Source organism: Megascapheus bottae, chromosome 22, assembly GCF_031878675.1.
Source record: "Megascapheus bottae isolate mThoBot1 chromosome 22, mThoBot2.hap1, whole genome shotgun sequence".
Classification (NCBI taxonomy): domain Eukaryota; kingdom Metazoa; phylum Chordata; class Mammalia; order Rodentia; family Geomyidae; genus Megascapheus; species Megascapheus bottae.
In genome coordinates, this window is record NC_143530.1 from 30,833,401 (window position 1) to 30,905,489 (window position 72,089).

The 72,089-nt window shown below is 40.0% G+C and overlaps 1 protein-coding gene across 1 annotated transcript; it reads right to left on the bottom strand.

The window, feature by feature from the left end:
- Positions 1-5,271: 5,271 nt before the first annotated feature.
- Eef1e1 (eukaryotic translation elongation factor 1 epsilon 1) lies at positions 5,272-22,287 on the bottom strand. The gene is made up of 4 exons (XM_090355429.1): positions 22,119-22,287; positions 17,646-17,846; positions 16,073-16,168; positions 5,272-5,889 (listed from the first exon to the last, which is right to left on the bottom strand). The coding sequence occupies exons 1-4, from the start codon at positions 22,203-22,205 to the stop codon at positions 5,749-5,751; spliced, it is 525 nt and encodes a 174-aa protein (XP_090211555.1). The 5' UTR covers positions 22,206-22,287; the 3' UTR covers positions 5,272-5,748.
- Positions 22,288-72,089: the final 49,802 nt, after the last annotated feature.

Genomic DNA, 72,089 nt, shown 5'->3' on the forward strand with positions numbered 1-72,089 from the left:
TTTCTTTTAACGTTGATTTTCTCAAGTATTTTGTTACAGTAATGAAAAGTTGACTACAAGCTTTCTAAGCATCCATTAAAGTTTTTGGAATGTGGGTAAGGGATACTATAAATAGAGGGTTTTTGTTTGTTTGAGCTTCTTTGGTTCAAGTGGTAGAATGGTAGCCTGGAGCAACAGTGCCACTTTTAGCTTTTTCTGATTGGTTTATTGGAGGTAAGTCTCATGGATGTTGGGGCCCAGGCTGACCTCAGATCTCAGCTTCCTGAGTAGGATTACAGGTATGTTCCACTGGTGCCTGGATGTTTCTTTGAACTCAAGCGTTCATATTTGCTAGGCATGTGGCCTACCACTCAAATCATGCTCCTCATCCCCTGCCCTGCCCCACACACCTTTAGAATTCTTTTATCCAAGTGACAAGGTTCAACTCAAGTGCTGAAAATAGAAACTTGGAACCTTGTGGGGCCAATATGAGAGGTACAAAAATCTCTCCAGGCCTTTCCAATAAGGTGTTGCAGAAGGTCAGGAAAATGGAGGCAGTCAAGGAAGGGCTATGTAAATTATGTGAACAGTCTATAAATTCTGAAGCTCCTTTGGTGAAATTCAGAAAGTAATCAAATGGCTAGACATTTCTTGTCTTGGTCAAAACAAGCCTGTAGCCTTATTGTTTCGAGCTGTGTCTTGTCAAATTAGTTGTGTGGCTACTGTAGCTCAAGCTTAACTTGGACAGACAAGCCTGCCAGGCACAAATTTCTGAAGCAGATGATGTGAGGGAAGACAAAAATGATCCACAGCAAGACTGTGAGGACAGATGACACTCAGCAGGAACAGCAGACCAAATCTGCAGGATCCATAATACAACTGGCAAGCCCTGAGGACCCAGCCTTGTTGAAATGGAAGAAACAGCAAGGATGGGCCGTCAGATGAACTCATTGGGCTGGAAAAGATGCCATCCCCCTCTCCACTAATGAAACAATTGAAAACATGAAAATATTCCTGTGCTCATGGAAGCACAGATCCCTGAGAAAGAGGAGCAAAAATGTCCACCACCTCACATTCTCCTAACTTTCCATATACCATTTTCTTGGCCTCTCTCTTACAAGTGAAAGATGAGTTTTGCTAGATTAGGTAGCAGTTGGAATTAGTTTTATTCACTAGCAGTATTGGGAATAAAGGCAGAGCCTGCAGGAATGCGGGTTCCGCAACAAGTAATCATTATTGCAAAATCAAATTCCCCATCTCATCTCTGATATGCCTGTTTGTAACCCTAGAGCTGGGCTTCACAGTGTTATAAATCCAGCATACAAGACATGGAACAGAGGGATATTGAGCCCCTTGTGTATCTCAAAGCTCTGCCCAGCATGAGAGATATATGACGGCAACTTTCTCCCCATCGCTTTTGCAATAAAACTCACCCAGAGCTCCAGGAAGAGTTAGGAATGTAATTCAGCTTCAATAAATCAAGACTAAAATTAAGATGGTCAGATATGTAGCAGCCTGCTCAGGTATATAGAGAATTTGAAATTTAGTGCCCTGGTAACGGGTAGCAGCATCTTATCTAATTATGGAGAGAAAGAAGAAATATTATACTCTGGGGTAAAAAGCTAAATGCTCTAATCCATTAAACTACCACATCCCTGCCAGAGCTAGATTAATATTAAAGCTCATGTAACCTCTGATTTTTTTTTTTAGCAATGAAGTCAAATGTTAGTGAGAAATACAAATGAAAAAGCTATAGTTCACAATGATTCTAATTTGACTTCTTGTCAAACACGTGTGCTTTATCTTTTGCTATGATATCCATGTAAACAATTACAACAAAGTTCCATTCTAAGAGTGTATCTGCTTAGCTCTTTTGGACACACTTTTTAGCAAAGTGAATTAGCTCTGCTTGTTTTCTTTTTCTTTTTTTGGTCATGGGGCTTGAACTCAAGGGCCTCGGTGCTGTCTCTGACCTCTTTTGCTCTAAGTTAGCACTTTATCACTTTGAGCCACAGCTCCACTTATGTTTTTTTGAGTGGCTAATTGGAGATAAGAGTCTCTTAGGGAGTTTTCAGGCCAGGCTGGCTTGAAACTTCAATCCTCAGATCTTAGCCTCCTGAGTAGTTAGGATTACAAGCGTGAATCACCCGTGCCCAACTCAAATGACCTTTGATATTGTTCACAGTTCTATTCTATTCATTTTAAAGCTAGTATGTATTCTAATTAATAAATGTTAGATTCTTAGCTGATGATCCCTCCTAATTTGAATATTTATTTCCCTGAGACATCGTCTTACTATATATAGCCCAGCCTGTCCTCACAGTTATGCTTTATCTCCTCCGAGCTAGGAGGAGATGTAGGCTTGCAGCACTACATAGTATCTCATTAGAATTTTTGGTCTGATCATCAAATCTTCATGTGGAATAGGGATATGTAACTAATTAGAATGAAAGATACTGTGGCAGGTTGTGTTCTAACCCTTAAGTCATACAATTCCTATACATTCTAACTAGGGTCTCAGTGAAGTGGTTTTTTTTTTTTTTTTAACATGTAGTCTCTCTTGTCCATAGTTCCTGAATCAATCTGATAAATGTTGTAACACATTCTGAAGAGAGCCCAGAGTACAGCAGACACAGTAATGACAACCAATTATGTTTATTTACTTTTGTAAAATGCTGATGCCTGGCAGCCTTTCAAAAAATTACTTTATACACTCTAATTCATAGAATTCCTTCAGGCCTTGCAGCTATATCTGGCATATAGTAGGTGTTAAGTAAACATTTGGAGTCATTGAATGATCACTGCAACAGGTATCTGGGAATTTCAGGAAGCAGTTGAGTAGTTGTTTTTTTGTTTTTTTTTTTGTCAGTCCTCAGGCTTTCTCAAGGTTAGTGCTTTACCACTTGAGCACAGTGCCACGTCTGGCCTTTTTTGTGTATGTGATACCAAGGAATTGAATCCAGGACTTTATGCACGCTAGGTAGGCACTCTACTACTAGGCCATACTCCTGGCCCTTGGTTGAATAGCTTTGTAGAAGGAATAGCACACACAGATGCTGTGGTATTTTTTTGGTGAGTCTCAATATTTTAAATTAAGAAAAGCAGTCTGAAAAACGGAATCTTTTTTTTCCTTGGCAAAATGGACTTAACCTTGTACTTGCTAACCAGACATTCTAGCACTTGCACCATGCCCAAACAGGATCAGATTTTGTGTGTGTGTGTGTGTGTGTGTGTGTGTGTGTGTGTGTGTGTGTGTGTGTGTGATTAAGTGGAGATAAGGAAAAGACTTTCCTGCCCGGGGTTGGCTTCAAACACTGATCCTTAGATCTCAACCTCCGAGTAGCTAGGATTATAGATGTGAGCAATTGGTGCCTGGCCAGAACGGATTAATAGTCCTACCAATAGTGAATTAGGGTTATCCCACACCCCATCCTTGCTGTTTTTGTATCCTTAATTATTTTAGAGTAGATAGAATCTCATTGTTACTTTGGTTTGCATTTTCTTTCTGGCCAGAGATATTGAACCTTTCTTCATGCATTTATTGGCCTGAGCACTGTACTTGGACACTTTTTGCTCAAGGCTAGCACTCTGTCACTTGAGCCACAGCACCACTTCTGGCTTTTTCTATGTATGTGGTACCAAGGAATCAAACACAGCTTCGTGCATGCTAGGCAGGCACTCTACCACTATGCTAGACTCTTGGCCCCTCACTTGCTTTTTATTGTGCTTTCTTGCTGGATTTGAACCATGATCCTTAGATGTCAGCCTCCTCAGTAGATAGGTTTACAGGTGTGAGCCACTGGTGCCTGGCCTTTAAATGCTTTTAAGGCTTCTAGTATATCTTGGCTATTCGTCTCAAAGTGTTTTTAAAGTTTCTTGGTTATTCATCTCAAAGGTTGCTGGCAAAAACTTGCTCCCATTTTGTAGCCCTGGGATGACATGCTTTGCTGTAGAGAAGCAACCCCATTTGTCAATCCTTGATTCAGTTTGCTGGGCTACTGGAGTTACTGAGCTATGCTAGCGAGTTCAAGTGTTTTCCTTAGTCTGTCCTGTAGTAGTTTCAAAGTTGCAGGTCTAATAATGTCTCTGGAGGGTCAAATTTTCATTAACTTAATAATTCATATGAGTGAATGGATGTTCTGTTACCATCTGTCTTGTCTGAAATGGGTTTGAGTTGAGCATGTTGACATCTCAGGGACAGCATGTAGGGAAAGATTTGTTTGACTTTAATAAAATTTTAGATCATGGCTTTATAATCTCTCTCTGTCTCTCTCTCTCCCCCTCCCTCCCTCCCTCCCTCTCTCTCTGCCAATCCTCAGGCTTGAACTCAAGGCCTGAGCACTGTCCCTGAGCTTCTTTATGCTTAAGAGGTTAGAACTCTATCAACTTGAGCCACGGCATCATTTCTGGCCTTTTTTGTTCATATGGTACTAAGGAGTAGAACCCAGGGCTTCCACTAAGCCACATTTCCAGCCCCCGAATTTACAATCTTGAACACATTCTGTTTTTACTGATCACTTACTGTGAGCTAGGCACCTTGTAGATAGCTTTTCAAGTTCTCATTGTAAATAAAATCAGTAACATTTTCATTCCTATTTAATGACGAATTTCCTTTGTAGTGATTTCTACAGTATCTTAAGAATTGATGGTGATTTCAGTGTGTTCAACTTCACTTTGTGTGTGTGTGTGTGGGGAAGATCATGGGGCTTGAGTTTGGCCTGGGTCCTGTCCCAGTACTCTTCATCTAAAGGCTACCACCCTACCTTTGAGCCAAGCCCCATTTCCTGTTTTCTGGAGGTTAGATGGAGATAAGAGTCTGAGGTCTTTTTGTGGCTGGGCTGGCTTTGAACCTTGATCATCAGATCTCATCCACCTGAGTATTTAGGATTATAGGCGTGAGTTCACCACACCTGGCTTCATTTTTTTTTCCTTCTTCAAACTGTTTTATGCAGCTATCATTCCTGTAGCACAACAAATGTAAACCAGGAATAGCAGTTTGTTTTCCATGAAGGGTTTTGAATTTTTTTTCCCAGGCTAGCCTTATACTACAATCCTTCCACCTCCCAAGTACCTAGGATTACAGGCATCCACTAAGAGAAAAGGACTGGGCATGGCCTAAGTGGCACAGCCTCTGCCTGGAGTTCATGAAGTCTGTTGTTCCAATAGGCTTCACAACAGAAAAGGATGACTATACTATATTATTCCTGAGTAGGTCAGCAGCTGGGTTCACCCCCAATGAATGAGGACTATAGGAAAGAAGGAAGCAAACAAAAGACATTTTTCAATCACATTTACTAGTTCACATAAATACTTGAAGACAAATAGATTTGTTTTCCCTTTCAGTATTCTTGCATAATTTATTGAAGGAGCTAATAAACAAATGACCATAGATATGCACAAAAGGCAAATAAAATTTAAAATATGAAAGAGAGGTTAATAAATAGCCAAACATTTCAACCACTGAAAGGACTACCTATTTTTTAAGATTAAGTCACTGATTTGCAGCTATCATTAAAATAAATCATCTCTAAAACAAGGTAATTTATAACTTGATCTCAATTTTTTTTGATAGCTCAATTTCTGCATAAAAATTGTACAACTTCAACAAGAGAAATAAAGTACTTATACACCAGTTTATATTTTAAAAATTAAATCTACTTTAACAAACAAGGACTACTTATCAATTGATGTTAGTACTGAGGTCCAAAATACATTTTCCAGTAAACATTTTCAATGTTTCCATATGCTTCTTCACATCAGAGGTGGCTTCTAGTGGGAATTAGTATACAGTCTATTCTTGATGAAGACAACACTAGACAGCTGTTGCCTGATGCCTGGGTAATTCTGAATGTGACAAAACCAGCGGGACACATTAAGATATTTCTCCTTTTCTTGAACTGTCAGGTCAACCTAAGTAGAGATTAAAAACACACATATATAATATAAACATTATGTAAGCACAGCCATAAATTCCAGAAGATATTTGACAGAAATTGAAAACAACTAAACCACCAAACATCAATAGCTCTCAAAAGCCAACACATTAAGATAGGATTAAAAGTTTCAACCACTATCCATTTTTTAATGGAGCAGTCGTGGAGACTGAACTCGTGTCCTGGGCACTGTTCCTGAGCTTTTCTGCTCAAGGACAGTGCTTTTGGGTGATGAATTGGAGATAAGACTCTCTTGGACTTTCTTGCCTGGGATCATCAGGCTACGATTACAGGCGTGAATCACCAGCACCTGGACTACCTGTCTAAGGGCTTTTTGTGTTCTGTCCAAAACTAGATGTGCTTTCTAGGAAATACCTATATTTTCCACAAAGGACTTAGAAGTCCAAAACCTTTTTTACTTCACTAGAAAGGTGGTAGGGGATGAGAAGTGAATAGCTTCTAAAAAAAACTCACCTGTGGTTCGTTCTTTGATAATATACTTAATCAGGGAACATTGTATTAAAGAAATAAAAAAATACACCATACATCCAAATCTAAATGCTGGAATATGTAGATTACTATTACCTTTTAACTCAACTTTGAGGGAAACTCTCACTCAAAAGTCAACGTACCTCTTTAATTTTAAACTTTTATTATATAAACACAAGAAAGAGTAGATGATCAACTCTATTTTTTGTAGAAGTAGCATCACATTTACTAAAGGTGTACTATAGATTACAATTTGTGGCATTCTTTGTAGCTTTAAAGTAAAGTATGTGACTCAAACACTTAAGTCACAAAGTTATTAGGTGAAGAAAAAAAGGGCAGAAAATGGCAGCCAAGATTGCATGTATGAGTAGTGCAGTTCTTCATCCTGTTTTTAATTCATTATTTAAAAGACACTGCAAGTCTTCTCAATACACAGGAAAAAGAAAGAAAGAAAGAAAGAAAGAAAGAAAGAAAGAAAGAAAGAAAGAAAGAAAGAAAGAAAGAGGAGAGAAAGAGAAAAAGAAAGATTGAAAGAGAGAAAGAAAATGACACAAGCAGTTATCCCATGGGTAGTCCAAACCCATTTTTAGTGATCTTTGTGGCTTGTCAAAATATAACATATACTTGTATCTTCACACAAATAATCTGTTATATGACTAACCAACGTGAAGGATAAATCACTCTTGTATAAACTAACACTAATAATAAAAGTTGATAGTATTTTGCTAATGGTGAATTAAACTTTTATTTGTTTTATATAGAATATTTCAGGTTTAGTAATATCCAGTATCAACAACAAATAATTTTAAAAAACATATCAAAATTCATGGACTTTTCTAACCATTCATCTTGTCTGAAGAAGCATAGAATACGGTCCAGTTCCTAGCTAGATGCTACTACTAATTTTTTAAATCAATAATATAGTAATGAGTTAAGGATTTTGAGAAAGAAATGTATTTAAGTATAGTATGCAACCAAGAAGATTCTTAGTTACTATTTCTAATTAGTAGGTTTAAAAGGATAATCTCCCTGGCACTTACATAGTTGGCACTTGTGGATAAACTGTAAGTGTTCATTCCAAAATATTTTGAGCTGTATTTTGTAAAGAATCTCATGTTTGGTTTCTTTTATTGAGAGTATGGGTGCTACCGTTTGAACTCAGGACTTTCCAATGGCTGGGCCAGAGATCTAACAACTATTTGTTCCATTAAAAATTTTCTTGGAGCCGGATACAGTGGCTCATGCCTGCAATCCTAGCTACTCAGGAGGCTATAGGAGGCTGAGATCTGAGGATCATGGTACAAAGCCAGCCTGGCACTAAAGAACCTGAGACTCTTACCTCCAATTAATCACTAGAAAAAAATGGGAAGTAAGGCTGTGGCTCAAGGGTAGGGCGGAAGCCTTGAGATGAAGAGCTCAGGGACAGCACCAGTGCCAAGTTCAAGCCCAATGACCACCCCCCCCCCCTTTTTTGGAAGTGGTGCTGTAGCTCAAAGTGATAGAGCACTAGCCTGAACTGAAGAGCTCAGGGACAGTGCACAGGTCCAGGCTTCAAGCCCCATTACCAAACCCACCCCCCCGCCCCCCCCAAAATTCATCAAGGACTTTAAAAATTGTTTGCTTTTTTCTTTTGGATACTAGAGAAAGACCTGATACCTTGCAAACATTAAGCAAGTGCTTCATCACTGAGTGGCACTCCCTGAAAAGGAGTGCTTCAAGGGAGACCTCCTGTCACATCCAAGGTAATGGGTTCAATTTCTAGCACTGAAAAACAGAACAATATTCAAACCTGACATTGTTTAAATCCAGAGCTCCTTTTCTTTAATTCCTAGCCATTTTGTAGGATGTTATTTTTTTTTGGAATGAACTAAAAATACAAAGCATAAAGCATTTTTAAACACCTACTAATAGGGGCCGGGAGTTTGGCCTAGTGGTAGAGTGCTTGCCTAGCATGCACAAAGAGCAGGGTTCCATTCCTTGGTACCACATGCACAGAAAAAGAAAAGCTGGAAGTGGTGCTGAGGCTCAAGTGGTAGAGCTTTAACCTTGAGAAAGTCCAAGGACAGTGCTCAGGCCCTGAGCTAAAGCCCAAGACTGGCAAAAACAAAAACCACAGCTACTAATAACTGAGTACCAGGTGAATCAGATGGATGGCACAGGCAGTGTACCTCTAATGTCCACCTTTCACACAGCATTTGGCAACACAGTTCTAGTGCATGCTGCCACCAGGTCTATTATTTTTTTAAAAAAGAGTCAAAACAAACAGTATAGAACAAAAGAAAAACTTTCCAACTTAGGAATCTCTAATATGTAGGACATATGTACAGGCAAAGTCTAAAATCACTTTATTCTAAGAACTTTTAAACCCCCTAACACTGTAAAATTTATTTTCCAAGTATTAGCTAGGTGCCAAATTGTACAGTCATTTTTTTGTTTACTTCAGGGAATGTGAATGCATGATTTTTTCTTTTCTTTCTCTTATTTTGATGGTCCTGGGGCTTGAACTCTGGGCTTATGTGCAGTCTCTGAGCTTCTTTTGCTCAACGCAAACACTCTACCATTTGAGCCATAGCACCACAGTGGCTTTCTTTCTTTTATTTATTTATTTATTTTTGTCATTTATTGGGAATAAAAGTTTCATGGAGTTTGCCTGGGCTGGCTTTAAACCATGATCCTCAGATCTGAACCTTCTGAGTAGCTAAGATTACAGGTGTGAGCCCTCAGCAGCTGGCTTAATGCACGCATTTTTCATTTGAAAATTTTGCTACAAATATATATTTTCTGACAGGTCAGGTAACCACTAAACCACCTTGAACAACTCAGTTTTGTAGTCTGTCCTTATGAGTATGAAAAATGATAACTGACTTATGTTACCTCTGCTACTTTCTTTAAAAGCAAAATAAAAACCTGTCCTGGGTCTTGAACTCAGGGTATGGGTTGTCTCTGAGCTTTTTTACTCAAGGATAGTGTCAACTACTTGAGCCACAGTTGTTGGTTTTTCTTTTTCCTTTTAAGATTTTTTTTTTTTTTTTTTTAGTTTTTTAGTGGGTCATGGGGCTTTGACTCAGCCCAGGTGCTGCACTGAACTCTCCAGCTCCAGGCTACCTCCCTACCCTAGAGCCACAGCCCTATTTCCCGTTTATTCTGGAGGTTAATTGGAGATAAGAGTCTCAAGTCCTTTTGTGACCAGGCTGGCTTTGAACCTTGATCCCCAGATCTCAGCCTTCTGAGTAGCTAGGATTATGGGCAAGAGCCATGGTGCCAGGCCTAAAATTCAATTTTGTGGTTAGTTGGAGGTAGACTCACGAGCTTTCCTGCCCTGGCTAGCTCTAAACCTTGGTCCTCAGATCGCAACCTCCAAAGTAGCTAGATTTACAGGTGTGTGAGCCACTAGTGCCTGGCACTTCTGCTACTTCTTGGTAGACATTCTGCATTTGAATTACTGTAAACAAAACAATTACCAGATTTCCCTCTCACTAAATTTCCCACTTTTTAGAACATTTTTCATGGAATCCTCTGGGCTATTTCATTTATACCCTGCATGGGTTTTCCAACATTCTTTCTGGCTGGCTAATGTGTTCTTTTCCCTTCTTACAACAGGAAACAATGTAATTGTTCTACTTCCCATTTCCTCATTTTTATTGGTCTACATGCCAATGTGTCTCTAGTGGTGCCTGGCTCTTTCCCTAATCACTTTTTCTGTTTACACTGGCATTCTATAATTACTTTGAACCTCAAAGTATGACACATAATACTTGAATCACTGGTTTTCCACCAGGATGTGGGACAGACTTCAAGGGACTCCTCTCAGTCAGTTCAGTAAGTGTGCCATAGTGCTTTGCTGTCCTTCCAGCTGGCACCAGCTGCCTTTGGGATTTTTTTGGGGGGGGGAGGGGCTGTGGGGCTTGAACTCTGGGCCTGGGTGCTGTCCCCAAGCTCTTAAACTCAAGGCTACTACCCTACCCTTGTGCCACAGCACCACTTCCGGTTTCCTAGTGATTAATTGAAGATCAGAGTTTCACGGTCTTTAGTACCTGGCTGGCTTTGAACTTGATCCTCAGATCTCAGCCTCCTGAGTAGCTAGGATTACAGGCATGAGCCACCGTGTTTGGCTTTTGGGACATTTTTTTGTGAACACTGGACACTTTCTTAAAGAATCACACATTTCACTGGTTCTGTAAATTTTTAGAACAAATGTATTCAGGCTGATAACAATTTTATAGTTCAATAGTACATAGTACTATAAAAACTGTAATAATTTGAGTCAGCCTCTATTTACTGATGAACTTACTCAAGAGAGCTGTGAATTATTGGTGATATATAATCAACAGCCACACTAATGAGCAGGGCAGCAAAGAAAGCACAACGTATAATATAACCCTTCTATTAATTATAATAAAAATATATAAAAAAAAGAAAGCACAACGTAAATCTTCAAATGGATTAAAGCAATCTGGATCTTAAATATTTGAGCTAAATCTACAAGTACGCCCACCCTGCAATGAGTTACAGAGGGAGTATTTGCTGAGCTGAAGGTTCCCTGAGCTTGTTTTGTTCACTGACCTGATTACATGTTAAATAGTAAACAACAGCAGTAAAAAAATAAGTGAAGGAATGAATGAGGGCAAAATAAATACACTGCCAAAGCACAAAGCAGAAGAACCTGAGGAATATAAGCAGGTGGCCAATCTGGATTTTGCTTCTGTTTACCTGAATACCTAGTAATCCACTTTTTCATACCTTTGTGTATTTGTATTCAACTGAACTGACATGTTATTAAATACTGTAGCACAATCCTATCAGTGTGGTCTGTGAAAACGGTTCTTAAGAGTCTTTCTATTTCTCATTTCTCTGCCTGGCTGGGACTAGGGTGGGAAGGGTGCTTTGACTCAAGGTGAGAGGAATGGTTAACAGAGTAATTTACCTATTATTCCATTTGGCTTGTCTTGAATATTTTTAAGGTAACCCCAACTTTAACATGAAAGTCTGAAGGAAACATTTCTAACCTGCCTAAGACCAAATGCCCTCCAGAGCACTAAGATTTGTAATTAGGCAAATTTAGAGCTTAGACTAGATTTTGCACTATGGAATTAGATTTGTGTTCATCCTGCTGATAAACAAATGTCACCAGCTCCTTGACTTTCCTTTCCCTAGGATGTGATGTTCATAAGACAGTTAGAGGGGCAGACAATATACACGGGGTTGGTATGAGCTGCATTCATGTCATTAATATTTTCTTTAATTAGATGGGAGAAATGCTATCCTGAACAATAGCTTCATACTGCAGAAAGCCAGACCTTGCTTGAGTCCTGATAGAAATTCACTAGTCTGCTGTTAGGTGTAACATATTTCTCCTAACATTAAGCCTTAGAATATTAGATAAAGCTGAAACATGGGCCACAGTTAAATTTGTGTTTTTTGTTTGTCAGTCCTGGGGCTTGAATTCAAGGCCTGAGTTCCTGGCTTTCTGTCCCTGGGCTTTCTTTTTTCAAGGTTAGAGCTCTATCACTTGAGCCACAGCACTACTTCTGGCTCTTTTCTATGTATGTGGTACTGAGGAATCAAACCCGGTCTTCATGCAGTCTAAGCAAGCATTCTTACAGTTATGCCAAACTCCTGGCCCTAAATATGTTTTTAAAAAGTCAATTAATGGGCTGGGAGCATGGCATACTGGTAGCATGCTCACCTAGCATAGACAAAGCCGTGGGTTTGATTCCTCAGTACCACGTACAGAAAAATCCAGAAGTGCGCTGTGGCTCAAGTGGCAGAGCGCTAGCCTTGAGCAAAATGTGTCTAAGGCCAGGGCCCAGGCCCTGAGTTCAAGCCTCAAGCCTGGCAAAAAAAAAAAAAATGTTATTCAAGCCAGGCACTGGTGGCTCATACCTGTTATCTTAGCTAATTAGCAGGCTGAGATCTGAGGATTGCAGTTCAAGTATAGCCAGGGCAGAACAGTCCATGAGACTTAATCTCCAAATAGCCACCAGAAAACCAGAAGTAGGATTGTAGTTCAAAGTAGAAGAGTACTAGCCTTGAGCAAAAGAGCTCAGGGACAGTGTCCACCCCCAGAGTGGGGTTCAGCCCAGTGAAAAGCCAATCAAGTTTGTTGCTGTTTCAGACATAAGCTATTCTTGTTCTCTAATGGGAAGGTAGCCTTAATCAGGCAGCATAGCCTTGCTCAAGTCAAGTCATTGATCCCTCAAAGGCGTAGGTTTGCCATTGGGAGAGAGATGCTTAGATATCTTAGAAGCAAGTTCTCTTTACCTTGGAGGCTTTTTACAGTTTTGAAATGAGGCTAAGTTGTGTTATCATTCTAAATTTAAAAAGCTACTAAAATATTGAACCTAGAACGGAATAAAAAAGAGGTGGTGCATGATCAATGTTCTACTTTTTTAACACTGAAGTTATTTTGATTTAGTCATATTGAAGATTTTAACAAAATTACATTTTCTCTATATATACCAAGATAGGAACTGAAATTAGGCACTGAAATTAGTGTGGTCTCAATAAACATGTAACTGTACCAGCTCCTGTGCTGTAAACTAGGAAAGACACAAGAAACACGACATCATGATCTGCCCTTTTTTTTCATTTAAAACAGTTATTTCTTGGAAGCATGGGAGTTTTAATCCCATGCCACTCCTGTTATCTTAGTATAATGATTAATAGGCTTTCTTTCATAGCTGAAAGTTGTACTGGATGAGAAATCATAGTTATTACTTATAGGCAATATAGTCAAACTTAAGCTTTCTAAAACAATGAAAACCCCTTGAATAGCCATGGCCATTTTCCGTGATTCTTCATCCTACTTTACCTATAATTTGATATTTAAGTAATCAAATTTTATTTGGACTAGAAATAATGAGTTAGAAAAACTGAAATCTAGAACTTGTGTTCATATAAGACATGGTTCTGAGATTAATACTTCCTTAAAAATACTTATTTTAAAATTTCTTGTATTTCTCAAGCATGTAGTATATAGTCTCTCAATAAATAATCAACTAGGCAATTACAATCTTAGAGAAATTAACCACTTAGGATCTTTGAGGAATATTCTTAGTAAAGTAATTCCAAATTTAGGGATGATAGCTCGAATTGTGGGACACACAGATAAGAATACAATAGTCCATTGGTACCTATGAGTTCCAGGAAACTTCCCAAAGCCCTGGTGGATGCCAAGGTCTGCAGACACTCCCTTGTATAAAATAATATAGTATCTATATACTACCTGTACATTTTTCTGTATACTTGTCTTTATACTGTAACACTTAAAAGAATATAAATGCCATATAAGTAGTTGAAATATTGTATTGAGATATTGTATTGTTTAGAGAATAATAAGGAAAGTCTTCATCATATGCTCAGTACAGAAACAATGTTTTGACTTTTTTTCAATCTGTGATTGGTTGAATCTATACATGTGGAACCTGAAATTGTAGAGGGCAGAATGTAACCACATCAAACATCATTACAGTAGCTTTAGTGTCTTAATGTGGGGAGAAATCCTTATAATCTCAGTTCTGTGCCTTTGCATAACACACTCAACATGCCTAATGATTTCCTTCTCTATAAAAAGAGCAACAACACTAATCCTATCACCTTCCTAGTTATAAATATAAAGAAAAAAATGTGTATAAAACCACTCTTTATAAACTGGGCATGGTGGCTCAAGCCTGTAATCCTAGCTACTCAGGAGGCTGAGATCTGAGGATCAAAGTTCAAAGCCAGTCCGGGCACTAAGGTTCACTGAAGTTCCTGAAACCCTTATCTCCAATTAACCACTAGAAAACAGAAAGTGGCACTGTGCCTCAAGGGGTAGGGTGGTAGCCTTAGGGCTGAAGAGCTCAGGGACAGCTGTCAGGCCCAGAGTTCACCTCATGATGGACAAAGAAAAAAACAAAACTCTTCGTAATATACACACACGTGCATGGCACCAGTGGCTTACATTTATAATTTAGCTACTCAGGAGACTAAGATCTGAAGCTTGAAGTTTGAAGCCAGCCCAGGCAGAAAATCCACCAAGAGACTCTTATCTTCAAGCAACTACCAGAAAACCAGAAGTGGACCTATGGTTCAAAGTGGTAGAGCAATAGACTTGAGCAAGAGCTCAGGGATAGCACCCAGGCCCAGAGTTCGTTTGGAAAAAACAAATAAACAAAAGAGGGCCCCAGATAGATTCCTCAGTATCACATAAACATAAAAAGCCAGAAGTGGTGCTGTGGTAAGTGATAGAGTGCTATCCTTGAGGGAAAAAAAAAAAGGCAGCTCAGGGACAATGCCCAGGCCCTGAGTTCAAGCCCTACAACTGGCAAAAACAAAAACAAAACCCCACAAAGAACACAAATACACATGTTAAGATTTGTTCAATATTGTAGAGGACTGGCTATATAATGTGCCAGGAATTATGTCAGAGGGCAATATTTCAAATACAAATTGCCACAATCTATGACTCAAGCAGTATATATAAAATTGGGAGATTTAAATTCTTTTTTCTTTTCTTTTGTGCCTCTAACTAGAGCTGTCTCAGCTACCTATCTGTAAAAGCAGCAGATAATAGTACTTAACTCTCAGATAACAAGTCAACACTTACATAGCATAAATAGCAGTGCCAAGAACACAGGGAGCAGCATATAATTGTAAATAAATTTTAGATGAGACAGATTTTAAAATAAAGAGACTGACCAGGTAGATTAAGGGTAAAGTTGTAGGTATGAGAAAGAAAAATAGAATTTGGGACAAGATCCTATAGAGGGTTAGGAGATGAAGAGAGAGCTGAGGTAAGAGGCCAAACTAATGGATCAGGCTGTGCAAGCAGGTGGCAGCAAGAAGAGAAGATTGGAACAGAGAACTTTCATTTTCTAGTGGATGAGGAAGAAGGCTCTGTGGTTGAGAACTGCAAACAAAGAAGGAGGGATTTAGCCTGGGAAAATTGAAAGAAGGCATAAAGTATTCTTGGGAGGAAGGAAAGACAGACTAGTATGTGAACTTGGCTACAATTAGGTAGCAAATTTTTTTTTTTTTTTTTTTTTTTGCTAGTTCTGGGGCTTGAACTTAGTGCCTTGAATTCTCACATGGCTTGCTTGCTCATGGCTGGTGCTCTACCACTAGACTCAAACTTGCCTGTCTGAAATTTTTTTCTAGCAGCAACTTTAGTTTTGAGATTTCTCCAGCAGACTTTGGTGTGCCTACAGAAATGAAGCCATTCACTTGGACTGGTCAAGAGCTGGGAAATTATAGGGAAAGGTGACTACTGCACATACATAAAGAAGCGAAAGGTATCAGTCAGGATGGAGATGAAGTTGGTACCGTTCACCTTAGATCAGAAGGAAGTATATAGTATACCTCAGATAGGATTAGGACAAAAAGAGTGCAAAGAAGATAGGGTGCTGGAATAAAGACCTAGAGGTGGATTGGGATTTGTAAAGAAGTCAAGGAAGGTTAGAGAAGTCATGGCTGTGGAAGGAAATCAGGAAACCAGTAGTTCAAGGAAAAGGAAGCAACTCTGCTCAATGGATCCATAGAAAGAATTTCTGTATAAAGTACCTTGTCTCAAAGAACTTTCATTCTTAATTGGTAAATTGAAAATACATACCTGCTTTGATCAGGTTCAACACAAATAAAAAAAATACTGAACATTACTAAACACAAAAGCTAAAAATAATTCCAATACTCACTATAAAGCGATGAAGTCCATAATACAATAGGATATCTGCTAAGGTAAAGTTATTTCCTGTAATGTAGACTTTATCTTCAAGATATGAATTAAGATCCTACAAAAACAATAAAATATTAGGAAAAAAGTAGTGATAAAACTACCATATCATGCATGACTTGAAACATTTAGGATACAAGAAAGCAAAAGATGGACATTTAATTTAGCAAATAAATTTTTGATAGTAATATACCAAAAAAGTCATAAATAGTATGTCAATCACTTCATTAAAAAAGATTAAACATTATTGTCATTTCAAGGAAAAAGAAAACATTAGAAAATAATATTCCAAGTACTATTTGATTATTTCAGAGTTCAGTTTTTTTTTTTTTTTTTTTTTTTTTTTTGTGGGTCATGAGGCTTGAACTCCAGGCCTGGCAGCTGTCCCTGAGCAATTCGGCTTAAGGCTATGGCCCTACTCACTGAACCAGAGCCACACTTTGCATTTTCTAGTGATTTATTGGAGGTAAGAGTCTCAGTCAGGTTCTTTAGTGCCCGGGCTGGCTTTGAACCGTGATCCTCAGATCTCAGCCTCCTGAGTAGCTAGGATTTCAGGTGTGAGTTACCGTGCCCAGCCAGAGTTTAGTTTTTTTACTTAAATCATGCTCATGTTAGGTTTAAAAAATGTAATAGAAATATATAATTATTACATATGATAATATGTATTATATAATAAACAATTTCTATCTCTTCACAGAATTCTAGTTCTTTTTTTTTTTTCTGGTACCACATTTATTTCAAGCAGTCATTCCCAAGGCAAAGAAAGGTGTACTTTCTCCAATCACCAGACACTTATTTTCATAATGCAACCTGAAAAGATAGTGATTCCCTCTTGCTTCAGAGAAAGTGTTATATTGTTTAGGGAGAAACCACTGCTGAATGAGACAAATAAAAATTAAACCATTAAATTAAAAAAAAATCATAAAACCAGGAGCTGATAGTTCATGCCTACAATCCTAACTATTCAGGAGGCTGAGATCCTAGGAGTGAGATTCAAAGACAGTCAAGGCAGGAAAGTTCATGAGACTCTTTTTTCCTAATTAATCACCACAAAGCTAGAAGTGGAGCTGTGGCTCAAGGGGTAGTATGGGTGCTATCCCTGAGCACAAAAGTCCAGTTCAAGCCCCAACATCATGTACATGTGCTCATGATCTCTCTCTCTCTCTCTCTCTGGCATAATCATACAAAACCATGAACAACAATAAGTCTTAGTAAGGAAGGGCATAGGACACTAACTGCTAACAGAACAAGGAGCTACATGTGGCTGAGAGGAGAGGCATCTGAGCTAAGATATGCAGAAGGGTAGAAAAAGGCAGAATGAGACAGGAACACAAACCAACCATGGTAGTAACAGAACCTTAAGAGAAGACTGCTTATTAGTTTGTCCATTCCAATCTATAATCATGACCATGACATGAGAAAGGGTATCAATATTTGTGAAGTAATGTACCTTCTATCTGGTGAATATAATGTAACACTTCTATTAATTACAATAAAAAATATATGGACCCCCCCCAAAAAGACAACCATGATACCTTCAAGAGAGTGTGGATATCTTCTTTACTGGAATGTCCATCTACACGAGTGACTCTGTATTCTAACCACTGCTGAACTACTGCTTTTTCTTCTGCAGTACTCCCCAGCAAATACTCTTTGTTGGCTTGCTTGACTAGATGAGTTGCTATAGTAGTCAATCCTGCTAGACTTGGACCATTGTTTGTTTGAAGAACTGGAATCTTAAAAAGAAAAAATTCATATGAATTACAAAAGGAAAAAAGAGGCCATTACGACATTGTGTTCAATCACATTCCTAAACTGTACTTTCAAATACTATAGGTTTTTTATACTAAAAATTAAATTATATATAAATGAAAGTTAAACAATAGCTGTATATTTTATAATTTGGTAACAGATGCTTGATTATATAATGGCCATAACACTTAAAAAAAAATCAGTGTAATGTTATTGCCATTGATTGTTGCGTTTATAGTTGTGCTTGTGCCATAGGAGAAAATGGAAATCCTAGTAATACTGTATTAATTCCATGGGCATCATGGTGCACTCCTGCAGTCCCAGCATTCACAAGGCTGAAGGGAGAGGATCATTTGTTGAGGGTGGCCTAGAGCTTAGAACAGTAAGTTTCTTCTCCTTCTCCACATGCTTCTTTTTTTTTCCCCCAGTAGTGCTGGGGATGGAACACAAGGTCTTGTGCATGCCTAGCAAGTACTCTACCCCTGAGCCACATTCCCCATCTGATAAAAGTTTATTTCTTACTTAAATTTTGCTGAGGTTTGGGGGAAGACCATCAGGAGAGGTGCCCAGAAATTCCGGCTGGTTTCTTCCATCGTGGGGCAACTCTTCGTGAAGGGCCTGCACAACACCAGAGCAGGACTTAGGCTACCCGAGTTATCTGCACCAGCTATCCAGTGTTCCCCATGAGGAAGTGATGTATATCACTTCACACAACTCACTGGCCATGCCTACACAGATGCTTACTGTAAGGAGTCATACTATTATTTCATAGTAATCTTAGGGTTCTACCGTCTTCAGTTATCAGTTTTGTTTTTGTTTTTTTTTTTTAAATGAATACTGAGACTTCAACCCCAAGGCTTGGAACTTGTCAGAAAAAGATCTACCACCTGAGCTATAGCTTCTACCTTTTCGCTTTTTTTTTTTTTTTAAGATTTTATTAACATTGATTTTTATATCATATTTTAAATGTCATGTTTAACAAGTATTCAAGAAGGGAATCTCTATATCCATTGGCACATAGATTTTAGGACATAATTAAAATTAAGCTGAGGGTTTGCATGTCATAGATACATATGAATCTATGTAATAGAACATTATGTCTATAAGGTATATAAGCCCATCCTAGATTTTTATGTCTATGTAGTTATGTTTATATCTCCAGTACCATGTCCATTAACTTGGGTACCCAAACCTTTTTGTTTTTGACATGAGTCTCAACTAAGAACTGGCTTCAAATTCAGCTAGTTCCAGTAATCCTGAATAGTTGAGAATAACTGAGATTATAGGTGGGCACTACCAAGCCTGGCTCAGCCATCAATTTTAATAACTAATCTGTAATAGGTCAACATGTTGATATGCCATACTTTTTTTTTTTTTTGAGTAGTTTACCTGGAGATAAGAGTCTCACAGACTTTCCTGTCTGGGTTGGTTTGGAATTATGATGTTCAGATCTCAGTCTCCTGAATAGCCAGGATCACAGATATGAGCCACCATTGCCCAGCTGATGTGCCATAATTTAAGAAATCATTCTCCTAATGCTGGATGAGTGGACTGTTCCCTCTACCCATTCAAGCAGAAACTCATTAGCCAAACACTAAAATGTTTTCACTAAAACAAAAACCAACAACAACACACCAGTCTCTTGCTAAGAGCACATGGCTCACATCTACAATCCCAGTTACCTAGGAGGCTTAGATCTAAGGATCATGGTTGGAAGCAAGCCCTGGCAGACAAATCCTCTAGATTTATCATCTCCAATGAACAATGGCAACAAGCCTGGAAGTGGGAGGCATGGCTCAAGTGGTAGAGCACCAAACTTGAGGGAAAAAGTTAAGGGAGAACATGAGGCCCCAAGTTCAAGCCCTAATACTGGCACAGAACAAAAAAAAAACCAACAACTCTCTCCCCACAACCCAACAATAAAAAAAAAAACAAAAAACAAAAACTGTGCCAGGAGTTTGGCCTAGTGGTAGAGTGCTTGCCTAGCATGCACAAAGGCCCTGGTTCAATTTCTCGGTACCACATACATAGTAATGGCTATTTCTCATCTTAGATAACAGGTAAGATTCAAGTCTTGCAGCGGTGTCCTAAAAACAACAGTAATAAGCCAAAGGAGGGAATGGTGTCAGATGACAAAGTAACACCAGAACACTGGACAAAGCACAGCAAGCCCTTTTAGTTTCAATGCATGTCCTACTTCCCCCAAGCATCTGAGGGCATATCTTAGACAGGTCATTTTCCAGGCTTTAAGTTATCTTAATGGGTAAAACCCATAAGTAACATTTTTTTTGGGGGGGTGGGGTGGGTGGGTTTTGGTCCTCAGGGTTTGAATTCAAGACTGTGTGCTGAGTTTTAACTCTTTTGCTCTACTAGGGCTCTAGCAGTTGAGCCACAGCTCCACTTCTGGATTTTTTGGTAGTTAATTGGAAGCAATCGTTTCTTGAACTTTCCTGCCTGGGCAGGGGTGGCTTTGAATGGTGATCCTTTGATCTCAGCCTTCCGAATAGCTCGGATTATAAGCATGAGCCACTGGCCACCACTCAGAACAGGATTTTAGCCTGGGCTAAAGAAAAAAAAAAATGCCCAAACCTAATGTCATGTAAAACAAAACCAAAAAACCTAATTGGGAAACAATGATGGCTAGACTAAGTTGAGATGACTGATCCCAGACTCAAGGACAAAGTAACAGTTAAGCAAATTTTACTGAGAGGTTGTAATAAAGCTCCTACAACAGGAGGGGCACGGGGGAAACTCAAGCTGAATTGGGCTTAAAGACTAGGCGATTATACATTGATTCTACGGTAGGAAGGTGGGCATAGTTAAAGATTGTTAGCTTTGATTGGTTAATTTTTCCACAACTGGATTTGGGTTTGTTATGCCCAAGTCTCAGGATGACCACCAAGAGACGCAAAAGCAAGGCTTTATTCAGGTGGGCTGTCGGGCTGTCAGCTTGGGCTTGGTCCTACATTTCCATACAGCGGGAGCCTAGGAGAAGCCCTGAACAGTTTTTCTACAGGGCTTTTAAAGGCAAAGAATACAGATTTACATCAACACAGCAATCAGCTATTGGAGTGAGATAAGGTAGGGGTTAAGGACAGTACAGGGCAGTGGAAGCTAACAGAAGTTTCCCATGCCAGTAGAGTCCTAATTAGCTGTCTGAGGGTAGTTTCATGGCTTCAGAAAACAAATGCCATCCTTTGAATTTACACGAGTTCTGCTTTAGAAAACAAATGCCATCCCTTGAATTTATGTGAGTTCTGGTTAATTTTAACACAGACAGGTCAGTTCCTGGGACTTAATGGCACCACAGTTCTGTTTTTTTAAATTTATGTGCACTTTTGGGTCACTCAGTTTACATAAACAACAAGACGGTTGCTGCTTCAGAATGGGGGCGCTTTTTTAGCTCTTCAGGTTAAGAGGTGAAACTACTTCATTCTGGAACGTTTAAATTGGCTATCCATCGGGCCTACATTCTGCCTTTTCTGGGAGATGGCTTATGTCTGAAGACCTATGATGGTTGTGTGTGTACACAGCTTCTTGCTCAAATACTTTTCTACCTGGCAGTTTGTTACCAAGACGGAAGGCAAGTGATTTTATTTCTATGGAGCCCTTCCATTCTCAAAAAAAGTTGAACTCCAAGGTAGTCCGTCTTACAACCCTTTGCTTTCTTCCTTTGATTTTTATAAGATAAAAAATGTTCTCCCAAGCCTCTGGGCCCTTAGACCTTACCCGGTTCACTCTCCACTCTCTTGCACCTCCACTCTCCTGCACAAAGCGCCCCGAACTGGGCGCCCCAAAAAGCCCTTTCCTCAACACTCCGGGTTTAGCTTAAGGCCCACCCGCCACCTCGGACCACTCTTTACTACCGTAATTCAATTACAAGCCACGGGGGTCCACCGCAAGGTGGGCTTCCCGGGGTGGGGGATGCGTGTCCTCCGTGTCCACGCCGGGGTCCCCCGGGGCCCAGCACCGCGCCCAGCACCCAGGCGCCGGGCCGAGCGTTCTCAGGACACCCCAGGCGGGCGCGGGGGCCGCGAAGGGGGGGGATCGGCCGGAAGAGGAGTCCGGGGGACCCCGACCCGAGGGGCTGCTTCCCTGCCCCAGCTGGCTGTGGTGGCGGCGGACGGCGCCACAGCCCCGCGGCGCCGACACGTGGGCGCCGGGACGCCGGGTCCTCAGCCCCGCCGGCAAGAGCGGAGTTTCACAGGCTTCGCTCCAGACCATTGGATCCCCTCCGTGTTGCCTCCGCTTCTCACCTGCCGTTCGCCCTGAGCGCTGTATTTATTCTCCTTACTCAGCCCTAGGGACTTCTCCAGCAGCTTCAATTCCGCGGCCGCCGCCATCTTCCGGTCCCAGATGCTGACAGGGGCGGGACCGAGACAGTCAGGACTTCCTGCATTGGTGGAGAAAGAAGTCCAATCTCCGCAACTGTCGGCTGTGATTGGCTGAACGGAGAGAAGAGTGACGGGCGAAACTGCGCGCCAGGGGAGGGGTCATAGGAAGGGGCGGGGCCTAGGGGCGGGAGGAGGTGACGTCAGAGTTCCACTGCAGCTCCTGGGGACCAGTTTTCTGGTTAAGCAGCTGCACAAGAGTTTGCTCTGGTTCTATGAGCTTTTTTGATTTTGTTTTGTATTGTATTTGATTTTTTTTAAAGTTTTAGTACCAGGACTGAAGCTTGTGTTTATTTATTTATTTATTTATTGCTTGCCAGTCCTGGGCTTGAGCTCAGGGCCTGAGCACTGTCCTTGGACTTTCTCAAGGCTGGAGCTCTACCACTTGAGCCTCAGCACCACTTCCAGCTTTTTCTACATATGTGATACCAAGGAATGGAACCCGGGTCTTCGTGCATGCTAGGCAAGCACTCTACCACTAGGCCAAACTCCCGGCCCCACAGTTCCATTTTTTTAAAAAATATATTTTTTGTGGTTAATTGTAGGATAAGAGTCAAAGTCTTTCCTGCCCGACCTGGCTTTGAACCCTCGGCCTCAGCTCTCAGCCTCCTGAGTAGCTAGCATTACAGGCGCAAGCCACCAGTGGCCCTGCTTCTGTGAACTTTACAACAGCAGATTTACGTTGGTGATCAGTAAACTTGTTCGCTTATTTGGCAGGCTGAGACTTTATAATGAGAACAGAAATTTTACCTTAGTATGGCTCAGGCATCAGGGTTCTGCGAATTCCAACAGACTGAACCATAAAGAGTTCTCAAGCCAGTAGAATTTCTAACCTGTAGCACAATTCTTGGAGCCTTTAAATTGTGATATAATGGTAATTTGCAAACTTATTTCTTACATGTTACATCTGCACCATCTTTTTTTTTTCACAAGATTACACCAAAGGTTTTAAGGTTTAGGTTTTGATATAGTTTAGGGGCCCTGGTTAGTTTTCTATAGCACATGAAACATTCATTATAATTATATCTTGGAGCACAAAGAGAAAAAAAAATCTAAAAAACACAAATATGGTTTGGAGGTATGGCTCAAATGGCAGAGCACCTGCCCAGCAAGCACAAGGCCCTGATGTTAAACTTCAGTATGGCAAACAACAACAAAAATAAATTTATGGGCTTAGAAAAATCTCAAAATTATAAAAGTAAGTAAATCTTCAGTCAAAGGTAAAATTCTGGGTGAAACTGTATGTTCTATAAGTTATGGTTGTTGGGTGCTGGTGGTTCATACCTTTAATCCCAGCTACCCAGGAAGCTGAGATCTGAGAGTCATGGTTTGAAGCCAGTCTAGCCGAGGCAGGAAAGTCTGTGAGCCTCTTCCCTGTATTAACCACCAAAATGTCAAAAGTGTAGTTGTGATTCAAATAATAGAGTGCTAGCTTTGAGCAAAAAAGCTCAGACAGTACCCAGGCCCTGAGTTCAAGTGTCAGGACTGGCAATACATTAATCAATTAATAAAAAAGAAATAAAAAAGAAAAAAAGGTGGGGAAAGAAATTTGGGGTGAGTAAGAACAAAGCATTTGTGGAAAAATATATATGTTTAATTACAAGAGGGGAATGTATAAAATATTTATATTAATAAAATAGAAATAAAATTAAAATCTAGGTAAAGAATTTACAAAGTAAGCCAAAAGAGCTGAAGCGAAGAAGTAATAAGGATAAAAGAAATAAACAAACAAAAGCAATGAAGTAGTACAATAATACATTCTAATCATAAAAGATGACATAATAACTGGAGGATGAGTAAAGAAAGACCTTTCAGGCATTAAGATGTTATTGTAAGCCAGGCAGAGTGGTTCATACCTGTAATGCCAGCTACTTGAGGAAGCAGAGATAAGGAGGATCTTTAGTTTGAAGCCAGCTGGGGGTGGGGGCTTGAGGCACAGTGATTGACGATGGGGCATCTCTTGGTGAAATCGGAGGGCCTATCTCAATCACCTACATGCTGGTGTACCTGTGTTCCTCTGTATTCAAGAGGATAATGGTCTGGGGCTGGCCCTGGGCAAAGACCCACGATCTCCTATCTGAAAAATAGAGCACAAAAGCGATGGTAATGACTCAAATGATAGACACCTTGTAGAGTACACAGAAATTCAAGCCCTAGTATCCAGCACAAAAATAACAGAAGAAAAATGAAGGACCTTTTAACTGGAGGCAAAGTTTTTGAATGACTTTAAAAAGTCCTACTTAAAGTAAAAAGGTAGGTGAAAGCTTGGTATTCTTTGCAACTTAGGACATCGTGAATGGACTCTGAAAAGAAAAATATAAAATCACCAGACCAATTACATAGAAAAGTATACAGATAGTTGGTTATATAGCATGGTGGTAGAGTGCTTGCTTAGCATGCATGATGCCCTCTGGATTTGATTTCTCAGTACCACACAAACAGAAAAAATTTTAAGTAGTGCTCTGGCTCTCAAGTGATAGCGTGCTAACCTTGAGCAAAAGAAACTCAGGGTCAGTGCCCTTGCCCTAAGTTCAAGCCCCAGGACTGGCAAAGAATAAAAAAAAAGAATACATGTATTGAAATACTCACAGTGTAGTAAAATACCTCAAATATATTTCAACCTGTTAGTTTATAGCAACCCCGGATCAGATATTTTTTAAAAGTATTGGAGATATTGTTCACTTTTTTGTCAGTCCTGGGCTTGGGCTCAGGGCCTGAGCACTGTCCTTGGATTTCTCAAGCCTAGAACTCTACCACTTGAGCCACAGCACCACTTCTGGCTTTTTTCTATGTATGTGGTACGGAGAAATTGAACTAAGGTCCTCATGTATGCTAGGCAAACACTCTACCAATAGGCCAAACTCCCAGCTCTTGTTCATCATTTTAAAAAATGATAAAAAAAAAAGCAAAGAAGTTGAATTTTTTTCTTGATTATCTTTTTTTTGTGGACCTAGCTGTCAATTTTTTGTGTCAATAGTTGTTCAATTATAGAGACAAATATAATGTGCTTCTGAGCAAGGCATGAAGTTCTCTTGCCAACAAATCTGAATTTGATCAAGCCTGAAATGATCTAACAATAGTTTTACAACAAATAATGGCATTAAAAAGAACATGATTTGGGTATTAGTGGCTCAGGCCTGTAATTCTACTCAGAAGGCTGAGGTTAGTCCAGACAGAAAAATCTCCAATAAACTATTGTACTCAGAAAAGGCTGAAAGTGGTACTATAGCTCTAAATGGTAGAGCATTAGCTTTAATTGAAAAAACGCTCAGAGCTAACATCCAGGTCCTGTGTTCAAGCCCCAGAACCAGCAAGAAAAAAAAGAACATGTTAAATAAAAGATCATGCTATATGATTCCATGGAGATGTCATCAGAAAATTATAGATTATGGAAAATATCATAAGACAAATGGTCTGGTTGATTCAATTAATAAACTTCAAGGGAAAAAGTGAAAGCAAGAGGCAAACCCTTTAAATTGAGAGTCATAAAGGATGTGACAAATTGCAATGTTCAGTGCCTATTATTTTAGGGCCAGATTCTAACAAATTTAAATTCTTTTTTCTCTTAAATTATGTTAATAGCCAAACTAGGTGCCTGTGGCTCACACCATAATCCTAGCTGCTCAGGAACTTATAATCTGAGGATCACAGATTGAAGCCAGCTGGGACAGAAAAGTCTGTGAGACTCTTATCTCCAATTAACCAGCAAGAAGCAAAGAAAGAGCTGTGGCTCAAGTGGCAGAGTGCTAGTCTTAAATGAAAATGCTAAGCAAGAGAGCTCAGACCCCGAGTTCAAGCCCCAGTACTGACACTAAATTAAAAAAGCAAAATAAAATTCCTAGCTGATTCTAATGTGCAGCCAGAGTTGAGACGAGACCCTTAGTAATAGATGGAATACCTAGAATTCCCACTCAACTTTCTGGTTCCCAGACATACAGAGTTCTAATTTTCTATCACTTCTTCTGTTATAATTCAACAGTACACATTTTGCTCCACTTATGACTACACGGCACTGTAAGTATTCTGTCTTACAGAATTCTTACATTTTACTTAAAGGAATCAATACATGTACTTTCAGATTATCTGTATATTTGGTTTGGAGATATCTTTATCAAGACAGTTTTTATTCGTAATAAAAATAATTTCAGGAATTGAATTTGTCACATAGAACATTTCTCTAATCTGCTGTGATAACAGTCAAGTTTTAAATCCTCAATACCTTAGGATACAAATTAAATGTCAGATGAAATTAACTTAGCAAGTGGAACATGAACTGGATGGCTTTTCTTTTGGGAGTAGATCTGACAGCTTTCTGGATGTCATTCTAGCATCTGTTAAAATGAGCTACATATGCCAGAAACTGTTACTGTATCAGATTGCTCTTAGCAGTGCTGTCATCTGAAAACATTTCAGTTTCAAGGGACTTGGTTTTTCTATTCCAAAACGTTGTGGTTTGAAATTCGGGATTAAATCGTATTAGATGTGTGGTACCTAGGGTGAGGATACAGGGACTCTGCATGCTATTATTTTAAGGGAATAGGTTTGTTGGTACAAGAATGGATCTCTTACAAAAGCCAGTTGGGCCATCTCTCAGGATCCTTCTCACCATGTAGTGTTTGTGTACCTTTGGAACTCTACAGGGAATCACTACTAGCAAGAAGGCCTCACCATATACTCTTTGACTCCTGCCCCCAACACCTAAAATGAGCTGAATAAACCTTTATTTTTCTCTTTCCCCCATTTCTCCCTCATCTCGTCTCCCCCCCCCCCCGCCTTGGTCAGCCATGGGGCTTGAACTTGGGGGCTGGGCACTGTCCCTGAACTCTTTTACTCAAGGCTAGTGCTCTATCACTTTGAGCCACTGCTCCCATTCTGGGTTTCTGGTGGTTAATTGGAGATAAGAGTCTCAGGGTCTTTCCTGCCTGGGCTGGCTTTGAACTGCACTCTTCATACCTCAGCCTCCTGAGTAGCTAGGATTACAGGTGTAAGCTAAACCTTTATTTATAATCACCTAGAGTGTGGCATTCAGTTGTAACAACAAAAATGGACCAAGATGATGAAGAAATGCCATAAACCTCACAGTCTCTCCCATAGGTTAGATGCTGTTATTCATGGGTAGAATACAAAACAGGCTATATTCTGTGTGAACAGTTGACCAGCTATGGATGATAATACTCTTGGTAGTACTAGTCTTTTCATTAAAAATTCTTTTTTTTTTTTTTGGTAGTCCTGGGCTTGAGCTCAGGGCCTGAGCACTGTCCTTGGACTTTCTCAAGGCTAGAGCTCTACCACTTGAGCCTCAGCACCACTTCCGGCTTTTTTCTATGTATGTGGTACCAAGGAATCGAACCTGGGTCTTCGTGTATGCTAGGCAAGCACTTTAACCACTAGGCCAAACTCCCGGCCCCATTAAAGTTTCTTTTTTCTTTCTTTCTTTCTTTCTTTCTTTCTTTCTTTCTTTCTTTCTTTCTTTCTTCCTTCCTTCCTTCCTTCCTTCCTTCCTTCCTTCCCTCCTTCCTTTCTTCCTTCCTTTCTTCCCTCCCTCCCTCCCTCCTTCCCTCCCTCCCTCCCTCCCTCTCTCCCTACTTCCTTCCTTCCTTTCTTTTTTTTTGTGGGTCATTGGGCTTGAACTTGGCCTGGACGCTGTCCCTGAACTCTTCAACTCAAGGCTACCACCCCACCCTTGAGCCAAGCCCCACTTCCTGTTTTCTAGAGGTTAATTGGAAATAAGAGTCTCAGGTCCTTTTGTGCCCGGGTTAGCTTTGAACTTGATCCTTAGATCTCAGCCTCCTGAGTAGCTAGGATTACAAGCGTGAACCACCACATCCAGCTTTCATTAAAGTTTCTTGAAGAGTCAGTCAAACCATGTTCCTTGTTTCTGCAAGGATTCTGACTGACACCAGGAGAAATGACAAGAACAGGTTTGGTGAACATTTATTATTCAGTCTCCACCACATTATGGCCAATGTTAACTTAAATTTTATCAGAAGATATGTACATGTCTATGTGTGTGTGTGTGTGTGTGTGTGTGTGTGTTGTTTGTATGTTCCACATCATGTTTTTATGTATATTCAAAAATGTATATTTAAAATATACATATATAGAGCATATAGGTACAAAATATATTATATATCCTGCATGCTGACAAGATGAAATTTTGCAAAGAAATATAGCAGAGAAGGTCCTTTTTCATACATTTGACATTGAAGTGGCATGAAGTGACACTAATATGGCTTTTTGCTTTAAGACAATTTTGATATTAGGAAGACATTTGGGCATGTATTGAGATGGGGATCACTCATCTGTCATTGGGCTTCAGCTAGGAGGACACAAACATGCAGGCCCTACACTGAAGATTTATGTCCTACATTAGTCTAACAGAGGCAAAGAGAAAAGGCTTCTGATTTTGGAGATTCCAGTCCAGAATCAGGCAGATTCATTGCATTGGGACTCCTAGAAGGTCAATAGTGGGGAGAATGTGGTAGATCAAACAGCTTCTATCCATCAGAGCCAGAAAGCAGAGAAAGAGAGAAGATGGACCAGGATTTCAAGGGCATTGCCCCCCAATGACCTAAGAAACTTCTGTTAGGCTCTACCCCTTAAAACTTCCACCATCTCCCAGTATTTCCACCAGTGGGGCAAAGCCTATAACATGTGGATGTTTGATCCATACTATTTGTATTCAAGCCATAGCAGAGCCTCAAGTGATTCTTAGTGAGAAATCGCTGCTGTAAAACCAGTCTGAAAACTAGACACAAGTTTCCCCTCTAACTCATCCTAAGATGCAAGGGATGTCTGTGTCTTAGAAGCAGCTAGTGCTGGGAATGAATCCATCGTAATTAAAGGGGAAGATGCTAAAAAAAGAAATCAGGAAGACAGGCCTGTGAGCCCATAGCACCACGTGGAATGCCATAGGCGACTCGCCTGCCTATAACTTTAGCTGGTTTCTGCATTGAAATTAGGCAATTGAAACTTGTATTTCTATCCTCTATTTGGCTTCCTATCAAACATCCTCCAAATTGAGGGGCATTTTTCAAATTCCCATAAAGTTTGTGAAGCAGAATCTCCATGGAGGTTTTGCCATCTCTGCTTCTGATTTGTGAGCTCACAACTGGCTTGCAGCTCTTTTCAAGCTCTCTGGTGTTGAATTAATAACAGCTGATGTGGAGTTGACAGGTAGGTGAAGATGGAGAGCATCATGATATTAAAACAAATCTCCATCTATTATGTAGCACAGTGCACAATGCTTTGTCAGGTTTTGCCTGTAGGTAGCTTAATTTTACTTAAACATTTTGCTCACATCCTTTTAACCCAGAGCTTGGGAAGCATAGCCCTTAGCATCTCTCTGGCAGACTTTGTAGCATATGTTAGTGTGATACAGAATATCAGACTTTTCCAGTTATTTGGAAAGGCATAAGGTAAAATATAAAAGGATGAAAATACTTTCACAAGTAGGAATTGTCTCACTCTCCCTCAAAGTTATAAAGGGGCATATTTTGGATCAATATAAATGTTATTTTCTCACAAAGCAGACTCATCCAAGTATGACGGCCTCAATATTAGTGTGCATGTTGCATTGTAAGTATCGAAAGCAATTGTACATCATCTGCCAAGAATTCCTGGGAAATGAGTCTTAGTATGCAAAATATTGGAAGAATGGTTTGGCATTTAAACTACATGCCTACAATCTGTTTTTTTAAACATTACAGCTCAATGTATTATTTATTAAAAATACTTACCAGGGAAAATTTCAAACACACACACAAGTGGAGGGAATAATATAATGAACCCCTATTGCAGGTCACCCAGGGTCAACAATGATAACATTTTTTTGAAGGGTGATTCTACTGCTAAAAATAGATTTAAAAACTGCTGGACTGGATGATGTCTAATAAATCAAGTTCAATATCATAGAAAATATAAGGGTTCACTTCTCCATCTTGAGGGGTCATTATTTTTTCATGTTGGCCTATACTTAATAATTGTCATGGGCTGGGAGTTTGGCCTAGTGATGGAGTACCTGCCTAGCATGCATGAAGACTGGGGTTCAATTCCGTGGTACCACATACATAGGAAAAAGCCAGAAATGGTGCTGTGGCTCAAGTGGTAAAGCTCTAGCCTTGAGAAAGTCCAAGGACAGTGCTCAGGCCCTGAACTCAAGCCCAGGACTGGCAAAAAACAAACAAAAGTAATAATGTTGTTACTTCTGGGATTTAGTATTACTCAAGACTTATAAATGTAATGACAAAAATCAGAATCGTTAGCATTTCCTTCTTCTTACCCAATTCTCATTTAGTGTTCAGATCTCAACCTTCTCCTTTTTGGTTCTTCAAACATGATATGATTTTTGTGAACTCTAGTCGCTCTACTATGCTATGGAATAGTAAACATTATTCTTAGTTAACATTTTTTGAGACAAGAGTTTGCTATGTATTCCAGGCTGACTTTGAACTCACAGTTCTCAGTATCAGCCTCCCATATGCTGAGATTGCAGGCATATTCCATCATGTCTAGCACGGAAGGTATTTTGATTTGCTTCCCTCCTGAGCTCTTGATCACTGGTTGTCTTCATCTAAGCCTAAGCTTTGTTATGGAGAGTTGCTTGCTTCTGGTTTCAATCTGGAAGTCTCCAATCTGGATTGAGTGTATATTAGTCTTTCAATAAACAGGGGAAAGTGGAACAGGCTCCACATACCTTTTCCATTCTTTTCTTTTGTTTTCTTCTGCTAGTCTTTATTGTTGCATCAAGGCAACTCTATGAAGTCACAACAAAGGAAGAAGTCTAAAATGATGTACTGAAGTTGATTCTCCTCTTAGTTCAAGAACTGATTCCATTCTATACTTTTCCTTTGTATATACCTTTCTATATCTACCCTTCCTTCAGGTGAGAGAACCTTCCCAGATTGCTGACTCATTTCTTCTATTTACAGAAGGCGCCTCTGTTCTTTAACACCTGTCAGAGAATTCCGTAGCACACTCATTCCTCTCTTTTAATCAACCTGTTTCTCCAAATCAGAATCTTCAGTCTGAAAGAAGGTTCTAGGATGACAGTCAACTTGAGCTGATTAATGGTATAGGTTTTATTAATAAGGGAAGGATTAATGACCAATATATTTGGAGTATGGGCCCATTAGCCTACTTAGCTTACTGTACTTAGCTTACCTTGCATTACTGAGTGAGTTCCATACAGTAGCTTGAGGAAGTCAGGAACGTTCCAAGTCCAATCCTATCCAGTGTGGCACAATCCTCCTTTAGTCTCCATTCCCATTTCCTCAGGAAAAACTCCAAATCTCAGTTCGAGCTGAGTAACAGAAAGGGAAGGTTCCAGCTTCATAGCCAGTGAGCCATGCTTACTTGCAGATGTGTTTTGTTTATCCACCACAATATTGGCCTGGATAGTTAAATTTTTTGAGTTAATTGAAACCCTTTGAGATCAACATAAAAATGCCAATAACTATCTTTCCTTGAAGAACAGGAAAAATCTCACTTAGGAGCTACTGTAGGAGGGGAATAGTTCCTGTTTCCTTGGAAGGGAAATGGCTCAGTGTAGACCTCATTCTCTAGCTGAGTCCTTTAGGATTACTGTTTTAAGTCTTGCAGTCACCTATTGTTCCTATTTCTCTTTTTTACCTGGCACTTGAATTTGTGACTCCTGCTTTAAACCCACAGAGAACACCAATCTTTTTCTTATCACCCACCTCTGTTTACTGTGAAGAGAAGTATTGATCTAATTTCATCCTCTCTCCATGCAGTCTTCCCCACTCCTGCAGAAACCTTTTAGAAAGGGTTCATGATGAGAAAGTACACTTTATTCTTGTTTTTTTTTTTTGTTTTTGTTGATCATGGGACTTGAACTCTTTTAGTGCCCGGGCTGTCTTTGAACCACGATCCTCAGATCTCAGTCTCCTGAATAGCTAGGATTACAGGTGTGAGTCACTGTGCCTGGCTCTTGGAGTTTTTTTCTCTTCTTTCTTCCCTGCCTGCCTTCTCCCTCTTACCCCACCTCCCTATTTTTCTCTTCACTGTTCTTTTGTTGTTGTTGTTGGTGGTGGTGTGGTGGTGATGTTGGTCGTGGGGCTTGGACTCTGGGCGCTGTTCCTGAGCTCTTCTGCTCAAGGCTACTGTCATACCCCTTGAGCCTTCTGCTTTTCTAGTGGTTAATCTGGGCTTCCTTTGAACTGTGATCCTCAGATCTCAGCCTCCTGACTAGCCCTAAGACTAGCATAAAAGATCTCAGCTCTTTTTTTTCTTTTGTGCTAGTTTTAGGGTTTGAACTCAGGGCCAGGGTACTCTACCACTTGAGCCACAGCAGCACTTCAAACCCAGGGCTTTGTACATGCTAGGCAAGCACTCTACCACTAAGCCATATTACCATTCTCCCCCCTTTCCCCTCCTCCTTCCCTTTCCCTTTTCTCTTCCCCTTTCCCTATCTTCCCCTCCCTTCCCCTTTCTTTTCCTTTTCTTTTTCTCTCATGCCAGTCTTGGGGCTTGAACTCAAGGGCTGTGCATTGTTCTTGAGCTTTTTTTCTTTCTTTCAATCAAGGCTAGTGCTGTTGCTAGAGTCACAGCTTTACTTCAGTTTTTTGGTGGTTAATTGGAGAGATGAGTCTCATGGACTTTCTTGTCCAGGCTGGCTTTGAAGTACAATCCTCAGATCTCAGCCTCTTGACTAGTTAGGGTTACAAGAATGAGCTACTAGTGCCTGGGAAAATTTTTATTTATTTTAAATGAAAGATTAGTTAAATTATAATTGTTATATGATTATTTGTCTTCTTCACATTGAATGAAGTTGTATTTTCTAGTGGGTTTTTTTGGGGTCTTGTTTTGTTTTTCTGTACTGGGGTTTGAACTCAAGGCCTGTGCTTGCAAGGCAGGTACCGTACTACTGATCCATGCTTCCAGCCCTCTAAACAACCACCTCCTCCTCCTCCTCCTCCTCCTCCTCCTCCTCCTCCTCCTCCTCCTCCTCCTCCTCCTCCTCCTCCTCCTGCTCCTTCCTCCTCCTCCTCTTCTTCTTCTTCTTCTTCTTCTTCTTCTTCTTCTTCTTCTTCTTCTTCTTCTTCTTCTTCTTCTTCTTCTTCTTCTTCTTCTTCTTCTTCTTCTTCTTCTTCTTCTTCACCAGTCCTGGTGCTTGAACTCAGGAACTGGGCACTGTCCTTGGTCTTTCTCAAGGCTAGTGCTCTACCCCTGAGCCACAGCATCATTTCCAGCCTTTTTGTATATGTGGTTTCAAAGGGAATCAAACCCAGGGTTTGTGCATGCTAGGCAACCACTCTACCATTAGGCCACACTCCTGGTCCCCTCTAGAACTTTTTTTTTTTTAATCAGTTGTGGGGCTTGAACTCTGGGCCTGGGCACTGTCCCCGAACTCTCCAGCTCAAGGCTACCACCCTACCCCTTGAGATACAGCACTACTTATGGTTTTCTGGCAAATAATTGTAGATAAGAGACTCACGGATTTTGTGCCCAGGCTGGCTTTAAACCATGATCCTCAGATCTCAGCCTCCTGAGTAGCCAGGATTACAGACATGAGCCAGGGTGCCATGGTTAGAAGTTTTTATGCTAAGCCACTCTAGTGATTTATCCTGTCTCTTCTGCTAGTGAGCTAGATAAGAAAGGAGTGTCTTTGTTGTTTATCTGTGTGCATCCTGCTTGTCACAGTGCTGGATAAATCTTAGATACCCAATGTTGACTTGAACTTGCTCTTTCTTTGTGTCTGTTACATTTCAAGCAATGGTCATGGTTGTATGTTTTAATTTCTTCTCTTTTTCTGGCGAGGTTTACTGGAGGAATATTAAAGCTTTATGCATGAAAAGACAGTTGCAGCTTTCATACAGATAAATGACATTTTGAAAAATGTACTTCTAAAATTACTCAGACTGGAAAGTCTCGCGGTGACATTTCTATCATAGTCTGTTTATCAAGGCCACCCAGATTCCAGGAGAGGTGAAATGGACTCCAACTCTTGCAGAGATAGTGACAGGGTTCTGGAAGGGCACGTGGGACTAAACTTATTGTTGCAGCCATTTTTGGAAAATGCAATCTGCTATGGTAAACCTTCTGACCCAAGCAATGCATATTTCCTTTCATGTACAAAATATACTTGCCCTAAAGTCTCATTTCAGTAATGAAAAAAACAAGCAAAGAAACAAAGAAAAGACTCCAGGCTCCAACTCCATGTACATCATCCTATCATTTAAGTCAGGTCTAGGTAGGCTTTCTTCAGGAGCAAGTCCTTGAGAACTGAACGCTGGGATTGAAAAATTCCTAGGCAGAGTCGTAAATTGTTCAGATTCCGCTTTGTCAGTGGTAGAGTAGGTAGGTATGGGGAATTACTACAGAGACCCCTTTTCCAAAAAATCAAAGGAATGTTAGAGGTTCTGTTTCTAAAGAAACCTTAGTCTACTTTAATCTTTCTTTCTTTCTTTCTTTCTTTCTTTCTTTCTTTCTTTCTTTCTTTCTTTCTTTCTTTCTTTCTGAATATAAAATGTTTCCTTCCTTCCTTCCTTCCTTCCTTCCTTCCTTCCTTCCTTGCCACTGTGGATTGATTTATACTTGCTAGGCAAGTATACTTGCTACACTGTCACTTGAACCTCGTATCCAGTCTTTTTTTTTTTTTTTTTTTTTTTTTTTGCCAGTCCTGGGCTTGAGCTCAGGGTCTGAGCACATGCTAGGCGAGCACTCTATCACTAGGCCAAACTCCCGGCCCCCAGTCTTTTGGTTTTTAATCTGATTTTCAGATAAGATCACACATATTTTCTCTGAGCTTGCCAGAACGTAATCTTCCTACTTCTACTTTCCAAGTAGCTGGGATTACAGATGTACACCACAGGGCTCAGCCTGAAGAAAGATTTTCTAATGCTCCCCACGCTCCTCAGCCTTTAATTGCAACCTAAATCTTGTCAGGGAAATTCCTATCTAGGGAAATAACTGAAAGTAATTGAAACTGCCCATTGCTTCCTGCTATTTTTGTCAGTACTGAGGGTTGGCTCAGCTGGGGTGAAACTGGGTGAAACTGTGTGAAACCATACAAGGAAAACACTTTTTAAATTAGATGGGTTTTTTTTTGTTGTTGTTATTGTTGTTGTTGTTGGTCATGGGGCTTGGACTCTAGGTCTGGGCATTGTTCCTGAGCTCTTCACTTCAAGGCTACCGCCCTACCTCTTGAGCCACAACACCACTTCTGGTTTTCTAGTGGTTAATTGGAGATAAGAGCCTCACTGTCTTCAGTGCTGGGGCTGGCTTTGAACCTTGATGCTTAGATCTCAGCTTCCTTAGTAACTAGTATTATAGGCGTGAGCCACCACGCCTGGCATAAATTAGACTTCTTTGAAGGAAGGAAATGTCCTTTGTGGTCCATGGGTGAAGGACAGAACTAAAATGAACTGCAGTCATTAGCTTTGAAGCTCCATCACAAAGGAGCTAAGGTCTTAACTATATTTTCTTGGGGAGTGGGGAAACTGAGCTGATTTGAAGATATAGATGCACTCCTTAATTTACAGTGGGGGCTATGTCCTAGTAAATCTATCATAAATGGAAAATGTGAGAAGTTGAAAATATTATATCTCAAAAATGCCTTGATCCAGGTGCTCGTGGCTCATACCTATAATCCTAGCTACACAGGAGGCTGAGATGGGGATAGCAGTTTGAAGCCAGCTTGTGTAGAAAAATGTGTCCAGCTCTTATCTCTAATTAACAACCAAAAAGCTGGAAGTGGAGCTGTGGCTCAAGTGGTTGAGTGCTAGCCTTGAGCACAAAAGCCTAAGACAGCGTCCAGATCCTGAGTTCAAGCCCCAGAACCACCCCCCTCCTCCCCACCCAACATGACATTGAATAAACCTGCTGGGTATCCTAACTTTAATGAGCATAAAGGCAGTAATTTTTTTTTTGCCAGTCCTGGGCTTGAGCTCAGGGCCTGAGCACTGTCCTTGGACTTTCTCAAGGCTAGAGCTCTACCACTTGAGCCTCAGCACCACTTCCGGCTTTTTTCTATGTATGTGGTACCGAGGAATTGAACCCGGGTCTTCGTGCATGCTAGGCAAACACTTTAACCGCTAGGCCAAACTCCCAGCCCTAGATAACTTTTTAACCAGTTTCTTATTGGTACAAAGTTGAGAGTTCAAAAGCATTATTTCATTTTGGCCTTTCATGTGAGCTGAAACTTTGGATGAATATAATCATATGAAAAGTAAGCTTTTTAAAGCATTGTAAGTGTTATAGAGGTATCATGACAGACCATAAATGGAATCTGTTCAGAGAGTGCAATCTGATGAGTGTTGACATTTGACTATTTCCATGAGACCATCATCATATCAAGATAATGAACATATCTATCGGTCCTGAAGTCTGAGACTGCCCTCTTTCCCTCCCTACCTCTTCTCTCCGTAGGCTACTACTGATCTGCTTTCTGTCACTACAAGTTAGTTTAAATTATCTGTAATTTGATGTAAATAGAATCTCAGTGAATATACTCCTTTTTGGTTTTCACCCTCTCAGTGGTTGAGATTCTCATGCTATTGTGCATATCATTAGTTTGTTTTTGTTTTTAATTGCTGGGTAACATTCCATTATGTAGATGAAGCACATTTCTTCTTCTTTTTTTTAATCGGCTCACTTATTATTAAGTACTTTTTGGCATCTGACTTCTTCTTTTCTATGTTTTTTTAGGTCTGAGACTAGGACTCAAACTCCAGTGCCTGATGCTTTCGTTCGTTGGCTAGAGCTCTATCAATTGAGTCATGCCTCCAATCCCAGCATCTGGATTGTTAACATTAATCCTACTACTTGTTAAAAGAATAAACTGCAGCAAGTCACTCTACAGTTCTGCATTTCAGCTTTTTCATCTGTACAATGCAAGGGGGGTATATTTTTCAAATACTACTATCTACTTACTAGTTCAGTCATATGACCTAACGTAGTTAATTTCATAGTGCAGGGGGATTGGTTCTAGGATACCATACAGATATCTGATACCCAAGTCCCTTGTCTAAAATGGTCTATTAGTTACATATAACCTATGCACAATCTCCTATATATTTTATTCATTTCTTTCTTTTTCTTTTTGTCAGTTGTGGGGCTTAAACTCTGGGCCTGAGCGTTGTCTCTAAGCTCTTCTGCTCAAGGCTAGTCAGTTTGAGCCATATCACCACTTTGGGTTTTCTGGTGGCTAATTGGAGAGTGGAGTCTCATGGACTTTTGTGCCTGGACTGGCTTTGAACCCTAATCCTCAAAGCTCAGCCTCCTGAGTAGCTAGGATGACAGACATGAGCTACTAGCACCCAGAATTTTTAATCATTTCTATATGGCTTATAATAGTGTCATGTAAATGTAGGTTAATCATTCTCCAATTGTTATGCTGCAGACGATGACAATATTGTCACATTGGAGAATAATGACAAGTGACTGTATATGTTTAATACAGATGCAATTTTTTTTCTTAGTATTTCAATCTGCCACTGTTGAATCTGAGGATGCAGAACCTTCAGATATAGAGGCCAATTGTATAGAAGAGTACTTAGAGCAGAGCCTGGCACCTAATTAAGTGACAGACAATTGGCAGTGATGAGTGAGGTGAATCGGCTTAGACTTCCCCCACTGTGGGACCTGCTGTAGGCTCCAGGGAGCATGCACAGCTGCACTGTGGAACTTCAGGTGCCTTGTCAACCTTGCAGTCAATGGAGAGCCACGGCTCTTTGTAGAACTGACACCACGACCATCTGCAAGGTGGAACTGATGTTCAGTAATTCTCCCTTTATGGTGTTTGGTCCGCTGTATCAGTTTGTGATGCCATTTCCTCTTCTCTTTGTGCGAGCTGGACAGTGTCTTTGTGACCCTGATCCTGACAACAATGACATTGGGAGGATTCTACCCCATTAGCACCAACCCAGGGAATTTCTCATTTTCTTTTAAGTCGATTCTTCCACAGATCCATTTGTTCATCCAAAAAATCGTAGGGCATGTCCTCTGTGCTTGGTGACTGTTAGGCAGGGCATTCTAGGAAATGACATACAATTTCTGACTTTAAAAAGATTGGCAAAACCTTATATTAATCCACAAGAAATGACAGTAATTATTGAGACTGTTGGCATTTTGATAGGCTACAAAAGAGATATTTACTATTTGTGTGTGTGTGTGTGTGTGTGTGTGTGTGTGTGTGTGTGTGTGTGTGTGTGTGTCAGTTCTGGGGCTTGAACTGCGAGTCTGGATATTGCCCCTGAACTTTTTTTTTAAACAGGAAAGGTGCCCCTCCCCCCCCTCCCGCCTCTTTGCCAGTCCTGGGGCTTGAGCTCAGAGCCTGAGCACTGTCCTTGTCATTCTCAAGCTACACTTTACCACTTGAGCTACAGCACCACTTCTGGCTTTTTCTGTGTATGTGGTACTGAGGAATCCATCAGGGCTTTGTGCGTGCTAGGCAAGCACTCTTACAACTCAGCCATGCTCCTGGTCCCATTCTTAGTCTTTTAGCTTTTTTTTTTCCCCCCGCTAGAGCTGAGGACTGAACTCAGGGTCTTGCACTTGCCAGGCAAGGGCTCCTCTGCTTAGCTAAATCCACAACCACCCCTGAACTTTTGGCTTTTGGGCTCAAGAGTAGTACTCTATCACTTGAACCACACACACCACTTCTTGCTTGAGTATTGTGTGTGTGTGTGTGTGTGTGTGTATGTGTCCTGGGCTTGAGCTCAGGGCCTGAGCATTGTTGGATTTCTCAAGGCTAGAGCTTTACCACTTGAGCCTCAGCATCACTTCCAGCTTTTTTCTATGTATGTGGTACTGACGAATTGAACTTGGGTCTTTGTGCATGCTAGGCAAGCACTCTACCACTAGGCCGAACTCCCAGGCCATGCCCCCTTTTTTGTAGTTGATTCAAGATAATAGTCTCATTGACTTTCCTTTCCAGGCTGACTTTGAACTATATCCTTAGATCTCACCCTCATAAGCAGTTTAGGATTACAGATGAGCCACTGGCACCAACAATTTTTATTTCAAAGCTTTTGCATAGCTGCATGTAATTAATCATCTACTTTTTTTTAAATTTAGTCATGGTCATGGAGCTTGAAATCAGGGTATTGTTCCTGAGCTTTCTGATGGTTAATTGGAGATGAGTCTCCTGCCCTGGCTGGGTTCAAACAGCCCTCCTCAGATCTCAGCCTCCTGAAGAGCTAGGATTACAGGCATTAGCCACCAGCACCCAGCATATCTACTTATTTATAAGACATACTACCCCTCAGTTGATGAGTGGATCAACAAGATCTGGTTTTTATACACAATGGAATTCTATGCTGCTGTCAGAACAACATCTCCCCATTTGAAAGGAAATGGAAAGACTTAGAAAAAAATTATATTCAGTGAAGTAAGCCAGACTCAATGGAACATAGGCTCAGTGGTTTCCCTCATTTGTCATAATTAGTAGAAACCTTGGGCTCTCCTAGCAGAGATTTACAATAGAGCAAAACCCTAGATACATAAGGCCATATGGTATGACGCTAAATATAAGGACCTCCAGGAGATAGAAACAAAAGCCATATAATGAATAATTGTTGTCCTTAATGTACTATGTTATCTCTCATCTCTTTTGCTGTCCTTTGGTTAGCTCAGTTACAATATTTCACCTTGTTATCTGATATATTGTATATATGTGTTTTTGGTTATTTGAAATCAGATAGGGAAGGGGGGAAAATAAGATGAGGGGCGGGAGTGGGGGGAGGGAAATGGGGACCAAGACATGAGAAAGGGTATCAATGTTTGTGAAGTAGTGCACCTTCTATTTGGTGAATATCAATTACAATTACAATTAAAATAAAAATATATGGAAAAAAATGAAAGGACCTCCAAGATATAGAAGCAACAACAACAACAACAAAAAAGACATACTATTACACATAGCATAGATATTTGAAGGTTTCAGAAGTTGGCATATTCAGATAGCCCAAAAATTAGAAAGACAGGGGAGGAGTAGGCACTGTGAATGAAACATGGAATCTGGTGTAAGAAGATAACATTGGCATCTTTTCAGCCAGGTCCTGATTTTTTTGTCCAGTGGTACTGTGCAGTGACAGAGACTTTTTAGCACAGATGGAGGGTAGCTAATGATGTGACCCCTTCATTCCTGGCCACTGGATTTATGATTTTCTTGCCACCCTGAGGAGATGGCCACAATCTTGTGTGGAACTCTCCATGAGGACATATACCTTTCCATGGCACTACATGGCTAATTCTACTTCTAGGAGTAAGTTATTACAGATCAGTTACCCTTGTCTGATCTTTCTCCTTTGAGATTTCAGAGTGAAACCCAGGTTTCCTAGGGGTTTCCCTTGCTTCCTAGAAATCTGACTGCCTGCCTCCCTCTATTCTGTGAACATCTCCCACAATTCCCCAATAGGAAGCTCAGCTTCCGCCAAGCCCTGTAGTTGCTTATTCTAAACAGCCTCATTCTCACCTTGAGGCTTCTGCTCACATTCTTCCCTTGGTTAAATATTTTTCTTTTTACCTATTGCTTATTCTTTTTTTTTCTTTGTGGGTCATAGGACTTGAACTCTGGGCCTGGGCACTGTCCTTGAGATCTTCAGCTCAAAGATGCTGCCCTATTCCTGGAGCCACAGCCCTACTTCCCATTTTCTAGTGGTTAATTGGAGGTAAGAGTCTCATGTTCTTTAATACCTGGGCTGGCTCTGAACTGTGATCCTCAGATCTCAGCCCCCTGAGTAGCTAGGATTTCAGGCGTCAGCCACTGCGCCCAGCCCTCATCTTATTTTTTTTTAAATGTGTCTGTGTGCTGGCATTGGGGCTTGAACACAGAGCCTTGTGCTTTTTGCACAGCCTTTTCTGCTCACAGCCGGCACTCTACTACTTGAGGCACCCTTTCAGTTCTGGTGTTGAGCTGGTTAATTGGAAGTAAGAGTTTCTAGGTTTTGTCTGTTTGGACTGGCTTCAAAGGTCAGTCATCAGATTTCAGCCTCCTGAGAATCTTGGATTATAGGCATGAGCTCCTGGCTTCCAGCTTCTGACAATATATATGTAATTTAAAGCTTCCTTTTTCTTTCTTTTTTACTGTTGGGGTGATGTACAGAGGGGTTACAGTTACATTCATCAGGTAGTGGGTATATTACTTCTTGAACATTGATACCCCTTTCCTTCCCATGTTTTTCTCCCACTTTCCTTCTCCCCATCCCTTCCCACTCATCTTGTTTTTCAAATAAACAAGTACACGTATACACAATATACAGGTATTACATTCAGAACTTCCTTTTTCAATAAGTAATTATAAGATGGCTCTGGTTTTTAAATAATTTTTATTCCCCCCTTGAATTTGTGGGTTGTGCTATATATACTCTTGAAAGCATAATTATGTCATTAATTAAATGCTATATTTCAGGCTCCTTGTTTAATGTACCAATGCGAATCCTTCAGTAAACATGGAGTTTTTGAAAGATTTCCAGTGTTGCTCTGTGTATGCCATGGTACCTAGTACAGTTATGAGCATACAGTAGGTGTCTAATAATTATACCAGCACATACAGTATTGTATGCATCAGCCTCAGGTTTTTGGAATCTGAAGCTTATGTAGTTTCCTCTTTAGGAAGCAACTACAAGATTGTGAATTTGAAATCAGGAACTAAAGTAAATATTCATATAATGGCATGAATACTTACTCTATGGCGTTTTTTTTTGGTGAAGAGTTCTGTGCAAGAGAGGAGTTCTGGAGATCAAACAGCCCTGAAACAATGGATGAGTACAGAAATGTTTGGGAGCTTTATTTTCTTCATCTATTGTATATAAACCTATTGTCCAGGCTTCTTCCTCACATAGCTTTGCCCTCTCTTTGTGGCTAAACTGGTGAGTACCAGCCATGATCTAGCCCGGCTGATAGATTTGAGTGATCACTGGTAGGGAAAGAAAGTGTGGCTGATCAGAAAGAATGACATTACCCCATTCCTAAAGAAATGGAAAGACCTGGAAAAAATCATATTAAATGACGTAAGCCAGACCCAAAAGAACATAGGATCCATAGTTTCCCTCATTTGTAATCATTAGTACACATCTAGGACTCTCCTAGCAGAGGATCATAATAGCTCAAAAGCTATGTACATGTGGTCATATAGGATGAGATTAAACAAAATGAACTCTAGGATATGGAAACGAAGTTTATCTTTGTGTTTGTTGTTCTTAATGTACTATGTTATTTCATTTCTGTTTCCCTCCCCCTTGTGGTTAATCTCATGTTGTTACTATATCTGACTTAGTTACTTGATATATTGTATATACGTTTATTTGTTTATTTGAAATAGGGAAGGGAAGGGGAAAGGAAGATGATTGGGAGGGAAGGAGGGGAGGGAAAGGGAGACAAAACATGAGAAAGGGTATCAAGGTTCGAGAAGTTATGGTTCGAGAAGTTATGGACCCATTACCTGACCAATGTAATTCTAACCCCTCTATATCATCTCAACAATAAAAAAAAATAAAAAAAAGAAAGGCTGGCTGGCAATTAAGCATTAACAGTATCACTGATTTATTATGTGTGTGTGTGTGTGTGTGAACTCAGGGCTGGGCACTGTCCCTGAGCTCTTTTGCTCTGTCACTTTGAGCCGCTTTTAGGTTTTGAGTGGTTAATTCAAGATAAGAGTCTCATGGGGACTTTACCGCCTGGGCTGGCTTGAACTGCAATCCTCAGAGCTCAGCCTCCTGAGTAGCTAGGATTATAAACATGAGCCACTGGCACCTGGCTACATTGATTTTTGAAGATGTGAAGAGTATGAAACACCTGTAAAAACCAAAGTTCATGCACTTATGCATCAATCACATATTTATAATAAACATATGGGCATATTTATGTGGGCACATGCTATTTAACTCAGAACAGGAATTGTCAAGCTAGCTGGCTGAACCTACAAGGCTACATGTGTGTAGTCTTCTGTATATATGTGAGCTCTGGAGCCATTTCTTCCTCATTGAGGCTGTTGTTTGGAATGTGACCAGCTGATGTCACTATGGGACCATGAATGTAGACATACCCAGGACCATTGGATCAGAAAGACTTCCTTTTGGTGTTATAGCCCTGGGAAACATAACCTCCCTCCTACCAGTCCCAGCCTCTCAGCTCTCCCCTGCCTGCATAGTTTATAAAACTGAGCACTAGCTGACAGATTTAATTTTGATGGAGAATTACCTGTAGGCAAGAGGGCAATCAAACCCATAACTGTTAAGGAGGGGTGGGGTGAGGTAATGAATCTATTATCTACATTTAGCAACCAGAATCAAGCTAATAATCCATTAGTTTCTTTTCTCCTACACTATAAATTTTCATTTCTATCTTGTTAGGTACCAAAACTCAGAACTATTTACAAGGGAGCTGATTAATGAATGGCATATTTTCCAGTCTTTTGATTTCCGGGTTTGCTGCCACTGATTTGACATGGGTATGTCATGTTCTACCTGAAGTAGCCCTGTGTGTGGCATTGAGATTGGATGTGAGGGATGGCCTCATGTGGCCATCCTTGACCAGATGCCACTTTTGTCGAAAGAGTATATAAACAGGCACTGTATTGGACAGTCCACTGGAGGACAGGATGAGACAGGGTGCAGCTGCCACTGTGGTACAGAGAGAGTTGGCAGAATGTGAGCCTGTGATTCGTGTATTGCTCCTTTGAATACATCTGTGAACTGGAGGCCTTGTGAATAAAGGCAGGACTTCTGCTGGGTGGCTCACACCTAAAATCTTAGTTACTCAGGAGGCTGAGAGCTGAGGATGGAGGTTTGAAGCCAATCTAAGCAGGAAAATTCAGGAGACTCTTATCACCAGTTAACCAATGGAAAAAAAATTCAGAAATAGAGGAGGGAAATGGGGACCAAGACATGAGAAAGGGTATCAATGGTATCAATGTATGTGAATTAATATACCTTCTATCTGGAAAATATAATGTAACCCTTCTATTAATTACAATAAAATATATGAAAAAAATTCAGAAGTAGAGCTATGGGTTATTTTTCTTATTTCTTTCTGGGTATAGAGATACTTTACAAGAAAGGATATTGTTTTATAGATGTGTGTGTGTGTGTGTGTGTGTGTGTGTGTGTACTAGAATTGAACCCAGAGCTTTAAAATTCTTTTTTTCATATATTTTTTATTGTAATTAATAGAAGGGTTACATGATATTTCAGAGCTTTAAAATTCTATGTATGCCCTCTACTCTCCCCTCCCTAGCTCCTAACCACTGATTTTTTTTAACAAACAGAAAAAAATAACTAAAAACAAGAAGTTGATCAGCAGTTTAATGGAATTTGTGAATTACGAATTTACTCAACTATTCAGTAAGTGTTGATTGATAGCCTAGCAGGTCAGCACAGTTCTGGGGTAAGACATGTATTGGTGAAGAAAATAGACCAAGTCCTTGAACCCACATTCTCATGGGAAACACAAATCATCAATCAGTAAAGACTGCATTTCACTGACTTTGTGCATAGATTTTTTTTTGCCAGTCTGAGTCGTAAACTCTGGACCAGGGAAGTGTCTTTAAGTTTTGTGTTCAAGGCTAGTGCTCTATCACTTGAACTACAGCTCCTTTTTCCAGCTTTTTGGTAGTTATAGAGAAAGGTCTCATGGAATTTCCTGCTTGGGCTGGTTTCAAACCACAATTCTTGGGTCTTGGCCTCCTGTGTAGCTAGGATTATAGGCAGGAGCCACCAGCACTTTTACCTAAATGGGCTTTTCAGGCATATGTACACATACATCAGAATTTACTCAGGCATTGGTGGCAAAAACACTTAAGGATAGCACCCAGGCCCTGAATTCATGCCTCAGGACCAGCACAAAGAAACAATAAAACCTAAAAGCAGTATAGATATTAAAAATATCACTTACACTCTTCATTCTCACTTCCGTTGATTCATTTTATTAAAGAACAATAGGCACTGGTGGCAGAGGGAGGTTTGAAGGCTGAAACTGCTAGGAAGTTGGGAAGAAAGCAGATGGAGCATAGTTCACATATTGAGGGCACAGCAGACAGGGTGAAAAATGACAAGGAGCTGGGGGCTGGTGGCTCACACCTGTTATTCTAGATTCTCAGGAGGCTGAGATCTGAGGATCACAGTTCAAAGCCAGACAGGAAAGTCCCTGAGACCTTATCTTCACTTAACTGCCAGAAAACAGGAAGTGGAGCTGTGACTGAACGTGGTAGAATGCTAGCCTTGAGCAAAAAGAGCTCAGGGACTGCACGCAGGCCCCAAGGTCAAGCCCTATGACTACCACCATCACCACCACCTCGAACAGCAAAAACGTATGGGGTTTCTTTATTGAACCAGTAATGCCTTTTTTTTTTAAAGTTTAAGAGAAGTTCTGTGTGTGTGTGTGTGTGTGTGTGTGTGTGTGTGTGTGTGTGTATTTGCTACTAACATCAGCTGACAGCCTTCTAGCCGTCAGGCAGTGCCTGCCATCTCAAGGAACAGCAGGGAACACTTGTGATAGCCCATGCTTGGCTTCTATTATCTGTGCCAACTATGATTTTATCATCATTGTCAGCCCGATTGATGTGAGGTTTTGGGAAAGGATAGTCTCAGCAGTGAACTGTGACCAAATAAAAATCACTTCCCTGTGAACCAGGCTCAATCAATAGGGATGTCAGCACTTAATTTGTGGCACTGTCCTGTGTGGTAATAATGGATTGGGTGCTATCTCTGGTCTTGGGTTCTGTTACTTCTCAAATAGAAGAGATACACAGCCGTTCTCCCTCTTGGCAGGCTCATGGAGAAGAGCTATGCGTTTATTGAATTGTATGGACCTATAACGATGAACAGTGTGTGGCAGAAATGGTTCAACTTTCTTGATCATGAAGCTGACGAGGCAGGAGGAGAGGGAAAGAGAATCAAGGGCTGCTGGACCAATGGAAACCAACTATTTGAAATGTCCTGAGCAATTCAATGCAGTGCAATGGAAGAATTGTGAACTAATAATAATTCAGTTCTCTTCAGGATAAAAGGACTTTCAGAGTCCTTCCCTGTTTATTATGATATCACTATCACTCCTTTTACTTTACAGAAGGGGAAGTACCTGGGCCCAGAGTGGAGAAATTATGTGGCCAAGGTGACTAGGTGGGTGGTGCTATTGAGAGATATTGGAACTTTTAAGAGGTGGAGCCTGGTGGAAGGAAGTTTGTTCATTGGGGCATGTCCTTGAAAGGGATCAGAAGGCCCTGGTTCCTTTCCCTTTTTCTTCCAGGAAGTGAGCAAAGTTTGTTCTGCCATGTACCCCTTCATTGCATTGCTGTGGGCTCTAATCAACAAGACAAACTGAAACAGTTGAAATCACAAGTCCACATAAAACTCTTCACCTTTTCACTTGTTTATCTTAGGTATTTTTGTCACAGCAACATAAATCTGACTAATGAAGCAACGGCTAGAAGAACTAAGAAACTTTAGATTTCTAAAATCGTCACGTCTTTCTGGCAGGCAGCCTTCATCACTGTGACACATAGCTGACATAAACAAGGGTAGAAGGATTTGCTTTGACTCATGGTTTCAGAGGTTTTAGGCTATGGCAAACTGGCAATGGGAGTGTGGGTGGGAGATTTCTTACCATATGGTGGACAGGAGCACAGAGTTCAGGAACAGGAAGAGACCACAGACAAGATAAAGCCCTGAAAGACAGTCCCAGTGACCTCCTTCCTCCAACTAGGACCCGCCTTCCACAGTTCCACTATCCTCTCAACAGCCCATTCAAAATTCACATCCATGAACCCATTCATGTAATTAAAGCACTTGTGATCCAATACATCCCCAAAGTCCTACCTGGGCAAGACTTGCACTGAAAATCAGTATTTCAATACATGAACCCTTTTGTGTGTGGGGGTGGGGTGGGGGAGGGCTTCCTATCCAAATTATAACAATTTTTTAAAGGTATTATGCTTTTTTTTTTACTAGTACAGATGATACTCTCCCTACATAATTTTATACAGGTTTACAAAAACCTACATAACTTAAAGTAGAAGCTCCCGTTACAAAGGTTTTTGTTTTTTTTGAGGCGGGTGGAGAAAAGATAATTTTATTCTCCTGATCATATCACCTTTAACTGCTTCTGTTACAAAGTTTTAGAGAAGTGGGGTATGCATCAATTTTCCAAGTTTCATTTTCACATGTGTACTTTGAATATGATGACTATATTTGCTCATCTTTCCTCTTTCCATTCATTTGCCTCTCTCTTATCAGCATCTGCCTCCCCCCAGACAAGACATCATTTTCCTAATTTTCTTTTGGTTGCACTGCCTACTAACTGTTCATAGGGGTTGTATCATGCACTCCTGTGTATACCATACTCCATGCTTTAGTCAGTTGGATCACACATACATATTTATACATATCATCCTGCATGTGTTTACACATACATTTATAGCAAAATATTGTATTGTAATGTAGATCTTAGCAACTTAGGAATAGAGGTTTTTGTTTTAGGTCAATGACTTCAAGCACTTTTGTCTCTCTTTGACATATTTGCATTTCCAGTATGCTTACTCCTACACTCTGGGGTCATTAGTGAGTAACTTAAGGGCTACCCTAAACAAGTACTACAGTCTGATAACACAGAGAGCTACTAAGTAACTAGTGAGCGGGATAGCTTGTATACATTGCATACACTGCATAAAAGGATAATTCAGGTCCCAGGAAAGATGGAGTGCCACAGTGTGAGATTTCCTTACTCTGCTCAGGATGTTGTATAGCTTAAGACTTACGAGTTGCATATTTCTGAAGTTTTCATTGGATGTTTCCAGACACTGAGTGTCCTTGGGTAACTGCAACCATGGAAACAACAAAGTGGATCAGGGTCCAGTGGCAGGTTTTTTTTAGAGACCCTGAAAGATAGAGTAAGGTATGTAAATATAGGTAGAGCTGGAAACATCAAAAGATGAAGCTGAAGAATAAAGCTGGGATGGTGTTGAGAAAGGCTTTGTAGTGGTAATCCTGGCCACGATAGCTACTCATTGCTAAGAGCAATGGGAAATAATGAATTAATTAATGTTCCACAGAGTGACAACAGAACCAATAGAAGGAGTTCATTAGGTGCCTTTCCTGATCAGAAGCTGGATAGTCCCATCGTGGGAATCTACAGGCCAGAGACCAGGATAACCAGTATCTGCTCAGTCCAAGAAGCTAGAAGCCCCAGAAGAGACTGATGATGGAGTGAAGTGTGGAAGCACACTGTGCATGCCCAGATTGAAAGGCTGAAGAAGCCTGAGTGTGATCTCCACTGTTAGTGGCAGTGGCAGCAGAGAACACACCTGCCCATGAAGATTTGAGCTTACATGTGTGTCAGTCTCCTACCACATCTGCTTTTTATTTCTCTAGATCTTTAGCCTATTGGATGCTGCTGCATCTTTCTGCTTATTTTACTGACCCACATGCTAATCTCCCCTGGAAAACCTTCACAGACATGGAGAAGCGTGTATGGCCAATATTCTGACCATCTCTCGTGAGAAATGACAAAGTTTAGAAGCATTTTTTAAAAAATGTTTAGAAACATGACCAGGATGTACTAAGGATGAATCAGAGGACTTCTTTTTTTCCCAATAGTCTTAGAGATTTGTAAAAAGAAAAATATGGATCCCATGTCTTCCTCTATCATCCATAAAAATATAATTATATACTTGTATATAAGTTTGTAAGTGTATATAAGTCAGAGGGTACAGAAAATTAAGAAAGAAAAAAAAGAGAGAAATAATTGCATATAGGGGATAATAACAACCTTTTGTTTCCCATTCTTGGAGTTCACGTTGATACACTTCATTATATATGATCCCACGCACTTAGCAATTGGGCTACTGATATCCTCTGTCTAAGAATATCATAAACATATTCTAATTATGACAAATTAGGGAAACCATGCAATCTACTTTTCTTTCAGCCTGGCATACTTCACATATTATAATTTTTCCCCAGCTCTTTTGATTTACTTATGAACAGGGCAATGTCATTCTTTCTGATGGAAGTATAGAACTTCTTGGTGTATATATACCACATCTTCTTGATCCGTTCATCTATTGAGGTTGATTCTATATCTTAGCTATGTTAATGAACCTGGTTGTGCTGGTAGCCTTAGAATGGCCTTGTTTGTGGTCATTTGGGTAAATGCCCAGAATGCGATTACTGGGTTATATCCTGTCTGTGGAAGGGAAAGGGAATCACAGAAACAACAGTACAAAGGATGACCGAATGCAACTAGGATACTCACCTGACACTCTGTGGGAAATGAACTAACTATACCACTTGTATATATATATATATATATATATATGTATATATATATATATATATAGTATACTGGGGAGGAGTTGAGGGAGGGGTAAGAGGGAAGAAATGAGGAAGAGGGTAATGTTTAAAAAGAAATTTACTCTTGGACTGGGAGTTTGGCCTAGTGGTAGAGTGCATGCATGAAGACCTGGGTTTGATTCCTTGGTACCACATACATATAAAAAAGCCAGAAGTTGTGCTGTGGCTCAAGTGGTAGAGCTGTAGCCTTGAGAAAGCCCAAGGACAATGCTCAGCCCTGAGTTTAAGCCCCAGAACTGGCAAAAAAAGAAAAAAAGAAATTTACTCTTTATTTTGCCTATAAAACGGTAACCCTCCTGCTCATCACCATTAGAATAAAGATATTAAAGAAAAATACCAATTATATATGTATTAAATGACTAAATAAATAATTTAAAAATACAATTTTCATATGTTCCTTGGAGAGAGGGGCAGAGGCTCTGCTTCTGTTCTCTCTAGCATCCCTTTTCAGTAGCAGTGTCTAGGAATTTCCAGATTCATACGATCAGAGCAGGTGAAAGCAGATGTGTAGGGGCTTTGTGGGTTTCCTCAGAAGAGAGGAATAGAAAAATCTCTGTTACTAGGGCAACAAGGGATGTTGGGGAATTATAAGTCTTTTGGGGACACTGTCTATTTCAGTTAGCCATTTTTATAGATTTTTTTTTGCTGTTTTTGCTTTTTAAATTTTTTGTTTTGCTGAACCTGGACTTGAACTCAAGTCCTGAACAATGTCCATAAGCTTTGGGGCTTAAGGCTAGTGCTCTATCACTTCAAGCCACAGTTCTAATTCCAGCTTTTTGTGACTAATTAGAGATAAGAGTCTCATGTTCTTTCTTGCCTGAGCGGGCTTTGAACCACGATCCTCAGATCTCAGCCTCCTGAGTAGCAAGGATTACAGCTGTGAGCCATTAATGCGCAACTGTTTTTGTTTTTATTTAATACCTCTTGTAGGGGAAAGCTCATACAGTTTGATGTAGACACAGAGAAAATCCCTTACATGAAAAAAAATCTGCCGCTCAGTGTTTTTCTTAGGGTTAAATGAGGCAAAATATAAATAAATTGGCAGCATGTCAAACTTATAGTAGTTGTCTTTATATATATTTTATTGTAATTAATAGAAGGGTTACATTATATTCACCAGATAGACAGTGCATTACTTCACATACTTACAGTAGTTGTCTTAAAAAAATTAAAATTGACTGGGAGCATAACCCAGTGGAAGAGTGCTTGCCTAGCATACATGAAGCTCTGGGTTTAGATTCCTTGGTACCACATACACAGAAAAAAACCAGAAGTGGTGCTGTGGCTCAAGTGGTAGAGTGCTAGCCTTGAGAGAGCCCAAGAACAGTGAGTGCCCAGATCCTGAGTTCAAGTCCTAGGACTGGCAAAAAAATTACATTTTTTTCAGTGCTGATGACTGAATTTAGGGTTTAATATTTGCTAGGCAAGTGTTCTTCCAGTGAACAAAATCCCCAGTTCCACAAATTTAAAGTAGTCACTCAATAAATATCCATTCCATTTTCCCTCCTTTTCTGACAACCTCTTTCCCAAAGGAGAGTCTTGCAATAGCCTTGGAGTCTATTAGAATGAAAGTGAATGGAAAAGGAGGGGAGAAAGAGAGAAAAAGAAAAGAAAAACAGCACAGGCATAGAACCAACATAACATGAAAATTAGTTCAGAAACACAAATTTAGTTAAAATATACTGCTGTTTACCAAGGTTAATGATTCCAGCTTTCAAGAAAACTGAGTCATGCAACATTTATTCATCATTATCTAAGTGCCAGATACTGGGACAATCACTATGGATTAAAAGGTGAACATATGGGCTCCAGCACTCCAGGAGTTCAGTATTACATGAACCAATTAACATAAAGCCAAATATGTCTAAGATACACTGAGCTCTGGCTCAGCCTCATGAACTCCACTAGTCTCTAGGACATTATAGAGATTCTGACACAATGCTTTTATCCCTGTGCAGTCAGACAGAATCATTTGTTGTTCACATTTAAAATAATATACATAGGCCATAAAGGATGAAGATAAATGAAAGGACCTCCAGGATATAGAAACAAAAACCATATAATGTGTGATTGTTGTCCTATAATGTACTATGTTATCTCTCATCTCTTTTGCTGTCCCTTGGTTATCTCATATTGTTACAGTATCTTACCTTGTTATCCGATATATTGTGTATATGTTTATTTGGTTATTTGAAATTGGATAGGGAAGGGGGGAAAACAAGATGAGGGGTGGGGATGGGGGGGAGGGAAATGGGGACCAAAACATGAGAAAGGGTATCAATGTTTGTGAAGTAATGCACCTTCTATCTGGTGAATATAATGTAACCTTTCTATTAATTACAATAAACTATATGAAAAAAAGTAATTTATGTTGGTTTCTGTAAAAGTTATTGGAGCCAGGAAGCAAACTGTCTGTGTTAGGGGAACCCAGGTATTCTCAGCTTCCTTAAGAGTTAGAAAGTTTTTCTGGTCATAAAAGAAATGCAAATCAAAACAACTCTAAGATTCCACCTCACTCCAATTAGAATGGCCAGGATCAGGAAAATGAATAATAACAGATGCTGGAGGGGATGTGGCCAGGAGGGATCACTACTACACTGTTGGTGGGAGTGCAAACTCATTCAACCACTATGGAAAGCAGTATGGCAGTGCCTCAAAAGGCTAAACATAAGACTCCCCTATGACCCAGCAATTCCACTACTTGGCATTTACCCAACCATCCAGAATCTAGGGCATACTAAATCCACTAGCACAACAATGTTCATTGCGGCATTATTCACCATAGCAAAGATATGGAACCAACCTAGATGTCCCTCAGTTGATGAGTGGATCAACAAGTTGTGGTATTTGTACACAATGGAATTCTATGCTGCTGTCAAAAAGAACGACATCACCCCATTTGTTAGGAAATGGAAAGACTTAGAAAAAATCATATTAAGTGAAGTAAGCCAGACTCAAAGGAACTTAGGCTCAATGGTTTCCCTCATTCATCATAATCAGTAGAAACCTTGGGCTCTACTAGCAGAGATCTGCAATAGAGCAAAACCTTGATACATAAGGCCATATAGTATGAAGCTAATTGAAAGGACCTCCAGGATATTGAAACAAAAGCCATATAACGAATGATTGTTGTCCTTAATGTACTATGTTGTCTCTCATCTCCTTTGCTGTCCCTTGGGTATCTCATATTGTTACAGTACCTCACTTTGTTATCTGATATATTGAATTTATTTGTATTTGATTATTTGAAATTTGATAGGGAAGGGGGGAAAACCAAGATGGGGGAGCGGTGGGGAGGAGGGTAATGGGTACCAAGACATGTGAAAGGGTATCAATGTATGTGAATTAATGCACCTTCTATATGGCAAATATCATGTAACCCTTTTATTAATTACAATAAAAAAGGGTTAGAAAGTTTTATCCAAAGCAAGCAAATCCTCTAGAAGAACCAACTGAAGCTGCTCACCACTCAGCGTTCTGATACAAGTTGGCATGTCCAATGAGAAGGCACAGGTTGGAATGAAATCCTGTCTCTCATAGCTTTAAGCAGATGTGACAGTCTCTTATTTAGGAAGTGTGTGCATTTTAGCTGACATGAAAGTTCTGATGACACATAACCCTAATTATCCTCCACTCTTTGGAAGAGCTGAATCCACAGCAGAATTCTTCATGACATGTTTTCGCCTTTCTTGCTATGGGAAGTCTCCTCTATTGGTCATCCTTTCAAGTCAACCTGAAGACAATGTCCTGAACCATTTAATGAGACCCTTATCTACAGCCAGCTTTGAAGTCACTGTTGAGTTCTCTCCCATCTTTTCCTCCAATCATCAAAAGCATCAAATAATGCTTCCATTAAATTAGGTGCCTCTTCCTTAGAGATGTCAGGTTGAGAGTGGCTGGCCTTTGAGGCTAGCTAGACATTGTTTCTCTGCTAGGACAAGGTAAGAGGCTCAATGGAGTGATTACAGCAATTATTCAGAGAGACCTGTCATGGTTAATCAGCTGATGGGAAGAGGTAACCCAGACCTGCCTTTTCAGGCTAGCATTGTTATTGGATGTTATTTTTGTTTCCAGAATATTCTTAGCTAGGCTCAAGTTTCAAACATCCTTTGGCAAAAACCCGATTTTACTTATGCTGATTTTTCTATTCTAGTGGAATAGGCCTCTTACTTAAGGGCCGTCATTTTGGGTTTGTTGATTTACTTTCCTTCTGAAATTCTCTTTTATCTTATTTGAGGTGTTTTGTTCCTGAGTTCCCTTGTGATAAAGCAGGAGTCCTTCTGAGTTATGGAAAACTTCTGATTTTTCTTTCATCCTGCCAAATCATCCTGAAGAACAGATTTAGAAACCTTTTAGTGAAATTTGATTTTGTGGAGAAAGGAAAGAAATTTGAAAGCCAGGGAAAATTGGCTTATCACAGCAACTATCATTGCAGACAAAAGAGTTATCATTAATTCTTGTAAGTCCTGCCATCATCTAATCAGCAGTGTAATGCATGGAATGGCATAAAATGGTATTAAACTAAGATAATTCTACCTCTTGGAATTATGTAACTCAGGACAAGTAGGACTCAAGCATACATTAAAAATAATGTATTGCCAGGGGCACTGGTGGCTCATTCCTGTAATCCTAGCTACTCAGGATGCTGAGGTCTGAGGATTTCTAACTAGCTACCAAAAATAAAAATAAAAAAAGCTGGAAGTGGAGCTGTGAATCAAGTGCTAAAAAGGTTCAGAACATTGCCTAGGCCCCAAATTTAAGCCCTCGGACTATTATTATTATTATTACTATTGTTTGCCAGTCCTGGGGCTTTAACTCAGGACCTGGGTGCTGTCCTTGAGCCTTTTTTACTCAAGGATAGCACTATACCACTTGAGCCACAGTGCCACCTCTGGTTTTTTTCTGAGTAGTTTATTGGAAATCAGAGTCTCATGGACTTTTCTGCCTGGGCTGGCTTTGAACCATGATCCTCAGATCTCAGCCTCTTGAGTAAGTAGGATTACAGGCATGAACCAATGGTGCCTGGCTAAGTATTATGTTTTGAGAAGAAAAGAAATAAAAATCCAGATTAGTAAAATAATTGAAAGCTTGTCTATGCATATATCATCTTTTAAAAAAGGGATAAGAAATTATGGAAACTCACCAGTTCTGGGTCATTTGTGCAGGGCAGAATCAGACAGATGTTTGTATCATTTTTGCTGATTTCTCAGAGTCACAATTAGGAGAGATGGAGTATATATGTAGGAATTAATTTAGAAAAAGGACTCAGGTGTCTTGTTTTATAGGACATTTCAAACATATAAAACCATGTAAATGTCTTATTTTTAAATCTATATATTAAAATTAATTATTCTAGTAATTGCTGTGAAAGTGAGATTTTTTTTCCCATTGGTTAATCCTAGACACTAGTAACAATAAAATTGATATTGTCATCTCCTTGGTGATTGGAAATGGACTTTCATGTATGACATGGTATTTAACTTACTCTATGTCAATGAAAAGTTTCTCTCCTCTATTCATGGGAATGTAAACTAGTACAACCACTCTGGAAGGCAGTTTGGTGATGCCTCAAAAAACTAAACATAGAACTTCCAGCTGGTCCACTCTTAGGCCATCTACCCAGAACATTGTAAGCCAGGATGCTGTAGAGACACTTGCACATCCATGTTCATTGCTGCATCATTCACAATGGTCAATAGCCAAGTTATAGAAACAGCTCAGATACCCTACAATGGATGAGTAGGTTAAGAAAAAAATGGTAGCTATATACCCTGGAATTTTCCTCATCTATTAGAAAAAATAATACTATACTATTTGTAGAGAAATGGATGGACCTAAAACAAACCATGTTATGTGAAATAAGTCAGGCACAGAGACACAAATGTGGCATGTTTTCTATTGTATGTGGAAGGCTAGGTCTAAAATACAATTAGGCATGATAACATGTACAGGACTCTATGCATTTACACACAAACAGACTGACTGAAGGAGGGGAGAAATCCAAAGGCATTACTCTTCTGCACAGCTAGTTATCAAAAAAAAAATACCAGGAAATGGAAATATATTTTTTTGGAGGGGATACAAGGGAGACATAGGAATGGAGGGAGGAAAGGTGAGTAAATGAAGTCATTGTACTTAATACATACTATGTAAAAACTGAGTATGCAACTTGTGGGTGGGGATGGGAAGGGGAGAAATGGGGGAAAATGAAGAAGGGGCTGACATTTTTCAAAAAACATTGTACTCCTGACCTGACTTATTGAATTGCAATTCCTTTGTACAACTCCTTAGTAATAACAATATAAAATTTCTCTCCTCTAGGTTTCTGACATTTTGATGATTGACTTAGAGTCTCCTGAACTTTTCGGCTCAGGCTAGCTTTGAACCAGGATCCTCAGATCTCAGCCTCCTGAGTTGCAACAATTACAGAAATGAGCTACCAGTATCCAGCCTAAAGTCTTATTTCTTAAAGGTTCTACTACATCAATATCACCGCACTGAGGACCAAGTTTCCAGCACAAAACTTTGGGAGATATCCTTAAATCACAACACCGAATTAAGCTTTGTTTTGCATGCACAAATCCTAGGAAGACAGGCTGGAATTGCAGTCGAAACAAGCCTATTAGGCCTGTTACGGTAAGAGGCTAAGGCTGTTTCACTTCAGGTGGTTGAAGCATCTTTATTATTTCCACCTTAGTAAAAATACAGTTACTGCTTCTTTATCAGCCATGAGGAACAGGAAACTGTGTTTTAAGCAAGCATGGGGTTCAGTTTCCTTCTCTACTCTAGAAGTAACTAAAATAATGCCATTCCTCTTCAATAACACAATAGAAACTGCCACTAACTTCTTACACTAAAGGTATGGTGAAAACTGGTACTGGTGGCTCACACACCTGTACCGTAGCTACTTAGAAGGTTGAATTCTGAGGATTATGGTTTGAAGTTAGCCTGGACAGAAAAGCTTGTGAAATTCTTATTTTCAATTAAACAGCAGAAGGCTAGAAGGAGAACTGTGGCACAAGTGGGACAGTGCTAGCCTTGAGCAAAAAAAAAAAAAAAGCTGGGAACAGTGCCTAAGTTCAAGTCTCCAGATTGGGGAACGGTGGTGGAGGGAGTGGGGGGGGGCAGAAACGAGAGGAGGGGGAAAGGGCACTAGGGTTTCTTCCTTAAAACTTGTTTCTTCTCTGGGGATGTGGACTCATTTGTATTCCTACTGTGTGATGTCATTCACTGTTTTTAATGAAGTTGGTGGTAGTGGCTTATCAGACACAGGCATCAAATGGATTGGAAATTTCAACCACTAGAATCATGAGCCAAAAAAGCCTCAAAGGTGTCCAGCTTCAGGCATTTTGTTATAGAAACACAAGAGTGGATTAAGACAATGGAGAATTCTGTTACTACTTAGAAGTAAGAGAACTTTGGGGGCATATTCTCTTACCAGTCAGTGTTGAATCCAATGATAATATGCACCAAGAGTGTTCATTTACATTTTGAGGGTTTTTTTTAATGAAAACTTTTGCATCTTTCAGTTGAATTTATAGTACAGGGTTTTGAAGACACATTTTCTATTGCTCTTCTTTTGTAGTGATGGAAGATAACACACTGCTTAGGGACAAGTCTGCAAGCTTCTTAACTTGACACTTGAAACTCAGACCCCATTTCTTTTAGTACCTTTTAGACAGAGGTGAAGGCTATGGATCACAGCCTCTTGAAAACACCCAAACGTTCTTCATAGAATCACAGCTGATAAAGTGACGTGCGATGTGTTTTTACAATGACATAGAGATTGAAAAGGAAAAAGTTAAATATAAATCTTCATGGAAGTTTCAGTAATTTTTAATAATTTGTTCTTTTGTGCCATGCATATGTGAACGATATATTTGTCCTAGAGCAATATGAATTCATTTCTCCACATCTGTAATATCTGCAGTAAGCTAAATTAAAAATGCATTTGTACTTGTACAGTTAAATGATCATATTTAATGAAATGTCAGAGATGAATCTTAGCAAATAGTCAGGAAATTATTTTAGAGAGTGCAGCATTTCATTACTTGCAGTCAGGCTAAAAAGCAAAATGATTAAACAAATGGCTTACCGCTCTAAGGTAGTAGCTGCCCAAGGAAATTAGAAAGCCAGTGTGGAGAGGTCATAGGGAAATGTTGTATTTCCTCACTTGGCATTTACTCTCTCTTGCACCTTTGCCTTCGCCTATTTCCCTAACAACAGTTCACATTAGGAGGGTTCAAGTTCTATTTGTTTGTGCCTTTCAATGTGCGCTTATTTAATACACGGTGGTTGCAGATATAATCAATTGAGAAGAGATCCTACCGGAGTATAACAGGTTGAGATCTTCAGGCAGTAAGTCCAGTGTCTTTGTGGGATGATTTGAGATCCTGTGCTAAGAGAGGCAGAGGCGGAAGGGATGCATCTGGAAGATGAACCGTCCTAAAGTTTCACAGCCACTACTGGGAGGTAGAAGAGGTGAGGAAGGACCTTTCCTTAGCATCTATAGAAAGAGCGCTGTGTGGCTGACCCCTTAATCTCAGACTTCTAGAATGGAGATGGTTTTCCATTGTTGTCAGCCACTCACTTTGTGAGGTTCTGTGTGGAAACCCTAGGGACCTAAGATGGCTGGTTAAACACAATTCAAAGTGGCTAAGTTACTAAGTTGTACGATTTCAGTCTGTGGACACATTTCTTAAGGAAATCACATTATTTGCCACTGAAATGTTTTGTAATGTCATCTAGAAATATGGTGGGATGTGTGAGCACAATTAAAGGAGATATCAAGATATTCGGTAATTAAGGTGATAAATATCGTTTGGGGACAATATTTAAAAATTAAAATTAGTGTAAAAAATCAATGATGAAAATATGAACTTTTCTTTCTTTCTTTTTTCTTTTTATGCCCATCCTAGGGCTTGACTTAGGAATTTGATGATGGCCTTTAGCCTTATTACTCAAGGCTAGCATTCTACTAGCAATAGCTCTACTCTGGATATTTGGTGGTTAATTGGAGATAGGAGTTTCATGGACTTTCCTGCCTAGGCTGGCTTTAACCATGATCTTCAGATCTCAGCCTCCTGACTAGCTAAGATTATATGTGTAAATCACTGGTGCCCAGATATTTCCTATTTCCTCCTCCTCCTCCTCCTCCTCCTTCTCCTCCTCCTCCTCCTCCTCCTCCTCCTCCTCCTCCTCCTCCTCCTCCTCCTCCTCTTCCTCCTCTTCTTCTTCTTCTTCTTCTTCTTCTTCTTCTTCTTCTTCTTCTTCTTCTTCTTCTTCTTCTTCTTCTTCTTCTTCTGGAAACAGGATAGGATCTGGCTTAGAATTCATGTTCTTCCTGTACTACCTGGAATTACAGGCTTGTGTTACCATTATGAACATCTTAAATACAGGATCAATACTATCCATGTTTCTCTTGCTTCTATGTGTCTCCTCTTGATATTGTTACCATGTAAGCTACACATCAGATGGTCAGTGAGACAATTATTTATTACTTCTTTCAAAAGCAAAATTTTATTTATATTGTTATTATTATTAATAGTAGTAGTATTGTCATTCTAGAATTAGAGATTGAATCCAGGGCTTTATATTTGCTAGGCAAATGTTTTGTAATTTGACATATATCTCCCAGCCCTGAAAGTAAATATAAAAAATGCATACAATCAGGCCAGGAGTGTGGCCTAGTAGTAGAAAGCTTGCCTAGCACGCACAAAGACCTGGGTTCCATTCCTTGGTATCACATATACAGAAAAAGCCAGAAGTGGTGCTGTGGTTCAAGTTGTTGAGCTCTAGCCTTGAGAAGCCCCAGGACAGAGCCTGAACCCTGAGTTCAAGTCCTAGGCCTGGCCAAAAAAAAAAAAATCACACCAAGGCGACCACTTGGTGTAATTTTAGCCATTTGGGACTAAAGCCATTTAGGACTGAAGCTTGAGGTTAGCTTGTGCAAAAAGTTTGTAAAACCTCATCTCAATCAATCCAAGTAGGGCAGGATGTTACAAACCTGTTATTCCAGCTGTGGAGGGACTATACATAGAGACTCACAGGACAGAAAGGCTTGAGTTCTTCTCTCTGTGGATCTCACATCATTCCACAAAGACACAGGGCCTAAATATGGGCATAAATGTAGCACTCCATTAAAAGAAGACTTAATCCATAAAAGACTGGGAGTGTGGCTCTAGTGCCTGACAGTAAAACGTAAGGTATCCAGTTTAAACTGTCATACCACGACATAAAAATAACCTCAAATAATAGAGGGCATATTCATATTTCAATTTTATGTCAGGCAGACCCCTAAAAGAAATGACATGGTAACAGCAGAGTGACATGCATTGAATTCACTTAACTCTAGGTGAGAACTCAGGATCTATATGGATGAGAAAGAGTGGGGATCAGGAAATTCAGATTCAGTGAAATGTGCAATCTGCATAAGAAAAGATAAGATACTCTAATCCCAGTTGTGCAGGGAATTAGGTTCTTTCACCTTTACCTCCAGTCAGTAAATGACAGCATGACAAAACAAAATGATTTCACATTTGAGAAGCTTTGCTACTGTTACACGTCTATTAAATGTAGGTTTGATTATGTCTTAGGGAGAGCTGACAAGAGGTATATTCTGCAGCAGCGCACTGCTGGTTTGTGTTTGGTGGTTCATATTTATAGAGTGCATACTTTTCTAGGTAGGGAGAGTTCAATAGTGGAACTAGGAGCAACCAAGAATAGAATGTCACTGCCCACATATAATTCTTGCTAACTTTGAGGTGCTTAAAGATATTGAATGCTTCCTTAATGCATGAAATCATTGCCCAGCCCTGTCAAGGCAACTCACTACAGGCAGAACTTGAAATGTAATAAATAGTATTAAGTGGATTATATTCGTAGCGTGAGTTTTGAGGGACCATTATTGCATAGGCAGAACACATGTAAGAACATGATGGATAGGTAGTTTCTTCTTATTGGCTTCCCACAGCCCATCTCCCTGTGGGTAGTAGGCAGTGACTCAGTGGACAAAGCCAGGCAGTCTGGGAGTGCACACATTATGAACGTGTTAGCACACTGGCAAAGCTATTGTGATCTGGCGATGACAAGACAAGATGAGGTGTGATGATTCCTTGTGATGTGGGTGACCTTGTCTCTGATGACTGACAGCAATCTTGTCAACTTGTCCACACAGATGACAACTGCAATCCAGCCCTTAGCCCACATCCATGATCAACAATCCTCATAAAATGCGAATCTCAAATGAAGATTGAGGAAATAACAGTACATAGAAGAGACCTTAAGAGCTGATGATATGAACATGTCATGTGGATGATATGAAATGTTCCAAATTCAAAATGCAGGATTAAAACAGTGACTAAAAGCAAAACAATCATGTCACTAGCAGCACACATGCTGGATAGTTATTAAAAGTTCAGAGGCCTGACATCCTCCAAAGAGCTGCTAGAAGAAAGGTTGATGGTGAGTATGTATCTTTCCCAGAGAAACAGACAATTGATCATTTTTGTGTTGAAGTTAAAGGCAAACCTACAAATGTCTTATCGTGGTGATACACATACAGTATTGAGGAAAGCCAAGGTGGATTGTTGTTGGTTACAGGGCCTGAGCTCAGAGCCTGGGCACTATCTCTGAGCTCTTTTGCTCAAGGATAGCACTCATCACTCTGAGCCACAACTCCACTTCTAGTTTTCTCATGCTTATTTGGAGATAACAGTCTCTTGCCCCAGCTAGCCTTGAACCATAATCCTAAAATCGAAGCCTCCTGAGCAGCTAGGACTACAGGTGTGAGCCACTAGTGTTTGGCTAATGTGAAACATTGTTATAGTTCAATAATTGGGAGGCAAAATGCATTTGCCTACAACCAGTGCTCTTCATTTGAATTCAGATTCCCAAGCTGCTTCCACTAGTTCTCATTATGACAGAGACATTATTCAGATGAGTTTTGGTGTGCACAAGCCCAATCACAAAGGCTGAGATGTCACGTACAGGGGGAGTTTATGAGAAAGTTTGTGATGGCTGCTGTGGAGTTAGTACCAAACAAAGTGAAATTACTTCTCAGTGCTGGTTTGTCTTAGAGGGTGATCTCAGATTTGATTCCTGATTTTGCACATATGTTGAAAAAATATTGAAGGTTTCTACAGGAGGTTTCTATTTTTTTTCTGGGACTGTGACAAGATAATGTACGTAACTGATGCTGTCCAACCGTCTAGTTTTTTACTTGGGATAACTGCAGAATTTGACATACAAAAGGAGCTGGTGTCACTGAAAGCCACTCATGACACCATGAGATGAGGACCTGTTTTAAGAGATGGGTTTAATTAGTTAAAACAAAACCCTTGAGCTAACATTTGAAAAATTGAGTGGCCTTGGGACAGATGAGGATCTACCCACAGTAAACTCATAAAATGAGTTAATAGCAATTGTTGAGAAAGGACTGAATCATCTGGGTCTGGATCGAAATGATTTGATTATATGCCCTGGTGTCACAGACCAAGAAAATCTCTGTGCATCATCCTTGCAGCTCAAGAATTCAGTGTCAACAATAAGTGTCACACACATAAATGTTGTCAAAAGCAGAGGGTTTAAGAGCCACCAGTTTAAGGAGTGACTGAGTGATCTTGACTCTGAGAATGGCCATCTTTTTGCTATTGTGAAGTGAAGGTGGCTGAGTCCTGGGAACATGCTTATAAAGGCTTTACAAACTTCAGAAAGAAGTCAAGTCATTCATGATGATAAGGGGTAAACCTGCCAGAGAGCTCAATGGTGGTTAAGTGGCTGTGTTTTCAGTAGACATCACTGAGTACCTTTCAGAGTTGAATGTCAAGCTGCAGTGCTTCCATCGGTTTCTCAGTGACCTTCTTTCAAAGGTGAAGTCATCTGAAGCCAAATTAAGGCAATGGAAAAATGCAATGCAAAAGAATTTCTAGAAGCATGAAAGCCACTTCCTTCTTTTTTTTAGTTTTTTTGTTTTTTTATATATATAACACATTTTTTTATTGTAATTAGTAAAAGGGTTACATGATATTTGCCAGATAGAAGGTGCATTAATTCACATACATTGATACCCTTTCACGTGTCTTGGTACCCGTTTCCCTCCCCCCCACACCCCCCACCCGTCTTGGTTTTCCCCCCTTCCCTATCAAATTTCAAATATCCAAATACAAATAAATTCAATATATCAGATAACAAAGTGAGATACTATACCAATATGAGATAACCAAGGGACAGCAAAGGAGATGAGAGACAACATACTACATTAAGGACAACAATCATTCATTATATGGCTTTTGTTTCACTATCCTGGAGGTCCTTTCAATTAGCTTCACATTATATGTCCTTATGTATCAAGATTTTGCTCTATTGCAAATCTCTGCTAGTAGAGCCCAAGGTTTCTACTGATTATGATGAATGAGGGAAACCATTGAGCCTAAGTTCCTTTGAGTCTGGCTTACTTCACTTAATATGATTTTTTCTAAGTCTTTCCATTTCCTAACAAATGGGGCGATGTCATTCTTTCTGACAGCAGCATAGAATTCCATTGTGTACAAATACCACAACTTGTTGATCCACTCATCAACTGAGGGACATCTGGGTTGGTTCCATATCTTTACTATGGTGAATAGTGCTGCAATGAACATTGTTGTGCTAGTGGATTTAGTATGCCCTAGATTCTGGATGATTGGGTAAATGCCAAGTAGTGGAATTGCTGGGTCATAGGGGAGTTCCATGTTTAGCCTTTTGAGGCACTGCCACACTGCTTTCCATAGTGAAAGCCATTTCCTTCTTTCTTTCCTTCCTTCCTTCCTTCCTTCCTTCCTTCCTTCCTTCCTTCCTTCCTTCCTTCCTTCCTTCCTTCCTCTCTTTCTCTCTCTCTTTCTCTCTCTCTTTCTTTCTTACTTTCTTTCTCCTTTTTTTAAAAAAACAACACTTGAATATACTGGTGAATGTGCAAAAGGTAATGGAAGCATTTAATTAATGCAAAATTCTAGAACAGGGACAATAAACAAAAATGAGGATATTTACTATTTCCTCCACCATACAAGGTGGAATCCGGTGATGTGTCTGATAACCTACAACATGACATCATTCAGCTATAAAGCAATGGTGAACTGGAAGCTCCCACTTCCCATGGCTTGGGTTTGAGAAACATTACAAAATCAGTGAAGAATTCTGAAAAGCATACACCTGTGTTTAAAACAACTTACTACAGGCAAATAGCTCTTTTCAACCCTTAACATCACAGAATCAGCTGTGCTCCAGAATGACTGAACAACAGTTGGAAAAGCAGTTGCAAGTAGTGACCTCATTAATGCCAGGAAAAAAGTCACAGGACTCACCAAAGAGGAGCAGTCTCAGCCATCTCATTAGGGACCAGTTCATTAAATCTTTGACCAAATACAGTAGCATTGTTTGTATAGCACAAACAATGGCATGAACATTATAACATAAACAGTGATTTTTTAGTCAGTCATGGGGCTTGAAATCTGGTCCTGGGCACTGTCCCTGAGCTCTTCAGCTCAAGGCTATTGCCTTACTCATTGAGCCACAGTCCCACTTCCCATTTTCTAGTGGTTAATTGGAGATAAGCATTTCAGGTTCTTTGGTGCCAGGGCTGGCTTTGAACTGCAATCCTCAGATCTCAATCTCCTGAGTAGCTAGGATTACAGGCACGAGCCACGCGCCCAGTTATAAACAGTGTTCTAAGTATTCAAATGGACATTGTCTAAAAAGAGGTTTCTAAACCTAGTTTAACACTTACCTCTTTTCCATATTATCTGCTGAAAGGAGAAGTATTCTAGTGGCCAAAATAAAGGACTATGGTGAGAATTCTGTGGCAAAGAGGAAATGAATATAAAGATGGTAATAATTAAGTGACATGTGAGGAATTATTGCTAATTCTTTCTTTGGATGTACCATTTTATGCATTTTCACATATATGCAGGCTCATGTACCCTTGACTACAGATAAAATAGTTCCATCATCCCGCACACTCCCACCTACTATTCTGTACATTCTGACACCTTCTGTGTCATTTGAATCTATCTTTTCTTTGTAGGGTGTCTTGTTAATATTGTTGTTTTAAGATATAATTTCAGCCAGGCGTGGTGGTTTATGCTTGTAATCCTAGCTACTCAGGAGGCTGAGATCTGAGAATCAAGGTTCAAAGTCATCCTGGGCACAAAAGGACCTGAGACTCTTATATCCAATTAATCTCTAGAAGACAGGAAGTGGGACTTGACTCAAGGGTAGGGTGTTAGCCTGGAGCTGAAGAGCTCAGGAACAGTGCCCAGGCAGAGTTCAAGCCCTATAACCCGCCAAAAAAAAAAAAAAGATAGAAATTCATCTCATCAATCCCTCAGTTGATGAGTGGATCAACAAGTTGTGGTATTTGTACACAATGGAATTCTATGCTGCTGTCAGAAAGAATGACATCGCCCCATTTGTTAGGAAATGGAAAGACTTAGAAAAAATCATATTAAGTGAAGTAAGCCAGACTCAAAGGAACTTAGGCTCAATGGTTTCCCTCATTCGTCATAATCAGTAGAAACCTTGGGCTCTACTAGCAGAGATTTGCAATAGAGCAAAATCTTGATACATAAGGACATATAATGTGAAGCTAATTGAAAGGACCTCCAAGATATTGAAACAAAAGCCATATAATGAACGATTGTTGTCCTTAATGTACTATGTTGTCTCTTATCTCCTTTGCTGTCCCTTGTTATCTCATATTGGTATAGTATCTCACTTTGTTATCTAATATATTGAATTTATTTGTATTTGGATATTTGAAATTTGATAGGGAAGGGGGAAAACCAAGACGGGTGGGGGGTGTGGGGGGGAGGGAAATGGGTACCAAGACACGTGAAAGGGTATCAATGTATGTGAATTAACGCACCTTCTATCTGGCAAATATCATTTAACCCTTTTACTAATTACAATAAAAAAAAGAAATTCATCTCATCAATATTCTGCAGGTTCATCCTGATTTTAATAATTCAAAGCATACAACATCTTAAGATTTCAAAGAGGACTTCACTGAATGTGTGGACTACTTTGAGTAGTAGAGAAACTTCTCTACTACTACAAACCGTAAGACTTTCAGTCCCTGGGTACAGATCACCTTTTCCTTTCTTCTCCTTCTCCTTCTCCTTCTCCTTCTCCTTCTCCTTCTCCTTCTCCTTCTTCCTCTTCCTCCTCTTCCTCTTCCTCTCCTTCTCCTTCTCCTTCTCCTTCTCCTCCTTCCTCCTTCCTCCTCCTCCTCCTCCCCCTCCTCCTCCTCCTCCTCCTCCTTCTTCTTCTTTTTCCAGTCATGGGGCTTGAACTCAGAGCCTGAGCACTGTCCTTGGGTTTTCCTCAAGGCTAGCTTTCTACCACATGAACCACAGCACCACTTCCAGCTTTTCTACATATGTGGTACAGAGGAATCAAACCCAGGTCTTCATGCATGCTAGGCAAGCACTCTACCACTAGGCCAAACTCCCAGCCCCAAATTTTTCCTTTATTATTTCCATTTCTTTCAGCAAAGTTTTATATTTTTACCATGCACAGATTTTTCTTCTTATCATGGAAAGAAAATATCAATGATACTTATCAAAACGTTGAAATAAACACTGTATTCAGCACCATCATAATAGATACAAGAACACTACAATGAATTTTCACCGGGGGAGATTGGGCACAAGTAAGTTTGTAGCTAAAACAAGGAGGGGAAATTTTTCCATCATTACTGAGACATCACAATGGGAGTAAGGGGAGTAAGGGGAGATTTGTTAAAACTGACCTAATAGGATTCTTGTCAATGATGGAGTGGGATGATGGGACACACTGGAAAATGAGGACATGATCTGTTTGAATATTGGTCTGACTCATATATGGAGGTGAAGGGGGTCTTGTTAAATTGATATAGGAGAGTTCTTGCTAAAAGATGATGTATTTTATAAGGAAATGCAGTGATGGGCCCATGGCAAGTGGTGAAAATCTAACGTGGACTCAAAGGGTCAGCCTTATTGATTGTCTATTCCTAAATATTTTGTTATTGATCATTCTTAACTGCTTTTTAGTTTATTCCTAAGTATTTTAATTTTGTTTACTTCCTATCTTGCAACTTTGCTGAACTTTCTTGTTGGTTGTACCAGATTTTTTTTTTTTCCTGGGAGGACTGAGTCTTTAGATTCTCTTGTTATATGGGAACTTGATCAGCAAGACATGGAGAAGCCACACTTTAAGAGGGTGAGTGGGGAGTCTTCATGAGAAAGCTGGTAACTATATGTGGACTAGCATCCCAAAGAACCTGCAGTCCTGAATGTTGTTAGCATAAAGCTTATAAAAGCAAAAACTGCATCAAGGAAGATGCTGCATGGTATGGGGATTACAAAATGTGTTTTTTTTTTTAATTTTCATGTCGGGATAATGTATAGAGGAGTTACATTCATCAGGTAGTAGGTGCATTACTTCTCACACACTGATACCCCTTCTCATATTTTTGCCTCCGTTTCCCTCCCCCATCTCCTCCCAATCATCTTACAGAAGCAAAATAAGCAAATTCGTTCTGATTTTAATAATTTGAATTTAGTAAACACAGGATGATAATAATTACATGAAGTATGAAGAACTGTTGCTTTTGTTTCAAGTTCAAGTTGTTTCAAACAACTTATTTAAAATTATTACCATTCTGAGCTAAATAAGAGGTCAAGATTTCCCATAATCTATCAATCTTAACAATCAGCGGTAAACGATCAGGGTTTCCTGGAGTCTATAATCCATGGCATAGCTGCAGTTCTCCCAATGACCTATGCCCCATTTATAATTTTTTGTAACTGAGTGAAATATCTGTTACTGATTAAGGCATTAATATGACATTGGGGACCAGATGTCATTGCTTAGGCCCAATATCCACATTTTACTCTTATATAAAAACTATTATTCTTTCTTATGGATGAATAAAATTCCAGTATATGAATTCAACACATTTTCTACATCCATTCTGTACCTTGGCATATGGTAAATGGTGCAGCAATGAACATGGGTACACAAGTGTCTTTGTGGTATCCTGACTTATAGGCTTTTGGGTTGGGCCATAGGATAGTTCTATTGTTAGTGTTTTGAGGAATTTGCATATTGCCTTCCATAGTAGTGCTCTAATGAGCATTCCCACCAACAGTGTAATGGGATTCTTTTTCCCCTGTCTCCTTGATAGTCTTTGTTGTTTGACTTCTTGACAGGGATATTCTTATCAGAGTGAGATGGAATCTCACTGTTGTTTTGATTTGTATTTCCTTTGTGCCCAGAGAGGTGAAGCATTTCTTCATGTGTTCGTTGGATATTTTTACTTCTTTTTTTCCCCCCAGAAGTGTCTATTTGGCTTTTTTGCTCATTTATAAATTGGCTTATTGTTGAGGGAGGGAGGTAGTGATTTGCCCAGCTTTTGGTACAAAACAGGGTTTTGTATATATGACTGGGCTTGCTCAGATCCTCCCTATCTCAGCTTCCCAAATAGCTAGGTTTACAGGCATGAGCCACCAGTATCTGACTGGTGCTTCAATTACCAGTTGAGCATTTGCTTAGATCATTGCCTGACTCATTTCCAGAGTCCTTAGAATCTTATCACTGTCAATCCTAGTTGTTTGAACTTTTCATCTTTAATTCTTTCATGGGGAAATTGACCTGGCACTTCATTGTCTAACGTCTTGCTGATGACACTCTCTCTTTTCATAATTTAGTAATGGTGAATGACAAGGAGCAGTTGAAAGAGCTGGACTTCATCAAAGTGTGTGGTTGAATCCTGTGGTCTATCATATTACATTGTCATCAGACTGGCCTAGCTGGAAGCATTTCCATCACTGAGAAGAGGCTGGAGGCATTCTAACACCCTAAACAATGGCATTGACAACTGAAATAATAATCATTAAATCTCTTGTAGGTCTAACAATAAAGTTACTTCAAAAAATACTATATGTTTTAAGAGCCGAGCTTTCACAAAGTTCTTGTACAAATGTTAAATTTCAATGCTCTGAATTTTTAGAGAGAACTGATCAAGTACAAGGACTTGCTCCACGTCTGATTGTGATACCCTTCCTGTGTCAGGGTATATGAATCCTAACACTCTATGAAGATGCACAGACATTTATGATTCTCTATTAGTGGATTGTCTTTAAGCTCTGAGCAGCAGAAGACAGAATAGTAGGATACTATACTTAATTTCTATATTTGCCAAGACAGAGTGGCAAATATAAAACATATATTTTATAATCTATTAATAATATAAAATGTATTTATTATTATTTATTATATATTAATTTTATATTTCATAATAAAATAGAATAGAATAGCAAAGATAAAAATCTTTTAAGGCAAGGTAAGCACAAGGAAGCTCTTACAACTAGCCTTATTCTTCACTTTGTCCCAAATAAGGAGTTGACCTTTTAATTTTTTTTCTTGTATCAGCATTTGAACTCAGGGACTCATTAAGCTTCCTTGTTCATTTGGCATTATACCATTTGAGTCATATCTACAGTCCACAATTTTGCTTGTCAATTGGATATTTCCTGCAGATGATGGCTTTGAACCATGATCCTCCAGATCTCAGCCTCCTGAGTAGCTAGGACTAAAGGTGTGAGCCACTAGTGCCTGGTCTAGAGATATTCATAGAAATGAATAGAGGATTCATAGAAATGAATTTTTAGAAAATGATACAAACTAGTAGTGTTTGATGTATCATTTAAAAATTTAATTCCTCGCTTTTTATTATAAAAGTTATATATAGTGAGGTTACAGTTACATAAGTCAAATAAAAGGTGCATTTCTTTTTGGACAATGTCACCTCTTCCTTCTTACTCAACCAGTTTTTCCCTCCCATTTCCCACCCTGATGTGTCATTTCTGTTGACCCCAAACAAATTAAAAGAAAAAAATGTAGTCAATGATTAATGTATGCAAGAATTAATGTTTTTTTGACACATTTTCTACCATTGAACTAAGGAAGCAACTGATTACTTTGATTTCTTACACAAAAACCCCTAGAGCTGTCAAATGTTCTAAAATAGCACCATTAAACGCACTCTCTCTCTTTAAAAATAGGAACAAGAGGCTATGGCATGTTTGGACTTTTTTTTTTTTTTGCCAATCCTGGGCTTTTAGCTTAGGGCTAGAGCTCTGTTCTTGGGCTTTCTCAACGCTAAAGCTCTACCACATGAGCCACAGCACCCCTTCCGGCTTTTCTATGGATGTGGTACCAAGGAACCCAACCCGGGTCTTCATGCAAGCGCTCTACCACTAGGCCAAACTCCCAGCCCTGAAAAACTTCTTAAGTGATGGAGCATGGTATGGTATCTAGCAATAGAGATTAGGAGGATTGTGGCTCATAGCAGTCCATGCAAAAATTTAGAGAGACCTCATCACAAGCAAGAAGCTGTTTGTGTGGTGTTTGTGCCTGTATGTGATCTAAGAGGGTGCTGTAAACAGAAGGATCTCAACCCACGTCGACATGGGCAGCAACATGAGACCCTGTTAATAAAGAACTCCAAGCATAACTCAAGTGTGGAGTATCTGCCAAGCAAACACAGGGGCCCGATCTCAAACCCAAGTACCGCAACACACACAAAGAAATGATCCCCCAACACACACACACACACACACACACACACACACACACACACACACACACACACACACCCCTTTCTTAAACTTTCTGATAAACATGTGGATTATTTTATTTGCACATATAAAGTAAAAATCTCCGATTTAGGGCACATAGTAAATCTAAATTTCTTATTTGTTATATTAGCATGGCTACTGTGTATATAGTAGCTAAAGATTTCTTTAAATGCATATGACTTATTCATTCTAACAAATACTTTTCAAGTAGCTGAGGTATGTCAGCCCTGGGAGGCATATTGTAAAGGGTTATAAGAAAGTCAAAGACAAAGGTGGAGGAAGCACAGACAGTGGAGATCTTGAGGGAAAAGTGCTATTTCATTAGCTATCTTGAAGATGGATAAAGCTTCTTTACTAAGGGGTGGGGAAGGCACTTCAGAGTAAGGCTCAGTGCATTTGAAGTCAGAGAACTATGTCAGAACTGGCAGGGGAGCCCCCAGTTGGAGATGGAATGTGGGCTGAAAGGATAGGAGGTTTGGAAGGGACTGGAAAAGAAAACCTCAGAATATATTGTGTGTCTACCTTCATGTAGGACCTTGATGTTAGCAGACTGTTAGGGTAAAGGCCTTGAGAATCCTGACAAACTAGATTCACTCAGCCATCCCAATATGCCAGCGAAAGGGGTGCACAGTGGCAAGGGGCAGAGAAAGGGATTTCATTAACTGTGGCTGGGTTGGGAAGAACAAGTAATGGGGATACAGTGACTTCAAGTCCATTTTCAAGGAGTTCATAGGAACCCTGAAGTTTTGCAGAGAAAGGAGACAGAGGAGGAATTGGGGACTGGTCTGATGGATCGTGAGCTCAGCTGCAGTTCTAGAGGTTCTGGAGAAGTTGTTAGCTCTGTCATCACTGGAGAGGCACAATCTGGACCCCCATGTGGTGATGGCTCCAGCTCCAGGGAGCAGCCTCTTCCCCAGGGGTGATTGTCCTCCTTTAGGGTGTGATCTGTCCCGCCAGGCTAGCTGTTGATTTGGGGGTAGTTTCAGTTCTTTGTCTTAAAGAGTCTTATTGATTCTGTCTTTCTTGGAATCCAGGAGAAGGAGCAGGAGAAAGAGGTGGGGGAGAGGGAGAGGGAGAGAGGAGGAGAGAAGGGGAGAGAGATTGAGAGAATAAAATAGATCCAGAAAGGGAGAACATTGCATTAGTGAGATCAGTAAACTGCACCCTCCTTCACTGAAGATGCTTTAAAATTTAAAAAGGTCAGTGTCGGCAAGACGACGACTGTCACAAAGACCAGCATCCTGGCAAAAACACTTCAACACAGATTCAGGAGAACAGGAGAGGAAAGAAAGAGCAGGAAAGAAAAAATAACCCAGATCAACCCTAAAATGGAGAGCTGAAGTGGAATGGCACAGTGGCCAAAGCAGAGCCAGGGGACCTGCCACAGCACAGGAGGCCTGGAATCACCTTAAAATCCAGTCAGCTCTGGGGGGCGGGGTCACAGGAAACTGGAGTGTCTCCCAAGTTCAAGGCACAAGACTGATAGATCCAGTAACCTATCATCCTATCATCCTAGCCCTTGCCTCTTGGGATTTAGGCATGTCTGTCACCTGGGAATGGGATTTCCCTGGAGCTAAACAACACAATGCATTTCCGTATCCTGTTTGGGTCTAAAGCACAGAGTTTATCTGTAATTTAAAGGATGGCTTATTTCACCTTTAGACTTTGGAAACTGGGTAGACAGCCTCAGTCACCCCTATATACCAGGATGACTGTGAAAACAAGATGACTTACTTAGCCTTTCCCTTTCTGCAACATTTGCTAGGCAGATACTCCGCCATTTGAACCACGTCCCCAAGTTCTTTTTTTGTTTTGGATTTTTTTGATGGGACTATTTGATGAGAACCTGCTTTGTTCTCCTAACTCAATATGTT

Excerpts from the sequence above, each read along its gene's own strand:
- Eef1e1 (XM_090355429.1), bottom strand. The coding sequence starts at position 22,205 with ATGGCGGCGGCCGCGGAATTGAAGCTGCTGGAGAAGTCCCTAGGGCTG. Across the intron at positions 16,169-17,645 it reads ATATCCACACTCTCTTGAAG|GATCTTAATTCATATCTTGA; the intron begins GTATCATGGTTG and ends TTGTTTTTGTAG. Across the intron at positions 5,890-16,072 it reads ATGGACTTCATCGCTTTATA|GTTGACCTGACAGTTCAAGA; the intron begins GTGAGTATTGGA and ends ATCTCTACTTAG.